The 72,089-nt window shown below is 41.3% G+C and overlaps 2 protein-coding genes and 1 pseudogene across 2 annotated transcripts; 2 read left to right on the top strand and 1 right to left on the bottom strand.

Moving 5' to 3' along the window:
• The first annotated feature begins 27,842 nt into the window (after positions 1–27,842).
• On the top strand, positions 27,843–30,725 carry LOC145337403 (putative G-protein coupled receptor 139). Its single transcript, XM_080182179.1, has 2 exons — positions 27,843–27,927; positions 29,812–30,725. The coding sequence occupies exons 1-2, from the start codon at positions 27,843–27,845 to the stop codon at positions 30,723–30,725; spliced, it is 999 nt and encodes a 332-aa protein (XP_080038305.1).
• A 139-nt stretch (positions 30,726–30,864) lies between these two features.
• LOC145337401 (putative G-protein coupled receptor 139) lies at positions 30,865–50,239 on the top strand. The gene is made up of 3 exons (XM_080182178.1): positions 30,865–30,891; positions 31,407–31,614; positions 48,410–50,239. Exons 1-3 carry the CDS (start codon positions 30,865–30,867, stop codon positions 49,321–49,323), a joined length of 1,149 nt encoding a protein of 382 aa, XP_080038304.1. The 3' UTR covers positions 49,324–50,239.
• A 12,934-nt stretch (positions 50,240–63,173) lies between these two features.
• On the bottom strand, positions 63,174–65,492 carry LOC145337400 (putative G-protein coupled receptor 139; annotated as a pseudogene).
• Between the last annotated feature and the right edge of the window lie 6,597 nt (positions 65,493–72,089).

Raw genomic sequence — 72,089 nt, 5'->3', positions numbered from 1 at the left:
CGTTATCACTCTGAATGTTTCATTCTATTCACTATTGAACACTGTCATTCCACAAACACAACAGGTGTTTCTCCAATTTCTACTTGTGAGTTTGGACTTGTAGTCCCGGGAACATTTCTATTCAGATCACATTGCATTCCAGTTATATCTCTCTGACATAGCGAAGTAATATGAAATGTTTTCCAATCAAAAATTATGGTCCACGAATCAAAAATACTTTGGACAGTCCTTCCATCATTGGGATAGAAACAATCAGAACCTTCCGGAGTTGGATGCTTTAAGTCCCATTATTGTCCCTGTGTCTGTAAATCTTCTTGTTCTATGTATGGGTGGTACGGTGGCACACTGGTTAGCAAGGCTCAAGTTGAATTCTGACCTTTGGTGACTTTCTGTGTGGAGTTTGCACGTTCTCCCCGTGTCTGTGTGGGTTTCCTCCAGTTTCCTCCAAAAGTTGAATGACTTGCAAGTTAGGTGTATTGACCATTACAAATATCCCTATCGTGGGCCAAATTTAAAGGTGTATAAAATTAGCCATGATTGATATTTGGGTTTAAGGGATAGGTCAGGGGAAAGGCTCCAAGTCTCAGGCCAGAAACTCCATGATGTTTTGTGAGTTCACCTACACGCTAAGTCTTACATTTTATAGTGTCTCTGATGAGCATAAGTTGAATCACTTGAAAGCTTTTATCAAACAACTTTCATTTAAGAAAACAGTTAGATCATAGCAAAGTGGGTTATCATTTTATCTTCACCACTTACAAAACTTACACATCACACAGTAAAATTCTTAAGAACTAGCTATCTATATTGTTCCAATTGAAGTACAATCCCTCAGGCATACACATATCTCCAGATTTAGGTAGCATTGAAACAAGTATGCTCAGGTGATACTAGATTTCCAGCTTTTTAACATCTATGGACAGAAATCCAAACAACACCTTACAGAGAATGATATGTCGCTAAGACAGGGAGGGATATTAAGACCAGAACTGTGCATAATGCTCCCAGTGTTGCCCAAATGGTGCATGAGGAGAACAGAACTGAACACAATTCTTCAGATTTTGTCTCAATTAAATACATGGACATTGGGAACTCTGTAGAATGCATTAGGTGGGAATGAAATGAGGGGCATTGACACTATTTGCAATGTCCAAATTGCTGACTGGATGAAGGAAGTAGGGAACAGAAGTGTGCACCGTCCTCAAGTGCAGTGAAAATGAGGGATATTCAGAACTGAGTGTATGCAGGCCTTGAGTTTGTTGTGTAAATGAGGGATATGGATAACACAACTGTACAATCTACATGTTTCCTAAACGAGGAGAATAACTGTGCAAAATGTTCCAGTGTGACCGAAATGAGGGACACGGAGAGGGCATCATACATAATATTCAAAGTGTAGTCCAAATGAAGGATATGAAGAGCAGAACCATCGACCATGTTTCACATTTGTTCCACAATATAAATATGGGGACCAGAACTGGGCACAAAATTCCAAGTGAACTCTGAAAAAAAAATCCATCATCAACAACCTTACAAGAGGTCAATCTGCAGCCCAAGCACCACATACAAAACCAGAGATTTCCATGGTGTTTCATATGGTTCAGAACCAATTCCTAAATAGGTCAGAAAAGTGTACGTTTCTGCGAGTGTTTTGTAATCCAGGGGAATGGAGTCTATTTCTTTAAGCAATGCTCACAATCTTGTCAAAATTGGTGATCTGTATGTCGGAGAAGTCCACACTTCTCAGATTGTTCTCTAACTGAATGTGTCGTTTTGTTTTCTGTCCCTTTACCTTTCTTATTTTTGTCCATCTTGTTTACTGTTAAGCACTTCCTGCCTTTACCTCTCTCTGTCTCCTGGAACAATTTTGAGTTTTACAGAATTGTTTTGTTTTACAATCATCTGTTAATTTATAAAATTGTGAGTTTTAGATTGTAAACCTGATTTAAGATAAATAAAAGTGTGTGATGTCACTGCTACCATAGTCTGCCTATCTTAAAAAAACATATTTTTGGTTGCAAAAAGCAATCTTTGGCACGCTTTAGTTGTTTGTTTGTGGAGAAGGAACATGTGTATACACTAGGGGACAATAACATTCATTCAACGTCCACAATGAACAGACACAAGTTTCCCCCAGACTCAAAAATACGCTGTCGGATTCAAGTTGATAAACGATGTTCAGAAACTCATTTTTTTTCATTCACTCATGGGACATAAGCATCAGAATCTGGACCAGCATTTGCTGTCCATCCAAAGTTGCCTCTTACTGAGTGATTTCTCCTCTTTGCCTGTCCTTTCCTTTTGTGGACAATGCAGTAAGCGGGGTGGAGGGGTTGATGGGAGAAAGGCAGGAAAGGGGAGTGTTTGGACATATGGATTGTACATTTTAAAAGCTGATTGTCCAATAGCAGGAATTGCCAGACGATCTCGAACTGCCCTTGGGCCACCTCGATCTCAGGATTCTCCATCAGACTCCACATTGTTCTCATCCAGCTCCTCCATCTCTATCAGCAAGCAATGGTCTAGGTGAATGGTCAGTCCATGCTGGAGGGCAGTGTTACATTTCCAGGAGCTGTTGTGATGGTCAGAGATAACATTAACTCTGAAGAACGAATGAGTCATGCCTCTGTCGCTGTTTGTTTGCCTTTACAGTGAGGATCCTCATTTTTGCATCCTACGCTGCCATAACATTTACAGAATGGAATCCCTTCCTGCTGGTAAAAAGAGGCAGCGTCAACTTTTATTGCCTTCAGTTCAATGTACGTTCCATCAATCGCACCAATGACATTTGGAAAATCAGTGATCCTGTGGAGTGTGATCCATCTCACCTTCATCTTTGCAGGGGATGTATCAAAATTAATTAACTGAAAAAACCTACGAAACCACATTAAATGCCTGGTGAATGCAGATCCTCGTAGCAGTTTGGTGAAATGTTAGAAACGCCACTGATGCCAAGCTAAAAGAACCCAGATGCTGAATAATCAGTGCTGTGTGACTTCCGTCTCCAGTGTTGAGGCAGTGCGGCAGATAGATTTATATTTCAGGTCTTCCGCCAACACTTTTCAGTGGTGTCCCATTGTCTCCTTGCTGAATCACAGTCTCCAGGCACATATCTCCCTGACACCATTTCACATGATGTCCTTTGTCTGAACACTCTCACGGGTGGATAACTAATCTGCCCCCTGATCAGGGACAGATGGAGCCTGACTCTTTATCCATGAGATCTGTGCCTACACTGATATCACAAAAGGGTAACAATAATTCTTAAAGCCATTGCTAATAGTGTCAGGCTTGTGGGACATGGATTTCCAGTCAGCTCAGGATTCTAACTTCCTGTCAGATAGATAGTTCACATCAGCCTACAGAATACTGGCACACATTAACTAAACATTAAACTTTTCTCAGGCATTTAAAGTAAATACTTTGGCATGAAAGAAACAACACAAACTACACTATTAAATTATTTATGCATTTCCTTGTTCAGGTTTATATAAAAAAAAATCAACATCAGAGCATTTTTAAATTATTTATCTATTTCGTTACTGAGGCTTGTAAAAATCAACATGGATTACATTTTTAGATCATTTATATATTTCATTATTGGGGCTTGTAAGAATCAGAATAAACTGCAGCATTAAAATGTTGATGTATTTTGGAAGTGAGGCTTGTAATGTCACACAACAGAACTTAAAATAAATTATTTTCCTTATCTGTAAGGATTAAAATAAATTGCAGCATTTAAAATGCATTCAAACATGCCAACCTCAAAACTACTCCGAGAGAGATCTCCTGCTCCGTTTCTCACAGATTCTAGACCAGAAAGAAAGGTGCAAATTTTAACGTAATACTTACTGTAACATCTGGCCAAGCAGACGAAGTTCGTGCTGTCTCGTTAAATTATATTCTGCTGCTTCAGCGCAGCACTGCCCATCAGAACCCACATCCGAGGTGTTAAAATGCACATTTTCAGCGCAAATGTGCATGTACCGCTTTGTCTGTGACATCCCACCGGCATGTCTGGCCCTCAATAAGTTCAACAAAGCATTTTGGGCTGGCCTTCATAGCGAGGGGGATTGAATATAAAAGTAGGGAGGTCTTGCTGCAGCTGTATAGGGCATTGGTGAGGCCGCAGCTGGAGTACTGTGTGCAGTTTTGGGCGCCGCACCTGCGCAAGGATATTTTGGCCTTGGAGGGAGTGCAGAGGAGGTTTACTAGGCTGATACCGGAGTTGAGGGGGTTGAGCTATGAGGAGAGGCTGAATAAACTAGGCTTGTACTCGTTAGAGTTTAGAAGAATGAGGGGAGATCTCATTGAGACGTATAAGATGATGAATGGGATGGATAGGATAGAGGTGGAAAGACTCTTCCCGCTCAAAAAAGACAGTAGGACTAGGGGGCACAGCCTCAAGATAAAGGGGGGGCGGTTCAGAACGGAGTTGAGGAGGAACTTCTTCACTCAAAGGGTGGTGAATCTCTGGAATTCTCTGCCCGTTGAAGTGGTGGAGGCTGCCTCGCTAAATATTTTTAAGAAGCGGGTTGATGGGTTTTTGATAAGAGAAGGGATTAAGGGTTATGGGGAGAGGGCGGGAATGTGGAACTGAGCCACGACAGATCAGCCATGATCTTATTGAATGGCGGGGCAGGCTCGAAGGGCCAGATGGCCTACTCCTGCTCCTATTTCTTATGTTCTTATGTTCTTATGTTCTTAAGTTACAAGTTGTTAGAAGGGGGAGTTAGTGATGATGCGGCTGTTGTGTTGGAGGAGGAACACAGTGGAGTCATCTCTTTCATGTCTGCTAGTCCGCCTCTGGTCAGCGAGTGGCTCTGGACATTATGTGCAATTTCTTTTGCCCGCAAAAAATAAAATTAAATGCCTTTAAAAATTGTCATCAACTGTAGGTAAAATCAATTGGCCCTCGAACAGTGATCACAATCTCCAAGCATTTTGTGACCATCTTCAGGTTAGTAAGGAAACGGTACCATTTAGACAACTTCAGCGATTCCCATTGTTTTTCAATTTTATAACCTTTCTGCAAATCTGTGAGCTATTTACCCAAAACACACTGTAATCCTTACTGTGAGAGTTATGTTTCAATTGTATCTTTTCATCAAAATCTGCTGCTGACCCTGGATTAATGCGTCAAATCAGTGTGTTTGTCCTGATACTGGTTCACAGTCATCGGCACTTCACAATTTGCAGAGACCAAGTTTGAAGTTTCCCTCCAGGCCATAGCTTGTATTTTCCTTCCTCCCTAAAATTTGAACTTCCTTCAGTTCCACTTGATGCATGAAGTTTTCCAAATCATGTTCAGCAAAAATCAGAGTTCTTTATTCCAGTGGCAATATTCTGAATTAAAACACAGCGAGTGGGCCACGCACACTCAAGGTTTACATCATGCAGATTTAAGGAAACACGCTGGCACAGTGATTAGCAAGGTTGTTTCTCAGTCCCAGGCTTCAGGTCAATGTCTGTGTGGAGTTTGCACGTTCTCTCCGTGTCTGTGGGGGTTTCCTCTGCGAGCTCTGGTTTTCTCCCAAACTCCAAAACTGTGTGCATTAGATTGATTGGCCAAGCAAAATGGACCCTCAGTGACAGCAGATTAACACGGTAAATTCATGGAGTTACAGGGATAGGGCCTGGGTGGGATTGCTGTCGGTACAGCCTCAATGGGCTGAATAGCCTCCTTCTGCACGGTCGGGATTCTATAGGTGGGATTTTCCAGCCGCTTTCGCTTCGAAACTGGGAAATCCTGCCTGAGGTAAACAGAACTGTTCATGATCCATCCCCGAGGTTCTGAATCTAAGTAGCACCTTCATAAATTTAAAACAATGAAAATATTTGTTGATATGGATATCAAACAATACTCATGTTCAATAATTAAAATGAATTTAAAAAGTACAGTTTGGGTAAGCCAAAACAGTTGTATGAACTAATTAAAATAAATAGTAACAATATTGAAATCAATAACTTTTATAAGAGCAAGGTTCCTGTTTTCACAGCAGGACTGCCTTTTGGAACTTGGATCTCAATGAACATTCCCAGGGTTGGTGCCCTGTAAGGGGACATGGTTAAAAATCTCTTGTGGCACATTTGGGGCTAGTCAGACGGCTGTGCCTACGGTCCACGGCTGCTGCATACATCAGGAGTTTGGGCGGAGCTGCACAGAAAACACAAGGCTGGAATATGATTTCTTTTATTTTTGGAGGACCATATATTTCTGCAGGTGATCGGAGTTTACGATGTACAAGCAACGTTTCTGAGAACCTTCCTGGTACTACGGAGGTGGGAAGCCACTGAAAAGCCAGCTGAGGCACTGAGTTGGGATGTGAGGTTACATTGCAACTTAATAACAACTAAATATATCAAAATGCTTGAACAATATCCTTGCAGTTCTGGTGTGTCCACGCGTGTGTGTGTGTGTGCGCCTATGTGTGTGTTTGTGTGTGTGTATGTGTGTGTGTTTGTATGTGTGTGTTTGTGTCTTCTTTCTCTGTGTATGTGTGTGTCTGTCTGTCTTTCTCTGTGTATGTGTGTGTCTGTCTGTCTTTCTCTGTGTATATGTGTGTATGTGTTTGTGCCTGTCTTTCTCTGTGTATATGTGCGTGTGTGTGTGTATATGTGTGTGTTCTTGTGTCTGTCTTTCTGTGTGTATATGTGCGTGTGTGTGTGCATATATGTGAGACGTCGTTCGCCCTTCACAACACTTGTGTTTCATTTCGCTTCTTCTGACCTGATCAGTTCAGTAAATCTTCACCTACTTGTGTTGAAAAAAAAACTCTTTGAAAGACATTTCAGACAAAAGAACTAGCACTGATTGGAGCGAAGGTGAAGGCCAACAAAGTATGAGCCAATCCAGTTGTGCAGTGTGTATGAATGTGAGATGTGCTACCGCTTTCTGACAAGTCTTCCTCACCTGGACCATTGTAGAATATATTTCTGCATCTTCTCCAAGATGCTGACCCTTGGTCAAACACACGCCAGGCAGTGTTTGCTAAACAAAAAGAGCTACTGCCTGTCTAGTGATTCATAATGTTTACAGATGTGTTTTCTCTCTTTTTGGTTTCCATTGCTCTCTTTGTTTTTGTTTTATGCTTGTAACAAATTAAAGACATTCTCTACGCATTGGAAGACTGGCATCCCTGCACCTCCATTCCCAGAAGAACAATTACATCTCCCATTTGTTCAATTCAAACGTTATTGTAATTTTACTCGAATGTGTCTTTTCATTTCAGTAACCGGTGTTTACTCACCAACCGCCTTCAACTATCGCCCGTGATGTGTTTTTTTTAATCATTTTGGTAAGTGTCTCTTTCACAAGCGTTGGAATTTTTTTTCTTTATGGATAAGAATGGACAGTTTATTGAATGAAATGCTTTGTTTTTAATAGCCAGTAAAAGCGCTGTATGGTTTGGCCGGAGTGATTAACAAGACTCCATTTCTCTGATTTCTGCATCTGATCTGTATGGCACCTGGCCCGTAATCTGTGGGTTTCAGTTTCCAGACACAACTGTTGACTTACAGCTGATAAAACACCTTTTCTGAGTCCAGATCCTTCAAACAACAACATGATGGTCATTACCCATTTCCATTCATTCATTTAACTCCCTTTAATTTTGTCACAAATGATTTTTCTATTAAAGAAACAATACTGCTAGCCATTTATTAATTTATGTTTTTGAGGAAACGAATAAATTTATCCCTCATTTTGATGCCTGGAAACTCAGCAGAATCAGCTACAGAGCCTATCACACTGTATTCTTTTCAATCATTTTCCAACATGTTCATTCCTCAAAACCCTGGCATTACTTCAAAACCCAGGAATGATTGACAGAATGAAGCAAGTGTGTGATCCAAAACTTGCTTCATCGGAAAGGGTTAACAGAACCTGTTTTTTATTTTCAGAGAATGAGAACGATCCTAATTGTTTCCCCTGAGGGATTCCACCTTCTTTAAAACGAGGTACCTTTCAGTGTATTTTCAGATAGTCTCTGTAAGAGACCTGAGGATATATCTAAAATCAATGCCTGTGGACGGAGGGAGATGAGAGATAGCAATCTGAGATTGGAGTGGAATATTAAATCAGCAGCTCATTATCTGGGAACAATGGAGTTTAATATTTCAACAATGAACCCCAAAATGAGAACAACAGATTGGAATTTTCCATCAGTGGATCATAATTGGGAAATCATAGATTTGACTGTTCCAGCGATGAACAGGAGTTTATCTGGAGCTCTTTATGCACTTTCAACATATTATGATTGGCTGTCATTAGACACATTGATCTGTTTGGTATTGCGGATTATTCAGGCAGGTTACTATCCCTTCCTCGCTATTGTTCGCGTTCCTGGTAAGTTTTTTTTATTCCTCCATTAATCATGCTATATTTTTAACCCCAGTAATGCTCTTGTCAGTTTATTTTTTTAAGTTCCTGTCACGAAGACAGCACCCTACCCACCAATGTCCTTTCCCCCGAGCTGTCCAATGTCTGATCCTCAAGGAAAAGAATTTTCTCACCCTTCAAAATTGATTTGACGTTGGTTTGTATCCGGAATCCACCTTTTCTTTATTATCAAACAGGTATCTTGTCTCAGCTCTGCCTTAAGGGAACTCTGCACAAATCATCATTTGTGTTTTTGTTACTAAAATTCTCGATGATTGGAATGTTGTCTGTAGTCACAAATCTTCACAACCCACAGTCCACTCAGATAATACCTATCTGTAATCAAAATCACAGCAAACCAGTTCAGTCACTGTCCTGATGAGAACTGATTTAGACACCTTTCAATGGCAAAGGCTCATTAAGTTAAGTGGTTTCCCTATTTCTCCAAAACATGTCCTTGAATATTGATTTAAAAAATGACTTACTCTGTATCTGCCCTTTCCTATTTCCGCTCCCTCTCTTCATTGGAGAAGATGCTACAGAATTGCGAATGATTATGGTGATGCAAGCCGCATTTCTATCCCGTTCGCCTTCGGCTTCACAGGCCCCCTGCAGGACAACGCAGTCCGCTGTTTCCATCACCAATGCTCCAGCAGCATGCACTGGGATCTGTGTATAAGACAGGGCTGAACAATGGTCCCGATCATTTTCTTGCACCAATTTCAACTCTGCCTGTCAACGTTTTCTTAACCCCTGTGTTTGTCACTTTCAAATTGACCAATGATCTGTAGCTTCAGGAACACACTGTGCTGTTATTTAAACATATTAGCCAGCAAATGAGGCAATATCGGACCTAGAAATCCTGATGCATATTTAGAGGAAGTGTTGTGGATGTTTTCTCGTGGCTGTGTACTGCCTCCCAACACATAATGAGTCTATCTCGCCCTGGGCGTGAATCTGATCTCTTTGGAAAGCAATGCTATAAATTCCAGTCTACTATTACCAAGTTGCCTATCTTTAACATTCAAGATGATATGATGGCACAGTGATTAGCACTACTGCCTCACAGCGCCATGGACTCGGGTTCAATTCCCAGCTTGGACCACAGACTGTCTGGAGTCTGGAAGTCCTCCCCGTGTCTGTGTCGATTCCTACTGATGCTCTGGTGTTGTCCCAGAGTCAGAAAGATGTGTTGGTTAGATGGATTGGTGATGCTAATATCTCTCCAGTGATCCGCACAGGCGCTGGAGTGTGGCGACCAGCGGATTTTCACAACAACTTTGTTGCAGTGTTAATGGAAGCCTGCCTGTGCCACTAAAAATAATTTAGCAGTTTGAGAATTCCTTCATGGAAGGCATTTTTGAATCAGTGTTAGGCAGTGCAATGCAGTTCTCTGCTCCCCTTCACCACCACCAGCTGGAGAATGGGGCTCCACTTTTCAAGAAGGGCAGTACATTGATACGATTGGATTACAGGGTTCACGTCATTTATAGGGGAATCATTGGAGACAAATCTGTATCAGAAAATTAATCTGCACTTGGAGAGGAAAGTTATGATCCGGGATAATCTGGATTTTCTGGAGGGAGATTACGCCAAATGAAGAGGATTGAATATTTTGACAGGGTTTTTTGGTGTGTAGATGTGGGAACTTTGTGGGAAGGAGGGATTGATGAATATCATTCATGTGGATTTCCATGCTGAATCTGTCTGATACACCACTGCCTTCCAAATACCGATTTATGAAATCCTTGACAATAGATTCTTGCACCTTTCCCATTATCATTGATAGGCTAACTGGTCTACATTCCCAGCTTTCTCCCTCAATAGTGGGTTTACATTCACAACTCTCCAATCTGTAGGAACTATTCCAGAGTCCAAAACATTTTAAAAATAAGCACTGATAGATCAAATATTTTACTACTCCCAGAGCCACTTCCTGAAGTACTCTGATGAAGATTACCAGGACAAATACATTTATCCGCCTGGAAACCTATCAATTTCCCCAAGACCGTTTATCCACTAGTGCGGATTTTCTTTAGATCATCACTACAAAATGTTTCTCTCGGAAGTTCTGGTACATTATTCATGTTTTCCTTTGTGAAGGCTGAAACAAAGTACAAACTTAATTCCTCAACCATTCCTTTGTTTTGCGTTATGAATTTCTCATTTCTGACCTTAAACATGTTTTGACAATCTTTCTCTATTTGCATATCTATAGACATTTTTACACTGGGCTTTTTATGCTCTCCACCAATATACTTTCATGCACTAATTTTCCCTCCTTAATCAATCCATTAGTCCTCCATTCCTGAATTTTAAACTGCTCCCAACCCTCAGTCTATTGCTTTTCCTTGTCAATTTGTGTCCTCCTTCTTTGAATATAATGCTCTGTCTAATTTCCCTTGTATACCATGTTTGGCTCCAATTACCATCTCACTCTTGCACCAAACACGAATAAACCACTTCTGGAGTTCACCCATTCATTATTTAAATGCCTGCCATTGTCTGCCTGCTATCTTTCATTTCAGTAATGTTTCTGTCTATTATGGCCAATTCCTGCCTCGTGCAATCCTAGTTACCGTTATTGAGATACACTACTCTTATCTCAGAACCAATTACATCAGTATTCACCCTGACAATGAATTCTATCAAATTATGATCACTCATCCCCAAGGGTTCTCTCACAGGACGAGACTGTCAGTAATCTTTCCTTACTGCACAACACAAAGTCCATATGGTCTGAATCCTTTTTGGTTCCTCAATGTAAACCAGCCTTTATGCACTCCAGAAATTCCTCACTATTGTACTGTGACGGATTTGACTCTCCCAATCTATGTGCAGGTTAAATTCACCCAAACATATAGATGCTCCTTTAATACACGCATCCTTAATTTCGTGTCCAGTGTTTTTCACAACATTGCCACTACAGCCTGGAGGTATATGTAGGACCCCATCAATGTTTTTGTCCCTTGTTATTTTCATAACTTTACAAATTTACTTTCCAGATCATCAATGTTAATATCTTTCATCAATATCGTATCAATATCAAATTTATTCAACAATGTAACTCCACCAACTTTCCCTTCCTGTCAGCTCAGTAGCCTTTGTGGTCTCACTGGGCGATGTTCTCTCTGGTGAGGAAACACTTGCTCCCATGAACAGGGAACGGTTACATTGCCCTCGCCAGCAGAACCGGAGGCCATTGAAGCCCCTTGGGGAGGCAGATGGCAAGAAGGGAGGATCCGTTGGCCACTAGTAGCCTGATATTGTAGGCCTGCCGTGATAGCACCTTGAAAATGCCTTCTAGGCACATTTGCAATGCCTGCTGTATCGTGACAGGGGTAGGGCCTGAATGTTATGGGGAAGGGGCCGGGATGGGTTGGGACAATAGGGACGGGGCCATGTCAGAGTGGCACTATCAGGGAGACAGGCGGCACTGTGATTGGCGAGGAGAGGGAGGGGGCCCTGCTGCTGCTCTCTGCATGATCGGTGTGGGGGGTTATGGGTCTGGACCGTGAGTGTTACTCAGCGGGGGTTATATTTATGGTCTTGTGATTGCCTGTGGGCCACCACAATTTATTTGGGTGGTGTGAGGACTGGGTTGACCCTGACTCATCTTTTTCCTAAAGTTCCGCCCAGAGTGCGGTGTTCAAAGACTGATTGTCTGACAAGAGGCCGGTGGCCATTGGGATCATTGTGTGTCGCACATTGACTGTGACACATGTAAACAATGTAGACCAGAATGGCCTTTGGGGTGGAGACTTGCAGATGACAGAAACATTCTGCAAAAGTGGAGAAGAAGGTTTTGCATTGCTGAAAGGTGTGGGTTGGACATCTGGGCAGATGAGTGTCAGATAGAATGTAAAATTGAAAAGTATAGTGTGGTTCACTTTGGAAGGAACAAAACGACAAGCTTTTACCCAATGAATTATTGGGCACTCGACACTGAGAACAGAGGGCTGCGTGTCCACGGATACCTGATTGTAACAAGACAGGTTATTTGGTCGTTAGCAAGGAATATGAGTCGTTTACATTTGTCAGTTGTATTTAATTTGATTTGATTTAATTTATTATTGTAACATGTATTCTCATACAGTGAAACATATTCTTTCTTGAGTACTATACAGACAACACACAGAAGGAAAGGAGATTGTGCAGAATGTAACATTGTAGGCATGGCTCGGCTGCAGAGAAAGATAACCTTAATATAGCTTCAGTCCATTCAAAAGTCTGAAGGCAGCAGAAAATAAGTTGTTATTGAGTCGGTTGGTATCAGACGTTTGTATCTTTATTTCTGATGGAAGATGTTGGACAAGCGAATGTCCAGGAGCAAGAGACTCTTAATTACTGTGGCTCTTTCCAAGGCATTATTTTCAATGGATGGGAGACTGGTGTCCTTGATGTCTGGGTGTTCCAGAGTGGAGAGTAGGGCCAGGGTGATGGTGTTGACTGTGGACCTTTTGTGGTGAGAGACGACCTGTAGTGGAATGTGCCATAGATTATAGGAGCAGAAAGTTTAATGCTGGAACTGCCCATACATTGGTTAGGGCACAAGTGGAGAACTATGTGCAGTTCAGGTCACCTCACTACCAGAAAGGTTTCTTCATACTCGAGAGGGTGCAGATGATATTGACATGTATGTTTTCAGATGGAACATTTAGAAAGGTTGATTACGCTCATTCTGCATTCTTTAGAGTAGAGAAGATTGAGGGGAACCTTGTTGTAATGTACACCATTATGAGGGTTAGAGATAGTGTGGACCTGAATCTGCTTCCCCTTAGCTGGAATGTCAGTAACGAAAGGACATCATTTTGAAGTATTAAGCAGAATGTTTAGAGGTAATTGGAGGTTAAATATGTTAACCCAGAGGGTATCAGTTGCTCTCCCTGGGAGCGTCATGGAGGCCGGCAACACTACCACCACTGATAAGTACATAGATGAGCAATTGACATGGCAGAACACTCAGAGCTTTGGGCCAGGTTCTGGAATGTGGTATTGGAGTAGGTTTAGTGTAGTTTTATTGGTGTAGATTCAATGGGCTGAATGACTTCTACTGAAAAGGATAAATCATTACTAAGACTTCTGAACATGTAACTGCCTTTTCCAATGCTGTTTTATTGCCTTTCACATGGTCTGAAAACTTCAAAGTTTTACAAAGGAAACACCGTGCACTAGAATAATAGAGCACCCTGTCTTCACCCAAACCATTCCACTAAAATGAAAAAATAACAAGCCAATTTTACATTTCCACTATTTTTTGCAACACCAATTTTCAAGCCATGATGCAAGAGAAATTTACTCACACAGTTTTCACAATGGCAGTAATTATTTTGAATTGTACTTAATCAAATGTTTTTTAGAAAGACTCTGACACTGGAAAGTTGTAAGGCAGCAACTTTCATACAACCAGGTAATAATCAGCATGTAAATACAGTAAGGATCTTTACCATCTCGCTCTTTCCTATATCTCTGCATTGTTTATCTTCAATTGTTTTACCAATTCAAAATTTCACTCCATCAACAGAGCTGATTCTAGTAACTGATCAGTAATTCCATTCCAAATCCGCTATTTCAGCAATTGGTAATATTTACTCTTCATTCGATTTAACATCTTGAAAATGTTACTCCCTTTATCAAATGTCCCACTGATCTCAACTGCTTAAAGCAGGAAAGCCCCAGATACTGAAATTACCCCACCTAAACTTCCATCTGACAAGTCTGTACCCAGGAAAGTCTGTCCCTTTTGTTCATCGAACAGGATACACGATCGGCATTCAAAATGATGCAAGGGAAAATTTTGCTTGACAAATGTATGAAAATGTTTCGAGGATGTATCTATTAGACTTGATGAGCAGGGGACGTGGTTTGTTTTGGCTTACAGAAGACTTTTGTTGGAGTCCCACACACACAAGATTAGTATGTTAGCTTAAAGCACATGCGATGGAGGGTAGTGCATTTAGATCAATAGAAAGTGGACAGTGGACAGGAAAAAGAAAGAATAAAAGGCTGGTATTATTTTTACTAAATGGCAGGCAGTGACGAGTGGGGCACCACAGGAGGCTGGTTTGGGGAGGGTGGGGGAGGGTGGTGAAATGCAGGATCAGGATCTTTAGTTAATGTTCCACAATGAGCCAAATGAATGCTGGAGAGGATTCAACTGACTGATTGACCTCCTCCTTTCTTAGCTTCTCCCTGAAATTCTTCTGGATGTTGTATTGTGTTAATGTTGCCCTAATATTATGTGGGATTTGAAAACTCTGAACTGGAATGCCAGAACAATCAGAAGATGAGCAGAATTCAGGGCTTATTCTTGTGGCTGATCAGTGGGAACTCTGCAAATTTTGAGGATTGAATAGTGGGTCACCTGTTCTTCTGGTGACCAACATAAAGACACATCTGGAAATTGCAGTCAGCTGGATTCCATGGTATTTGTTGCACTGGGATTTGTCAGTCGGGAAATTAGACTGGATTGTGGAATGAGAACATTCCCTTATCGTTCCAAAGGATGCTGTAACCAGATCATTTATCAAGAAACAGGACTTTCCAATCAGCAGGGAATATTGTGAGGTTACTCTTAATCCAATGATTCCTCCAGAGCGGCCACACAGTGTGACGGTTATGTTGGCTGCATAAACTCGTCAATGGCACGGCTACTCACACAATCTCGGCACTACTTCAATTTCTGGTAACCAGACCCCATTTCCGGCATGTATCCCACAGTGTTCTCATAGCAGCATCTTACCAAGCGTAACCCACTCACTTTTTACAATACACATCACCTGTAAAAGGCCGTCCCAGTCAAACTGAACTCCTGCTCAACAGCAGCATCTAGGGTTCCACACGTGTCATTACATGCTCTCTGCACCCTCCATCCCAGACTCGTCAGCCAAACACTCCGAGGTTTCATCCCCAACTACAATACTTACCTCTGTCTGTCACTGACTGCCACCGCTGTAGCAGCCATCCCAGACTCATTTAACACTGACTTCTTCATTGTTGATTTGACATAACCATGTAACAACACTCCCCTGTCTCACACACACACACACACACACACACACACATACACTCACTCACACACACACACACACTCACACACACACACACACACACATACACACCCTGCGTCATTCACTTCTGGGTATCTCCCCGAGAGCTCAAATACAAAGTTTTGATCATTGCTTTTAAATCACCACTGAATGACAGAGATTCTTCAAAGCTGCCCTGATGGCTCAGCGCCTCCCCGGTACCCCCACCTAACTTCACACCATCAAAGAGCTGCAGTACCCCGGGGTCAAAGACTCTTTCTCTCTCACCATGAAATCAAACACCACCTGATATGTATACTAGAAACCCGTCCAACACTCCTGTCTCTGCTTTCTTCATGCTTCAACCCACCCTATCGAGAACCTCAACAGAAAACACTGCCTCCATTGACAACTGTATAATCAAACAACACACCCACACCCACTGCTTCTCAGCTCTGTCACAATTACCAGTTTGCTTTATGTACAGTTGAGAGTTGGCACATGAAGGCTCGAGGGAACTAACAATAAAAAACAAATCCTGGACTGTGGCGATGAGACCATTGTATGTGTCACTTTGGGTGAGCCAGATGTAGTAAGCCAATAAGGAATCTGTGTGAGAAGTATCGAGGAAATATCAGAGGTGAATGATTTTCATTAAAAATGAGTGAAATTACACGTTGTAGAGAATCAAGAAAATTCGCCAGTACTTTACCATGATGCAAATATCCAAAACGTACTTAGCTCAAAATATTAAATGGGGAAGTAGCCTCACCTATCACTTTCCAAACAGAACCATGCTGCAACAGGTGTAGCAAGATACTGCTGTAAATGGGAGGTGGGGGGAGGGAGGGGAGATGAGAGTGGGAGGAAATGTGGGAGCGGGGGTGGTAAAGTAATTCTCTTCATGAAACGGTCACTGGCCAATAGCAGTTGATCAAGACACAACCATTCAGCAATTGGAACTCGATGAGTTCCGGGAGGGAACCAATTTAAACAAAACATGGAAGGAACAGAATGGACAATGATGTTTGACATCAAGTTCAACAACTTCAATACCTTCCACTTTGCCGATCAATCCAGCCTGAATTCTCCCACGTAACTGACTTTTCAGTTCATTCAACGTAAACTGCCATTATGTTACTGGATTAGGGAACATATTTGAAGAAAGCGAATAAGTCTTCGGACAACCTCATGCACATCACATCCTTATGTATAATCTCTCTGTTTTTTGTTTCCTGCAGCTAACTTAGCCACAATTGCGATCTTAGCTTTTCGAAAATGTGGTCTCTCTAATTGTGTCACACGCTACCTGCTGGCCATGGCAACAGCAGATCTACTCATCATTATTATCGATTTGATATTGAGACATATTCCGATTCTTTACTGGGAACATTTTAACTTTCTGTGGCCCATGCGTGTGTGTAATATCCATGCAGTTCTCCTGTATGCAGCCACTGACTTCTGTTTGGTTCACTGTTGCTTTCACCTCCGATCGATGTGTTGCAATTTGTTGCCAGGAGCTGAAAAATAAATATTGTACACAGAAAACGGCTGCTGTGGTTCTGGGAACTGTTGCTGTGCTGAGCTGTTTCAAGAACATCTTCTGGTATTTTATGTTGTCAAGCAGGTACTTGGTGAGGAACACACCATCGTTCTGTTTACTAACATTTGGTGCTCAGGTGTCTCCAGTCTGGATAATTGTCGAGTTTCTGCATCACATTCTAACCCCGTGTTTACCATTTGCCCTGATTTTATTGTTCAATCTTGTCACCATCCGGCACATTGTAGTGAATAGCAGAGCCCGTAGAAGACTTCGAGCTGTGAGAAGTGGGAATAATTCCAAAGACCCAGAGATAGAAATTCGACGAAAATCTATAATTTTACTGTTTGTTATCTCTTTGAATTTCATTTTGTTGTGGGCTGTTATAATGGTGTATTCCATATGCAGGCGGATGTTTTATTTATTGGATAATTTTGTACTGATAAGTGATTTTGTGCAGGAAATGGGTTTCATGTTGTAGCTCCTGAGCTGCTGCACAAACACTTGCATTTATGCTGTGACCCAGACTATGTTCAGGGAACAATTGAAAATTGTGCTCAAGTATCCATTTATTTCTGTTCTTCAATGCATTCAAAGATATAAACAAATGAATCACTGATCAATCGATAATTTTGTCATCATATGTTGATTTTCTAATGGAGTCACGAGTTACCACGTCATGACAGAGCAGGAAGTGAGGTGCCCATATGGTTAAAAAAAATGTGGACCGGTCTGCCACTGCAACAACAGACTTCTGTGTATATCTCACTGACAGGACAGGGAGAATGACCGACACTGTGGCTATCATTGGGGAATGTGAAATTGATACAATTCAGAGAGACTCGAAAATAAATATTGGCCTAGCATATAGCAAGAAAGGGGGCAGGTAGAGTGCGGAATGGAGTTATTTGATATGCATAGGGGGAGGGAGAGAGCAAGAAATAGACAGAAAGGGAAGAGAGAACCAGAGAGAGAGAGAGAAATAGACAGAAAGGGAAGTGAGAAATAGAGAGAGAAAGAGAGTGAGAAAGGAACAGGGAGAAATAAAGGAACGAGAAGAGGAAATTGAGAAAAAAATGCCCTTACATATAGTGAATTAAATTCTTGTATTTTCTTCATAGCTTCAGAGAATCTCCCTCCCCTCTCCCACCACAATCCAGTCCCCGAGCACTGGCACTGACATCTTATTGAATTATAACTATTGTTAGAAACCCCAACATCAGTTATTGGTATAAATTCACACGAACAATGACAGATTGGCCGGTGAATACTTGTTACTGATATCCGTTATAGATAAAATTCTATCAGACCACGAGGGAGAACATTCCAACTCCTCTTCAGATATCATTTTGAAAAGTTTGATCCTGGGATGCTCAGTTACAGCTCTGCTAACCACAGGGATGGTAGTGTTTTGGGAGTTTCAGTATATGAGTTATCCAGGGATCCCGGCTCATGTTCCCGGGATGTGATTGAAAATCCACCATCGCTGCTGGAATTAAAAGTCAATAGATACAAACCTCAATTAAAATTTATTCTCAGGAATGCTGAGCACCAACAAATTATTGTTTTCATGAAAAAAAACAATTGAGCTGAAATATCCCCTTTGCGGAGAAAGAACGATGACAACAAAGATAAAAAATAATGAAACAGTAACTTTAAAACGGTGTTTCTGGCTGAGAGATAAGCATGCTGGGAATTTTGGTTAACATATAGATTAAAGCCAATTGCAGGTCCTAAAGAGGGTCTGGTCTGGAAGCTGTGACCTGAAGCTTCCTGTGTGGGTCAGATCAGAGATGTTTACGTTAACTGAGGCAGTGTGTCTCCGACTTTCATTGCTGCTATAAATGGGACATGAAAAATGAGGTAAGCATCATGGCATCATTCAGAAGAAATTTCATTGTGTGTTCCTGCCATGTGATCAGTTTCTGGATGCACAGTTGGCTGATTGATAGATAATCTGTGGGTGCTGAATTATGGATAAAATATATGTTTAACTTTTGTTTGGTGGTGATAATTCAAAGCGGCCAACCATCTCAAGTAGAAGCCTGTATGCTAAAAGATGCTTTAGAGAGAAGAGGATTCATTCCACATCGAGGATGTTTCTTGGCAAGGTTTTCCTAAACTCGATAGTATCTATATTTCAGTTAAATAGTTAAAGTTGTTGTTTAGTTAGAGTCGCAATGCAATTTAAAAGCTAAGCTTCATTCGAGTTAATGAGTTGTAACTGTTTATGTTTGAGTTGGTGCTGGAAGTGTTCAATAAATAAACTATTGATGTGCTGTCCTTGTTTGTCTCATTAAACTGTAATGTTTGGAAGTTGTTGAGATTAAAAGTTATATGACACCTCACTGGGCTGAATTGTGTCCAGCTGGCTCAGCTGACTTACATGCGATTCGGGTCACACATCAATCTGGTTCACACTCAAAATCCCTCTGAAATGGCCAAGCCAGTCTCTCAGATCAGCGCTATTGTTAGACCACACATTCTGGCTCCTTCAGCCACGTCCAGATCCCATGAAATAATGAAAACTCTGTATAACCATGCCGAAAATAACTCACTGGCAGTAACCCACCTTAGGAAACTGTTTTTATTGTGAGTTGGACTTGTTGGCTGTAAGGATGAAGGAAGAGATTTGTCTGTATAGCATGTATGATTTCTCTGTATAGCATATATGATTTGTCTGTATAGCATGTATGTTTTGTCAGGATAGCATGTATGTTTTGTCTGTATAACATGTATGTTTTGTCTGTATAGCATGTATATTCTGTCTGTTTTGCATGCAAGAAACAAAACTTTTCACTATATCCCAATAAATGTGACAATATTAAATGAGATAATTGACCAATCATTTAATGCTTCATTTGGAGCTAATTCCAACAGCCTCAGCCACTACATTCAGATGAAGTATTTTCTGTTAATTTCTGTTTGGCTATGTTTTCCTATCACTCACATCTGTCCCCATTGACGTTTGATCCTTCCCCCAACGGGAAAAAGTTATCTCCATCTGTCCATGTCCCTTGTGATGATTGCAAATTTCCTCCCTTCCTCCTTCAGAATACTAATACTATCTTCATAGCTAAAGATTCTCAATGTTGGATCGAATTTCTCCAACAAATCTCAAGACAATTTATAACACCTTCCCATTCTTCCTAAAATGTGGTCACCAGCACTGTGCGCAGCAGTCCAGCTGATACCTGGAAATGTCTCAAACAAGATCAAAGTCACCTTCTTGTTGTGAATATGCCCAAGACATGGTATACTTCATGATCAGTTCCCTGGGCCTCTCCTGCAACTTTCAATAGTTTGTAAACACAAGTACCAATTGTTCTTTTCCCTTGTCTCCATATGTTTCAACCCACTTTTCTTTACTTTTTTTCTTCTTCATTTTATTGCTAGAACAATATAGTTTCCGCATTAAACCTCATCTTCATTGTCACATTAGTGTCAATTCCAGCAATGTGTTTCCTTTGCTGTTTGAAGTTTCTCACTGTGTTCCTCCCAGCATCCGTATATTCTGTTCTTTTTGATTTGATTCTTTGTTTTAGTTACTTAGACAAATGTATATTCATGATGTTCATTTCAGTACACGCACTGATTTATTTTTCCAATTGAGTTTATTGAGCTTAAATCTCAAATGCATTTTGAACTCCCGAATCACTCAGTTAATAACATTAATAGAATGTCCCCCAAATGGAAACCGAACAAGTTATTTCAACATGATTATTCCAGAAACAATCCACGCTATCCAGGTTAGTGGACCCACAATTGTCGATATGAATACCAGCTCCGTGGCGAAATATAATTTGTTGAGATGGCAAAACAACTGATTTATAAGCCCTGGAATTATCCTTACAAGAGTTTTGAACGGTGTAAATTTATTCAAGGTGTAATGATTAAAATACTCCGGTACTCTGACACTACATCTGACTCAACTGAGGGAATCATGGCGAGTGTCTCTGCACTTGGAAACTTCCCTTTCTGAACAGAAAGTTCTCTTATCCTGTGTTCTAATCTTGGCTCCATCACAGCTAACTACCAGCAGTCTAATGAGTGTGTCCACCTTATGAAATATTGCTCCTAAATCTCCTTGTTTTCACTGTAGATTGAAGAGAATTTCTTGTTTTTTAACATCTCAGGTAAATGATTATTCAAATTCCCCACTTCACCCTAACCCTGTTCAGGAATAATTCATGCCCTTTTGCTATGAATCACCTCCCCCCTCCGCCCCCATTGCCACTTTTATGTTACTTTTTCAATGCCTACCTTGAAACACAATTTAACATTTCATTTTTAATAGCTTCATATTTGGGGGAACAGAGGAGATTCACTTGATTGATTCTGGAGTTGAAAGGGTTACCTTATGAGGAGAGACTGGGTAGACTGGGGTTATACTCATTGGAATTCGGAAGAATGAGGGAAGATCTTATAGAAACATATAATATCATGAAGAGCATGGGCAAGATAGAAGGAGGAAAGCTGTTTCCACTGGTAGGCAAAACTACAACGAGGGAGGCATGGCTCTGAATCAGGGCGAGCAGATTTAGGACTGAGTTAATGAACGACTTCTTCACACAAAGCATTGTGAATCTGAGGAATTTCCTGCCCAGTGAAGAGGTTGAGAGTACCACATTGAATGTCTTTAAGGCAAGGAGTTTTTTTTTTGAACAGTAAAGCAATTAAAGATCATCTTGAGCAGGCAGGTAAGTGGAGCTGAGTCCAATGAAAAGATCAGCCATGACCTTACAGAATGGTGGAGCAAGTTCGAGGGGACCGATAACCTACTCCTGCTCCTAGTCCTTACGTTCTTATGTTACGTTCTTATTTTCCTCGTATTCTATTCACCCTCTGTTGATGTGTTGCAGATTACCATTTACATCTTTCCCTTAAACTTGCTTTATTTAGCTTGATTGTTAGTGCCACTTTCCAGAAGACATCTGCTGCATTAAAAACAATTCCTTGAACTGAAATGCACCCTCCTTTGCATCCCAGAAGTAATGGGGTTTCACACTCGCTCCCCGTTTTTGGACAATATGCCTCAAATGTTCAGAGTCAAAGTAGAGGAGGAATATTTCTGATCAGCAAAAAAAACCTGCCGACATTTAACACCTATTTTTCATCCCATTGAAATTGTTGTTCACCCAGATAAGTAATCTTACTTGATTTTGTAAATGCTTCATTTATTTCCTTTTCGATCACATATGACACTATGATCACTGGGATTCCCCACTGGGAAATTATCAAACTGACCCACTTCATTTCAAGAATTCAGATCAAAAGTCCATTTTTTATTGAACAAGAAATACACAGCCACAGAAAATGTTCCTGAACACTTTTGGAACTCATGACACTTGTTACTGATTGGACTGTAGATGTCCCAATCCACATTAGATTTTCCCTAATTCCAACCACTGCATATATTCCTGCGCCAATCTATACTTATCTTGTAATTACTTTCCTTTGTAACCTGACCACCAGATGTCATTAATGGACTCCATCGATCACTATAATCGTTGCTGGTTTGTTTAATAGACACAACCAAATTATTTTCCCTCACCACATACACACACACATACACGCACACACACACAAACACACACACACAAACATGCACACACAGACACACGGACTTGCACACACACACACACATGCCCACAAACACACACACACACTCACAAACACACAAACACGCACACACAAACACACACATACGCACAAACAGGCACACAGACTTGCACGCACACACATGCCCACAAACAGACACACACACACACACACACAGAATGATTTCTTCTATTAGCAAAGCTTCGTGAATTAATTAATGACTTACTACAATCATTTTGCTGGATGCCCAGCATTAAAGTGATCAAATCTAATAATACAATGACACTGTCCTGACAGAAAGTATTACGTTTGGAAAGTAATTACTGAATAAGCACAGTGCATTGAAATGTATTATTGAAAGGAAATACATGGACGAATGACCTTTTATGGTGTTTGCTTGGACCGATCCGTTGTTGGGTCAATGCAGCTTTTACGATTAAATTATTTAAATGGTTTTCAGGAGAATGCACCGTTTGTACAGTGGCTGTCCCCTCTCTGAAACAAACATCGTGTAGATCTGAACCTCATGTCGTCATCTGTTTGTTTAATTGAAAACAAATCTCAATGTGGTAACTGCAATACCCAGAGGGGATTCTGTGGGCTATAAATGAATGGCTTTGGGAATGTATCATCACAGGGTTTAAAACATACATATTAACTGGAACTCGAAGGACACATCTCGACATGCTGGAAATAATGGAATCAATTGAATTGATGGAGAGAATATGGTATATCTTCCTTGCTGTACTTGGTGTTCCTGGTAAGTGGTTACAACCATCAATTATATATGAACTGTGTTTTGTAGCTTTACCGTGACTCACGTTGTGTAGTTACACCATCACTGTTGATATCAGTTTCATAAACATGTGAAGTACTGCATTTTGGGAGAACTAATAAAGATAGGAAATATACAGTAAATGATAGAACCCTTCAGAGTATTGATAGGCAAAGGGATCTGGGTGTACAGGTACACAGATCACAGAAAATGACGATACAGGTGGAGAAGGTAGTTAAGAAGTCATAGAGCATGCTTTCCTTCATCGGCTAGAGCACTGAGTTTAAGAATTGGCAAGTCATGCTGCAGCTTTATAGAACCTTAGTTAGGCCACATTTGGAATATAGTGTTCAATTCTGGTTGTCACACTACCAGAAAGAGGTGGAGACTTTGGAGAGGGTACAGAAAAGATTCACCAGGATATTGCCCAGTATGGAGGGCATTAGCTATCAGGCAGCTTGGAGAAGCTTGGTTTGTTTTCAGTGGAACGACGAAGGTTGAGGGGCGACCAGATAGAAATCTACAAGATTCTGAGAGGCACGGCCAAAGTGGATAATCAGAAGTTTTTTCTTCCCAGATTGGAAGAGCCAATTACTAAGGAGCACAGGTTTAAGGTGCAAGTGGAAACGTTTAAGAAACATGTTGGAGGTGGATTTTTTTTACACAGGGAGTATTGAGTGCCTGGAACTTGTTGCCGGGGGAGTAGTGGAAGCGGATACGGTTGTGACTTTTAAGGGGCATCTTGACAAATACACAGATAGGTTGGGAATAGAGGGATGTGGTCTCCAGGAGGGTGGGCAGTTTTAGGTAAGTTGGGCAGCATGGTTGGTGCAGGCTTGGAGGGCTGAAGTACCTGTCCCTGCACTGTAATTTACTTTGTTCTTGTTCATAGGAATGTATTAAATGGTCTCTGCGGTTTTATCCCAATTCCACAACAGCTAAAAACCACATTTTACAATTCACCACTTTTCTAAATTAGTGGTTTATTTCAATTTCTGCATTATTTAGTAAGGGTAACTCTGAACTGAATGAAGTTTTTTTTAACAACAAAAGTAATGAATGTGTCGGAAAAAAAAGTCACAAATTGTGTGTGTCATTAACTTGAGTGGTATTTCTGACTCCAGTGAGTATGTATTCAGGGAACTGCACCGAATTCTACTGAATGTGATTTGTAAACCAGATTGGATGACCACATTCCAGTAACCAGGATTTCTGGTGTATTGTTGAGTATAATCGCAGGCAGTGTCCTTTCCAAAACCGAGTGAAATATCTAACCATAATGATCATGCATATATGGGGTTATGTGTTCATAAAATATTGAACAGACTGTGTGTATTAATCAATGGAATTAAAAACGAGTCTATTTTCTGTTTTGTTCCTTCTTGGTGAGGGATTTTTGTATTCATAGAATTGTGTAAGCTTTTTTTGGGATTGTGAGACAGAAAATGAAATGAAAAGCAAATTTGTTTTCTGTTTTGTTCCTTCTTGGTGAGAGATTTATTTTTTGATCCATGGATTTGTTTAAGCATTTTTAACATTGTGAGACAGAATGCATTTTGCTTTTTTTTGAAGAAATTCTCTATTTATGATGAAAGGCAAAATGTTTGCATACTGTTCTAAATTGTAAATAACTGTTCTATCGCAATCACAGACAAACTAATTCCTGTCATTCAGAAAAGAATTGGTAGGAATAATAGCAAAGTGGACTATTATTTGAATGAGAAAATATTGCAGCACGCTGCTCTGCAGAGGAATCTGTGTGTCCCTGTGCATGAATCACAAAAAACAAACTGTTTGCAAGTGCAGCAGGTAATTTTTAAGGTAAATGGATTTTTGTCCTTCGTTGCTAGAGGGATGGAGATTTCTTTTTTTAAAGAAGGTTATTTTGCAGCTGTATAAGGTGCTTATGAGGCCACAACTAGAGTAACATGTACAGAGTTCCCTCTTACTTGATAAAGGATATACTGTCACTGGAGGGGGTGCATAGGAGATTCACTAGTTTGAACCCGAAGTTGAAAGTGTTGGATTATGAGCAGAGACTGAGAAGACTGGGACTATACTCATGGGAATTCAGAAAAATAAAGGAGATCTTACAGAAACATATAAGATTATGAAGGAAAACGTTAAGATAGAAGCAGGGAAGCTGTTTCCATTGGCAGGCGAATCTAGGAATAGCTGCCATGGCCTCAAAATAAGGGGGGGGGGGTGCATTTAGGACTGATCTGAGGAGGAACTTCTTCACACAATGGGTTACGAATCTGTGGAATTCCCTGCTCAGTGAAACAGTTGAGCCTACCCCAATGAATAGTTTTAAGGCAAGTGCATATTAAATTTTTGAACAGTAAATGAAATAAGGGTTATTGTGCTGAGTGATGGGGCTGAGTCCATGAAAAGATCAGCTATGATCTTTAGAAGGCGGAGCAGGCTCGAGGCTCACTACACCTCCAATTCTAATGTTGTCTTCTTCACATCTGACAACACGCTTGTCCTACGTCAACACAGTTTTGATTTGACTTTCATTCCCCTGCAAAAGACACACAGTGCTTTATCTTTATTGCCGTCAGCTGTGCTTTGTTTTGTGATTTTAACTGATGTGTGAATTTGTACAGCTGAATTTATAATCCCCATTCAGATTCATATTTTTAATAGATTATTCTGAATATATTTCTTCCATTAAGATGCAGCATCTGATTCTTCCTGATGCCTAAATTAACTTACCCTCGATTTGTCAACTGTACACGTTTGTTCATTGTGGCTGTTGGGTGCAGATATAATTCCTCTCTATTCTCTCAACTCGAAATTTGGAAGTTGTCTTTTTACAAACTGATTTCATTTTGCATTTGGACATGATCAAGGGCAGAGAACGTGGCAGTGATGCTTGTGGAAAACCATCTCCCATATTCGGTATATCTGATAAAATTCTCTTTTCATCTATGCTTCCTTTTTTTTTCTCTAACTAGCAGAATATTCATTGTGCTGTTTGCCAGTTAAATGTTTTGAACTGATATTAGAATGGGATTGTTATGTTACAGACTAGATCGGCCTTTGGAAATAAAAGCAAACTTCTTGACATCATTTTTGCAAATCTGATCTACAATGACTGATTATTATTTATCGATAACCACACAGATACTTTTGGAATGTCTGCTGATGCTGTCTATCATGTTCTCAATGTTTATTATATGTTTGTTCTAATTATTCCACCACTGAGACTGATTGACTGTCTTATAATTCTTTCAATTGTTCCAGCTTTTATAAACATGAAGCAGCATTTGCTGCTTTCCAAAGATATGCTGATGATATGGTGGTGTTATGATGTCAAGTGTGGATATGAGGAATGGTCATAGTTCTCAGCGTGGGCTCTTGGAGTACGGGTTCCCCTACTGAGCAAGCAGGGGCTCCCCAATAGGGATGGAGCAGCGGCTGTTTAATAACTGCAGTCTCTGCAAGAACCTCACAGTGTTGTTCTTGGGGATTTGAATTGTAAAGTGGAGCTGCAAATGCAGAAACCCATTCACTGTGTAAATAGAGGGTATTGGTGATGGAAAACTGGCTTCGGTGAAATCATTACATTCAGGAGACAAAAAGTTTTTTTTTCCTATTGACAAACTTCAACATCAAGGTTTGTAATTCTCTTCAGGAATTAATATAAAGTGTCTCTCTTTGTGAAATTAAGCCGATGATATCAGCATAGAATATGATACCCAATAAGCAGAGTGCAGGTAAAGTTTTTCTCTCTTGGTCTTAATATTCAGGGATTTGACACGGAAAATGTGACCATGCTGATGGCATGTGGGGTCTCAGTCACCTGATGAACACTTTGACCTATCCAGATGCCTTTGACTTTAGGACGTTTAAGGATTTGGTAGACTTCACTTTCCCTATGATCTGAAGTCCTATATTTACCCTAAAAATACCGTTTTAACAGAGTATCACTGGATAATCTGTGAATGATTATTTGACTGGATTGCAAAACATTTCAGAGCACTCCGAATTTGTTCACCCATAAACGATATGTTTCTAGATTCATTGGAATTAACAGGGCGATAGCTCAAAACATATTATTGAGAAAACCCAACCTCGATCTAACAAAGGTCTTTCAGATAACTGCATCACTGGAAAACGCAGAGAATATCGCTGGAGAGAGAGAGAGAGAGAGAGAGCTATCTCCAAACATGGTAGAAGAGGTTCCCAACCTAAGACTGAACGTTGAGTCCTGGAATGCATCTCAGATATGAGTTGTGAGGACCAATTCCTGTATTGGCTGAACCGGTGTTTGGGATCGCGCTCATTAAAAGTGCGGGGGATCTCATCCAATTTCAAACTATTGATCTGTAACTCAAGAGTTACTGAGTTGGTTTGATGAAACTGACCTTAAAGGAGGACGGTCTGTTATTGGGTTGCTTCTTGTGTGATGTAATGTCTAAGCTGAACGATTTGCTGATGTTATTGACCATATTGCTTCTGTGATGCCAGGATTACTAACAGCGTATGTTTCAATAATAGAGGTGATTTATGATGAAGGGAGCGTATGATGAGCTGTGCAAACTGATCCTGAGTGAATCCAATTCTTATGTCTTATTTAAACACATGGAGTGTTATGGTAAAGTTATATAAGGCATTGGTGCAGCCTAATTTAGAGTATTGTGTACAGTTTTGGTCACCTAGTTACAGGAAGGATGTAAATAAGTTTGAAAGAGTGCAGAGAAGGTTCACAAGTATGTTGCCGGGACTTAAGAAGCTGAGTTACAGAGAGAGATTGAATAGGTTAGGACTTTATTCCCTGGAGCGTAGAAGAATGAGGGGAGATTTGATAGAGGTGTATAAGATTTTGATGGGTATAGATAGCAGGCTTTTTCCACTGAGGCTCGGGGAGAAACAGAAACAGAGGGCATGGGTTAAGGGTGAAAGGACAAAAGTTGAAAGGGAATATGGCGGGGGGGGGGGGGGGCATCTTCTCGCAGAGAGTGGTGGGAGTGTGAAATGAGCTGCCGGATAAAGTGGTAAATGTGGGGTCACTTTAACATTTAAGAAAATAAATCTTGGACGGATTGATGGGTGAGAGGGGTGTGGAGGGATATGGTCCAAGTGCCGGTCAGTGGGACAAGGCAAAAAAAAATTGGTTCAGCACAGACAAGAAGGGCCAAGAGGCCTGTTTCTGAGCTGTAATTTTCTATGGTTCAATGGAATTTGTTCCTGTAAAAGTGCAGATGCTGAGTGGGAGAGTAGGTGCTGAGTGTCAATCTGTCTCTGATCAGGAATCTGTTGATGCAGCGAGCTCTGACACCAGTGGCTTTTCTTGATCCTGAGGGCTTCTGATTCCATACAGACTTGTAATTCCGTTCAGTGGGATTGATGCTAAGGGGGTTCTGAGTGTGTGTCATTAATCCGGCAGGGAGTGTGCAAGGCAGTTACTGATCCCAGGTGGAGGTCTGACCCTGGGAAAAAAAACAGATTCATCAACATTTATTAGCCCGTTCATTGGATCTGAATCTGGAGAGTAACACTCCTTTCAAAACTCAGGTCCATGCATTGGAACTAATCTTGGGCTGTGTAGCCAAAACAAAGAACAAAGAACAACACAGCATGGGAAACACGCCCTTCGCCCAACGAGCCCGCGCCGCCTTTTCAACATTGTGAATCCCTCCTCCACCCACAGGCATGTTTAGATCCGTGTATGTTCTGATCCTCACCGGGATCAATCATACAGAATGTTGGCACCCACCATCTGCCTGATACTGTGGGTGAAGCTTCTGATAAACGAGCCCCACGGTTTATTCAGAATGTTTAAATCTTCCTGTTTCGTCGGCCCAGTAGAGAATATATCGCCGAGGAGAATGTGTTCTGTGCACCAGCTGTATCCTGTTTTCGTTTCCATCTCTATCTAGTTAAGAACCTGACCACTGATACTGATGATTACAAAGTTTAGTTGCAATAGTAATCCTGCTGGGGAGTCAATGGTGTGAAACTACCCTCTGTGGGATTATGACTGAACGCATCTCAGTCAGAATCCCTCCCAATAGTTATCTGTGTGGATTACAGTCATAGTGATGTGTGTTCCAAATCCATCCATCGTCTAATCCCAGTAACTCAAATAGGATTGGATAACCGGGTGTTCGGATGAATGACGTTTCTGATTGTATGACTTGGTGTCTTCACGTAAGACAAGTTCATTGGTAAAAACGTGACCTTCCAGCGTTAGATCTGTCAAGCGGTTTTAGTCAGATATCCAATATTTTCAAAAAGATTAAGTCATCAAGTTGCCACATGGGAGTGACTGTGTGTGTGATGCTGAAAACAAGCCCCTTAAATTGGCGGTTGAACTAACCGTAAATGTTTGTTTCACGTACAGAGTTTGTAGATTTTTGAATTCTGAGGATGCCGATTCCCCACCCTTTTGCTGTGACAAACCTTTTCCATTATGCATAAGTCAAATAATAAGAACATGTAATTCGTAATTGGGTATATTTTCCCGTTTTTTTTACAGTGAATTTACTCGGAATTCTGATCCTGTCCCGGAGACAGTGCGGCCTCTCATTCTGCACTACTTGTTACCTCATCGCCATGGGAGCGGCAGATCTGCTCGTCATTATCATTGTCAGCATACTGAACTACATCAATCATTATTATTTTCCTGTGAGTTTTCTGTACATCACCCCTGTGTGTTCTTCCCGTGCTGTTTTAATGGGTGCAGCGCTGGACTGTTCTGTCTGGTTCACCGTCGCATTCTCATTTGATCGGTTTGTGGCAATTTGTTGCCAGAACCTGAAGACAAAGTATTGCACTGGGAAAACTGCAGCTGCCATTTTAACAACAGCAAGCATTTTACTCTTCTTAAAAAACGTTCCCTTCTACTTTACAAATAAACCTGTATTTATATTCCAAAACGTGCCCTGGGGCTGCCAACCAATGGTACGCACGTTTTATGATCCTCGATGGGTTGGGTTTCAATGGTTTGATCAAGTTACGAATCCATTGCTGCCATTTGTTTTAATTCTGCTGATCAACACTCTGACAGTCAGATACATATTACGAAGCAGTCAAGTCCGTAAGGGACTGAGGACTCAATTTAACAGAGAAAATAACAAAGACCCAGAGATTGAAAACACAAGGAAGTCTATAATTTTACTCTTCGCCATATCTGGCACCTTCATACTGTTGTGGTCAATCAATGTCATACAATTTGTATATGTTAAAGTTGTAGGAATATTTTCCCTTAGCAATGTTGTATATGTATTAGAAGATGTTGGAAATATGCTGCTCAATTTAAATTGCTGCACCAACACTTTTATTTACATGGTCACTCAGCCCAAGTTCAGAGAACAAACCAAGTTTGCATTGAAAAATCCAATCACATCAATGGCAGCGAGACTCAGGTCATCCCGGAGTTTGTGTTACTGAATGACAGCGGCTCAGTGAATCAGGAAGCTTCATTTACCTCTACCACCCCCTTAAACCAGTCAAGTGATGATCCCAGCAGGAAACATTCACCCTGGACACTCCTTCACTCCCCAGCCTCAGGTTAAAGGCTCCCGAAAGAATGATTGTGGAATCCCTTTTGGAATCTGTCAGGAAATGTTTTACTGGACAGGAGGGGAACTTTCCCTGAAGAGTTTGTCTGCGATGAGAACTGACTGACAAAGTGATTCAAATCATTAATATTGAATTTTCTTGCCGGTTTAACATTCTCACTGCCCTGAAAACCATCATCTGCCTGTGAAATTATATCACCCTGTGAATGGAAAACACCCGAAAATGCTGAACAAGCAGCTCAATGCCCTCAATTTCCCAGTGGCGGGGAGACGGAATTTTTGAATAACGGTAATAAATTAAATAAGAGGAAAAAACATCTGAACTTTACCGGAGCTGCCTCTCGCTGTCTGGGATTGTCCCCAATGGCAGTGAATCCACAGCGAGTCGCTGCTTCATCACAATCTGCCCGGCTCCACCCACACTGCCTGTCAATCACTCTGCTGGAGCCGCTTCCTATTGGCTGTCTTCACTTGACGGACAGCAGGATGGACCAATGGGGAGTGAGGCTGCGGTGAGGTCCCGCCCACTCCGACCCCGGCTCGCGGTCAGGTGGCGCGGCCGTTAAACGGTTTCTGCGCGCGGGCTGGAGAAGAGCGTCTGACGTCCAGGGCGGCCCGCTGGCAGCACGTGACCGGGAGCTGGCCAGTCAGCGAGGCGGAAATCAGACGCCAGCCCGAGTGCGCCTGCGCAGACATCACTCCGGGACGGTGTGCGCAGGCGCGGTGTCGTTGGTCGGTGCGGGGATTTGTGAATAACGGTAAGGAATTAACGGCCCAGAAAAAGTTTCAACATTCAGCTTCAGGATTAAAATGGTGATTTACTGTGTAAATACAGCGTGTCTCTGTATAATATTAACAGAGCCGGGGGGATGGTCAGTTACACTGTGAGGCGGCACGGTGGGGGCTCAGTGGTTGGTGCTGCGCTCTCACAGCGTCAGGGAGGCCCCGGCTTTAATTGGCGGCCTTGGGCTCAGTGTCTGTGTGGAGTCTGTACATTGTCCCCGTGTCTGCGGGGGGAGCCTTTCCTCACACTCTCCAAACATCAGCAGCATAGGGAGACTGGGCAGGATCAGGGGGATAGGATCTGTCTGGATGGACTGAATGGCCTCCTCCTGCCCTGCAGGAACTGGATATTTCATAGAAAGATCTGTTATTACAATCTAGTCCTTGTTTATGTAAACACTGTGCTGCACCATCTCAGTCACTACAATCAAGCACTTGTATGAATAAACACAGCACCAGATTTTTCCCCATTATTTCAGTCTGGGCCCTGCTCCGGTTTCTTCCCGCAGTCCAAAGATGTGTGGGTTAGGTTCATTGGCCATGTTAAAAATCACCCCTTAGTGTCCTGAGATGTGTAGGTTAGACGGATTAGTGGGTAAATGTGTAGTGATAAGAAGAATGAGGGGAGATCTCATTGAGACGTATAAGATGATGAATGGGATGGATAGGATAGAGGTGGAGAGGCCCTTCCTGCTCAGAAAGGACAGTAGGACTAGGGGGCACAGCCTCAAGATAAAGGGGGGACGGTTTAGAATGGAGTTGAGGAGGAACTTCTTCACTCAAAGGGTGGTGAATCTCTGGAATTCTCTGCCCGTTGAAGTGGTGGAGGCTGCCTCGCTAAATATTTTTAAGACGCGGGTTGATGGGTTTTTGATTAGAGAGGGGATTAAGGGTTATGGGGAGAGGGCGGGAATGTGGAACTGAGCCACGACAGATCAGCCATGATCTTGTTGAATGGCAGGGCAGGCTCGAAGGGCTAGATGGCCTACTCCTGCTCCTATTTCTTATGTTCTTATGTCTCAGTGACAATCTGTGATTCAATTAAATAAGCTCTTCAAGATTTAGTGTCTCTCTACCTTCAAATCAGTATAGTAAAGATGGAAAAAGATATGAACGGAGAAAGACAGCACTTGTTGGAGCTGTTAGCCCAGTGGTATTACTGCTGGATCAGTCATTCAAAGAACCTTAGTTTGAAACGCATCTTTCCGATAAAAATTGCAAAACAAGAATCGAATTATAACCTTGATTGTTGTAAAGTGAATCTCCACAGAAGAAAATAGAAATGTCATCCTCCCAGCTACTATGGCATCAGTAAAGTGAAGGAACGAGTTCTCAACGGAAATAATTATTTGAGGGTCTGGACATCTTGGCTGCTCTGAATCGAAATCATTATTTGTTTGGTTTGAATGGTCTGTAGCGGGTGGGAGCGGAGTGAGGGGATGTTTTTGAAAGGAAACTCTGTGTTGGTGGGGTGACCTGCAATTGATTTTGAACTGTTACAACTGGAACATTTCCATCTGTTTCAAAACCTGTCCATATTTGTGAGTGTGCATCTGTTGGATCAATTGTGTCTAATCCAGATTCTTCTTTCGTTATAAGAAAGGGGAGGCTAACTGTTAGCTGCAGAATATTTATCTTTTGTTTCTGCATCGAATATGCGCTCTGTACCAGTTGGAGGATTTGTACCCAATGGGGAATTTGTAATTTTAATGATCTGATTCTATTTGATGATATATGTTCAATGTAAAGTATTTCATGCTGCATGGTTTTTATCTGTCCGGAAATTCTTATCAGTTGACTGGTCTGCACCGAATACGGAGGTTTTTATTACCTGGCGATGTTATCGGTTTGAGGGTATGGATTAATTGGAGAGTCTGTAACAATTGGTGCATTTTTTATTAGCGATAGTATCCCTACATGTTCAGTGCCTGCACCAATTGGAACTTCTGTTTTCCTGTATAACGGCTATATATAATAAAGAATTTTCATTGCTTGAAGGGTCTGTATTAAATTTATATGGTGTGTAGGGGTCTGGGCATCTTGGCTGTTCTGCATCGATATATATATATATATATATATATATATACAGATGTATCAATTCTTCCAACGTCGTTGTTTAAAAATTCCTGTAATCTGCTGATGCGTCTGTGTACCTGAGGGTTTCATGGGTAGAAATTTGTGAGTAGTTTGATATTCTGTAATAGATTAAGTGTTGATAAATTTTGCTTTCATTATAATATGCTTTATTATTTGATTTCTGCATTAAACAGCGACCATCAATGTTTCTTATTGTCTACTGTCAATGTGTAAAGAGGGCAGCTTCACTGGGAGAAACAGCAGATCGATCTGAATGCAGGCAGCATGAAACGAAGAATTCAAATACCAAACACTCACACTGTCGTGATCGAATTCTCAGAAACATATTGTAAATAGAAATGAGATGTGTTTGACTGGACAGTGCTGTTGCTGAGAGTACACAATCCAATTCCATCGGGTAATTCATATGATCAGCAGCCTCCAGTGGAGGGAAAGTCTAACTGAGTCTGTGATGTAAACACGGTATTTAAATGAGCACGAAGTCATAACCTGTTCAATTTGAAAGTAAAAAGTCTTGAACGCCGTTGCAACATCAAAATGGTGCAGGTGAACCCACCTCATATTAATAAACAACTTGTGGAATATATCAACTCAGAGATTACTGCAACACCAGTGGATGCAAAGCTTCACTCTGAGAACGCTGGCACAACTGTATGTGGCCGAGAACTTATTGTACCCAATCCTTGTCGATATTAGAGTCTCTGGGAGTGAATATTCCTGTTAATGTTGTGCAAATCTGTGTGTCAGCTAGCCTTTTGTTTTTTGTTTCTTAGTGAGTTACAAAGATAACGATTGATTTTATTTTCTCTTTTATAAAGACACTCGATGTGTGAGGTTATTTTCTGATGTCTTTTAGAATCAGTGTGGTTCTTCTCGAGCTACTCAATTTATAACACATTAGTTCTTGTAACCCGCAGTCTCTATGGACTATCGGTTGATTTTTTTTTGAGTTAGATGTAGTGCAAAATCAAATCAGACCTCAGTAAATGTAAACATTCAATGGGAGTAAGAGTTAAATCACACATAGTGAGAGTTAATCACACAGAGTGAGAGTCACAAACAAGAGTCGAATGTTTATCTATGTTGTCCTGTATTGTGGTCAATGTAGAATTATTGGCAGTGTCTGTCACAAACTAGAATATCTGATGCGAATGATTACATATTCCTGGAGTTTGCCATTGTCGAGTTGTAGTCTGTAACTAACCAGAGCAGAATAGTTCTGTTAGGTTTTGAAATCGAACAGTTTTGTTGAGCGATCTTCCTGTTTTTCACAATGGAAGAGATCGCAAATAGAAAGAATTTGCTGTTTGAAGATGTTTGGCAATGTGTTTACAATGTAAAGTCTTAACATTTTTAATTGAATTTTCAAAACAGAAACAGATACAATCTTCTTCCTGACATTTAAACAGCACAGCGGCATGATGATAGCATTCCAACTATCACTGTTTTTTATTCACTTCCCTTACTTTCACAATTAACACAAATAATGTGTGGGACTGGATTGCTCTTATTAATATATCTTTCTAATTAAAGTGATTTTTCAATATCTTATGAAATGCTCAAAGGCTCGGGCCCATTCAGAGATTCAGTTCTGATGGAATATTGGGTTAATCATCGTTCAAAAGGAAAACAACAGCTTACATTCAGCTGCAGTGAATTTAATAAACCACGAATATTTTCACTGTGCAAATACATGCATTCTTACCACTCCTCCCGTCCGTGGGTTCCTCCTCGCTCCTTTAGCGATGAGACAGTTTCCATGTCTTCGCCTGGCATCTCATCACCATTGTTTCTCCTGTTTGGTTGGGGACCCGAATGTAACAGTCAGGCGAATGTCTCTTCCACGATGAGGCACAACACACTCATCTTTGGCGACCAGCTCTGACTGGGTGTCTGCCACCACTGCTCATATCCGACCCAGAATCTTCATCAACCAGAGGAATCTCTCTCTGAGTTTTGTGAAGGCAGAATTTCCCATCCACAGGCCGGTCTGCAGGATGCCAACTGCGGTTCTTCCAAAGTATCAGTTGGCCATATTGAGGGTTTTGTGTGATGCAGATCACCTGCGTGCTTACCGAGGCTCTTCTCGCTGTATTTTTAGGTTATAAGATACAAGTCCTTTCTCCTCACAAATACCACTCAGTGTCCATGGACAACCAGCACCGGAGTTCCTCACCTGCACCATATCTACTGGTTTGAAGTTTTCATTCAGTCTCTGACCATTTATCAGGTTTACTTGTTACCTGTAAAATTTGTAGACCTCAGGCTAAACCTTGTCCGAAGTCATTGGCCATGAATAGCTGCACCAGGGCTATCCTCATTGTTATATGTGAAACTGTGCTATAGGAAATAAGGAAATGTGGGAGCGCTGTTTCTCGAGAAACTGTTTTCTTTCTGTAATTTTGCAGTGTGTGGAACATTCACTCAGCCAAGCTGTTTGTGAGTGGATGACAGCCTGTCATGTGGATGTGCCTTACTCCATTTGTTCTCGTGAAGGTCTTGGTAACAATATTGTTGGAGTTTGTGTCTATGACACTGTTTTTGGCATATTTCCAATGAAAATACAACGTTTTTGGATGAACTTGAAGGATTGTTGCATCTCCTTCCTGTTCCATGAGTTCCACATTCACAACTTTTTCCTCCTCACTTTTCACCTTCTCCTCTTACCAAATGTTTCCTTTTTCTCCTGGCGCTTTGTTGTATGGACCACTCCTTGTGTTCGCAGATTTTTTACAACTGATATTGAGGCGTCTCCAGGCACTCCTTTCACCTGATCTCCAGTGGGCTCAGATTATACTCTTCAAACAAGCTGCCGATTTTCAACAGTCCGCGTTTGACAGGAGGATAAACAGAAAATCCTTGTCAATCTGATGTCATGTCCCAGCCAACGAGAGCTAATGACATTGCTATCGGTAATTTTCTGGCGATGTTTAGTTTTTTAGCTTTTTACAAACACACTTTTTATGCTTCAAGTAACCAGGCAATGTATTTCGAATGTTAAAATCAGCTGCTTTATTTACTGAGCTATAGCAAGAGATATAGTCTGCCAACTAATGGTCAGTCAGAGATTTGGTACAGAAATTAGACAAACAAATATACTTTCATATTCGGATACAAGTATAGAACCAATAAGAGATGCGCATTTGTATAAACGTTACGTATATGAATTTACATATACTATATATGTAATATATATAATATCAATCCTAATCTATGTATCAATATATCTATATATAGATTAGGGTTGAGTATGGTTGTCCAATGGCAAATTGTGCACGTCTACATAATTATACTGCCTGGGTGCCTCCCAAAAAGAAATGCAGGCACAACAGGCAGGAAAACTGGAGCTGCTCCTTCAATCATTTTCAGCGTTCCTATTTTTTTGTGTTCCACAGAGTCACTCAGAGGGAATCACATTTGGGGGAGAAGGGGGGAGATGGGGGGAAGTGGGGGGTGCAGTCTCATCCCACTGGAGAAGCCGGAATCAGTGCGCTAAACAGGAGACTGTCCACCTGACAATCTGGGAATGTGAAGGTGGGCAGACATGCATTGGCTCTCTGCATCGCCAGCCTCCCAATTGCTGGCCTACCAATTGTTTCCCAACACAATAGTTCAATCAGAGGCATACTGAACGGCCTGCCCTCAAAATATCCCTATCGATGGCTTACCTGACCACCCACCCCCACCACCACTACCAATTTACCAACCTCCCATCCATTCATTCTGTCTGCACTTCCCACTACCTCGGGAAAGCAGCCGGTATAATCAAAGGTCCCACACACCCCGAACATAATCACTCCCAGCTTCTTTCAATTGGAGAAGGACACACATATCTGAAAGCACGTCCTGACTGATTCAGGAATGATCCTACCAGATACTCAGCTGATCTTTCTCTTCACTCTAGTGGTAACTGGAACACTGCATTCTGCATCTTATCATTTTCCTCTCTCCTATGAACGCTTTGATCGGCATGTTTTGTCTGTGTATCTCGCAAGAAACACACTTTTCACTGTATCACAATACATGTGGTAATGATGATACAAATGATACAGAAGTCTGAGGTCATGGATCTACTCAAAAACAGCTCCTTCCCTTCTGCCACCAGACTTTTGCATGGACTGACCTCGCACTGATTTGTCTTTCTCTGCACCCTAACTAAAATTATAACATTACATTCTGCACTCTGTCCTATCATTGCCTATGGATGATATGCTTTGTCGGTGTAGCACACAAGAAACAAAACTTTTCACTCTATCCCAATACACGTGACAACGTCAAATCAGACAACTGACCAATCATTTAACGCATCAATTGAAGCTAATTCCAACAGCCTCAGCCACTACATTCAGATAAATTATTCTCTGTACATCTCAGTTCCGCTGCTTTTTCCTATCACTCACACCTGTCCCCATTGATGTTTGATCCTTCCCCCAACGGGAGAAAAAAAGTTATCTCCATCTGTCCATGTCCCTAGTGACTTTTCAATAACTATCACAAATTTCCTCCCTTCCTCCTTCAGAATACTAAAACTACCTTCATAGCTCAAGATTCACAATGTTGGATCGAATTTCTCCAACGAATCTCAAGACAATTTCTAACACCTTCCCATTCTTCCTAAAATGTGGTCACCAGCACTGTGCGCAGCAGTCCAGCTGATACCTGGAAATGTCTCAAGCAAGATCAAAGTCACCTTCTTGTTGTTGTTGTGAATACGCCCATGATATGGTATATTTCATGATCATTTCCTGCAACTTTTAATAATTTGTAAACATAAATACCAATCATTCTCTTCCCGCATCTCCATATATTTCTACAAGCTTTTCTCGATTTTATTGCAAGAACAATATAGTTTCCACATTAAACTTCATCTTCATTGTCACATTAGTGTCAATTCCAGCAACATTTCTCCGATGTTGTTTGAAGATTCTCACTGTGTTCCTGGTACTATCCGTATATTCCGAGTGTTTCTTTGCTTTGATTCCCTGTTTTACTCAGACAAATGTCTATTCATGATGTTCATTTCATTACAAACGCTTATTTTTCACAAGTCCATGGAGCTTAAATCTCAAATGCATTTTGAACTCCCGAATCACTCAGTTAATAGCATTAATAGAATGTCCCCCAAATGGAAACCGAGCAAGTTATTTCAATATGATTATTCCAGAAACAATCCACGCTATCCAGGTTAGCGGACCCGCAATTGTCAATCTGAATACCAGTTCCGTGGCGAAATATAATTTGTTGAGATGGCAAAACAACTGATTTATAAGCCCTGGAATTATCCTTACAAGAGTTTTGAACGGTGTAAATTTATTCAAGGTGTAATGATTAAAATACTCCGGTATTCTGACACTACATCTGACTCAACTGAGGGAATCATGGCGAGTGTCTCTGCACTTGGAAACTCCCCTTTCTGAACAGAAAGTTCTCTTATCCTGTGTTCTAATCTTGGCTCCATCACAGCTATGTGCTAGCAGCCTAATGAGTGTGTCCACCTTATAAAGTATTGCTCCTAAATATCCTTGCTTTCACTGTAGATGGAAGAGAATTTCTTGTTTTTTTAACATCTCGGGTAAATTATTATTCAAATTCCCGCTTCCCCCTAGCCCTGTTCAGGAATAATTCATACCCTTTTGCTATGAATCACCTCCCCTCGCACCATTGCCGCTTTTACGTTACTTTTTCAATGCCTACCTTGAAACACAATTTAACATTTCATTTATAATAGCTTCATATTTGGGGGAACAGAGGAGATTCACTTGATTGATTCTGCAGTTGAGGGGTTACCTTTGAAGGAGAGACTGGGTAGATTGGGCCTATACTCACTGGAATTCGGAAGAATGAGGGAAGGTCTGATAGAAACATATAATATCATGAAGAACATGGGCAAGATAGAAGGAGGAAAGCTGTTTCCACTGGTAGGCAAAACTACAACGAGGGAGGCATGGCTCTGAATAAGGGCGAGCAGATTTAGGACTGAGTTAATGAACGACTTCTTCACACAAAGCACTGTGAATCTGAGGAATTTCCTGCCTAGTGAAGAGGTTGAGAGTACCACATTGAATGTCTTTAAGGCAAGGAGTTTTTTTTTTCAACAGTAAAGGAATTAAAGATCATCTTGAGCAGGCAGGTAAGTGGAGCTGAGTCCAATGAAAAGATCAGCCATTACCTTACAGAATGGTGGGGCAAGCTCGAGGGGGCCAATAGCCTACTCCTGCTCCTAGTCCTTACGTTCTTATGTTCTTATTTTCCTCATATTCTATTCACCCTCTGTTGATGTGTTGCAGATTACCATTTACATCTTTCCCATTAACTTGCTTTATTTAGCTTGATTGTTAGTGCCACTTTCCAGAAGACATCTGCTGTATTAAAAACAATTCGTTGAACTAAAATGCACCCTCCTTTGCATCCCAGAAGTAATGGGGTTTTGCACTAGCTCCCCGTTTTGGGACAATATGCCTCAAATGTTCAGAGTCAAAGTAGAGAAGGAATATTTCTGATCAGCAAAAAAAAAACCTGCCGACCTTTAACACATTTTAGTCCCAAAAAGTTCTTACCGCATTGAAATTGTTGTTCACCCAGATAAGTAATCTTACTCGATATTGTAAATGCTTCATTTATTTCCTTTTCGATCACATATGGCACTATGATCACTGGGATTCCCCATTGGGAAATTATCAAACTGACCCACTTCATTTCAAGAATTCAGATCAAAAGTCCATTTTTTATTGAGCAAGAAATAGACAGCCACAGAAAATGTTCCTGAACTCTTTTGGAACTCATGACACTTGATCCTGATTGGACTGTAGGTGTCCCAATCCACATTAGAATCATTATTTTCCGTAATTCCAACCAGTGCATATATTCCTGCGCCACCCTATACTTATCTTGTAATTACTTTCCTTTGTAACCTGACCACCAGATGTCATTAATGGACTCCATCGATCACTATAATTGTTGCTGGTTTGTTTAATAGACACAACCAAATTATTTTCCCTCACCGCATGCACACACACATACACACACACACAAACACGCACACATGCACACACAGACACATGCCCACAAACACACACACACACTCACAAACACACAAACACGCACACACAAACACACACATACGCATAAACAGGCACACAGACTTGCACGCACACACATGCCCACAAACACACACACACACACACACACACACACTCACGCACACAGAACGATTTCTTCTATTATCAAAGCTTCATGAATTAATTAATGACTCACTACAATCATTTTGCTGGATGCCCAGCATTAAAGTGATCAAATCTAATAATACAATGACACTGTCCTGACAGAAAGTATTGGAAGGTAATTACTGAATAAGCACAGTGCATTGAAATGTATTATTGAAAGGAAATACATGGACAAATGACCTTTTATTGTGTTTGCTTGGACCGATCCGTTGTTGGGTCAATGCAGCTTTTATGATTAAATTATTTAAATGGTTTTCAGGAGAATGCACCGTTTGTACAGTGGCTGCCCCCTCTCTGAAACAAACATCGTGTAGATCTGAACCTCATGTCGTCATCTGTTTGTTTAATTGAAAACAAATCTCAATGTGGTAACTGCAAAACCCAGAGAGGATTCTGTGGGCTATAAATGAATGGCTTCGGGAATGTATCATCACAGGGTTTAAAACATACATATTAACTGGAACTCGAAGGACACATCTCTACACGCTGGAAATAATGGAACCAATTGAATTGATGGAGAGAATATTGTATATCTTCCTTGCTGTACTTGGTGTTCCTGGTAAGTGGTTACAACCATCAATTATATATGAGCTGTGTTTTGTAGCTTTACCATGACTCGCATTGTGTAGCTACAGCACCACTATTGATATCTGCTTCATAAACATGTGAAGTCATGCATTTTGGGAGGGCTAATAAAGATAGGAAATATACAGTAAATGATAGAACCCTTCAGAGTATTGATAGGCAAAGGGATCTGGGTGTACAGGTACACAGATCACAGAAAATGACGATACAGGTGGAGAAGGTAGTTAAGAAGTCATAGAGCATGCTTTCCTTCATCGGCTAGAGCACTGAGTTTAAGAATTGGCAAGTCATGCTGCAGCTTTATAGAATCTTAGTTACGCCACATTTGGAATATAGTGTTCAATTCTGGTTGTCACACTACCAGAAAGAGGTGGAGGCTTTGGAGAGGGTACAGAAAAGATTTACCAGGATATTGCCTCGTATGGAGGGCATTAGCTATCAGGCAGCTTGGAGGAACTTGGTTTGTTTTCAGTGGAACGATGAAGGTTGAGGGGTGACCAGATAGAAATCTACAAGATTCTGAGAGGCACAGCCAAAGTGGATAATCAGAAGTTTTTACTTCCCAGATTGGAAGAGCCAATTACTAAGGTGCACAGGTTTAAGGTGCAAGTAGCAATGTTTAAAGAACATGTTGGAGGTGGATTTTTTTTACACAGAGAGTATTGAGTGCCTGGAACTCGTTGCCGGGGGAGTAGTGGAAGCGGATACGGTTGTGACTTTTAAGGGGCGTCTTGACAAATACACAGATAGGTTGGGAATAGAGGGATGTGGTCTCCAGGAGGGTGTGCAGTTTTAGGTAAGTTGGGCAGCATGGTTGGTGCAGGCTTGGAGGGCTGAAGTACCTGTCCCTGCACTGTAATTTACTTTGTTCTTGTTCATAGGAATGTATTAAATGGTCTCTGCGGTTTTATCCCAACTTCACAACGGCTAAAATCCGTGTTTTGCAATTCATCACTTTTCTAAATTAGTGATTTATTTCAATTTCTGCATTATTTAGTAAGGGTAACTCGGAACTGAATGAAGTTTTTTTTAACATCAAAAGTAATGAATGAGTCGGAAAAAAGTCACAAATTGTGTGTGTCATTAACTCGAGTGGTATTTCTGACTCCAGTGAGTATGTATTCAGGGAACTGCACCGAATTCGACTGAATGTGATTTGTAAACCAGATTGGATGACCACATTCCAGTAACCAGGATTTCTGGTGTATTGTTGAGTATAATCGCAGGCAGTGTCCTTTCCTAAACCGAGTGAAATATCTAACTATAATGATCATGCATATATGGGGTTATGTGTTCATAAAATATTGAACAGACTGTGCGTATTAATCAATGGAATTAAAAACGGGTTTGTTTTCTGTTTCGTTCCTTGTTGGTGAGGGATTTTTTATAAGAACATAAGAACTAAGAACATAAGAACTAAGAAATAGGAGCAGGAGTAGGCCATCTAGCCCCTCGAGCCTGCCCCGCCATTCAATAAGATCATGGCTCATCTGATAGTGGTTCAGTTCCACTTACCCGCCTGCTCCCCAGAACCCTTAATTCCCTTATTGGTCAAAAATCTATCTATCTGTGACTTAAACACATTTAACAAGGTAGCCTCCACTGCTTCAATGGGCAGAGAATTCCAAAGATTCACTCCCTTCTGGGAGAAGTTCCTCCTCAGCTCTATTCTAAATTGACTCCCCCTTATTTTGAGGCTGTGCCCTCTAGTTCTTGTTTCCATTCTAAGTGGAAATAATCTCTCTGCTTCCACCCTGTCTAGCCCCTTCATTATCTTATGTGTCTCTACAAGATCTCCCCTCAGCCTTCTAAACTCCAACGAGTACATAAGAACATAAGAAATAGGAGCAGGAAATAGGAATTTTTGTATTCATAGAATTGTTTAAGCTTTTTTTGGGATTGTGAGACAGAAAATGAAATGAAAAGCAAATTTGTTTTCTGTTTTGTTCCTTCTTGGTGAGAGATTTATTTTTTGATCCATGGAGTTGTTTAAGTGGTTTTAACATTGTGAGACAGAATGCATTTTGCTTTTTTTTTTGAAGAAATTCTCTATTTATGATGAAAGGCGAAACGTTTGCACACTGTTCTGAATTGTAAATAACTTCCATCGCAATCACAGACAAACTAATTCCGGTCATTCAGAAAAGAATTGGTAGGAATAATAGCAAAGAGGACTATTATTTGAATGAGAAAATATTGCAGCACGCTGCCCTGCAGAGGAACCTTTGTGTCCTTGTGCATGAATCACAAAAAAAAGGTTTGCAAGTGCAGCAGGTAATTAATAAGGTAAATGGATTTTTGTCCTTCGTTGCTAGAGGGATGGAGATTTTTTTTTTAAAGAAGGTTATTTTGCAGCTGTATAAGGTGCTTATGAGGACACAACTAGAGTAACATGTACAGAGTTCCCTCTTACTTGATAAAGGATATACTGTCACTGGAGGGGTTGCAGAGGAGATTCACTAGTTGGAACCCAAAGTTGAGAGTGTTGGATTGTGAGCAGAGACTGAGAAGACTGGGACTATACTCATGGGAATTCAGAAGAATGAAGGAGATCTTACAGAAACATATAAGATTATGAAGGAAAACGTTAAGATAGAGGCAGGGAAGCTGTTTCCGTTGGCAGGCGAATCTAGGAATAGCTGCCATGGCCTCAAAATAAGGGGGGGTGGGTGCATTTAGGACTGATCTGAGGAGGAACTTCTTCACACAATGGGTTACGAATCTGTGGAATTCCCTGCTCAGTGAAACAGTTGAGCCTACCCCAATGAATAGTTTTAAGGCAAGTGCGTATTAAATTTTTGAACAGTAAATGAAATAAGGGTTATTGTGCTGAGTGATGGAGCTGAGTCCATGAAAAGATCAGCTATGATCTTTAGAAGGTGGAGCAGGCTCGAGGCCCACTACACCTCCAATTCTAATCTTGTCTTCTTCACATCTGACAACACGCTTGCCCTACGTCAACACGCTTTTGATTTCACTTTCATTCACCTGCAAAAGACACACAGTGCTTTATCTTTATTGCCGTCAGCCGTGCTTTGTTTTGTGATTTTGTCTGATGCATGAATTTGTACAGCTGAATTTATAATCCCCATTCAGATTCATATTTTTAATAGATTATTCTGAATATATTTCTCCCATTAAGATGCAGCATCTGATTCTTCGTGATGCCTAAATTAACTTATCCTCGATTTGTCAACTGCACACGTTTGTTCATTGTGGCTGTTGGGTGCAGATATAATTCCTCTCTATTCTCTCAATTCTTCAAAATTTGGAAGTTGTCTTTTTAGAAACTGATTTCATTTTGCATATGGACATGATCAAGGGCAGAGAACGTGGCAATGATGCTTGTGGAAAACCGTTTCCCGTATTCGGTATAATCTGATAAAATTCTCTTTTCATCCACGCTTCCTGCTTTTTTTCTCTAACAAGCATAATATTCATTGTGCTGTTTGCCAGTTAAATGTTTTGAACTGATATTAGAATGGGATTGTTATGTTACAGACTATATCGGCCTTTGGAAATAAAAGCAAACTTCCTGACATCATTTTTGCGAATCTGATCTAAAATTACTGATTATTATTTATCGATAACCACACAGATACTTTTGGAATGTCTGCTGATGCTGTCTATCATGTTCTCAATGTTTATTATATGTTTGTTCAAATTATTCCACTACTGAGATTGATTCACTGTCTTTTAGTTCTTTCAATTGTTCCAGCTTTTATAAACATGAAGCAGCATTTGCTGCTTTCCAAAGATATGCTGATGATATGGTGGTGTTATGATGTCAAGTGTGGATATGAGGAATGGTCATAGTTCTCAGTGTGGGCTCTTGGAGTACGGGTTCCCCTACTGACCAAGCAGGGGATCCCCAATACGGATGGAGCAGCAGCAGTTTAATAACTGCAGTCTCTGCAAGAGCCTCACAGTGTTGTTCTCGGGGATTTGAATTGTAAACTGTAACTGCAAATGCAGAAACCCATTCACTGTGTAAATAGAGGGTATTGGTGATGGAAAACTGGTTTTGTTGAAATCATTACATTCAGGAGACGAGAAGTATAATTTTTTTTTCTTCCCCATGGACAAACTTCAACATCAAGGCATGTAATTCTCTTCAGGAATTAATATAAAGTGTTTTTTTTTTGTGAAATTAAGCCGATGATATCAGCATAGAATATGACACCCAATAAGCAGAGTGCAGGTAATGTGTTTTTTCTCTCTTGCTCATAATATTCAAGGATATGACAAGCAAAATGTAACCATTCTGATGGCATGTGGGGTCTCAATCACCTGATGAACACTTTGACCTATCCAGATGCCTTTGACTTTTGGTTAAGGATTTGGTAGACTTCATTCTACCTATGATCTGACACCCTATATTTACCCTAAAAATACCGTTTTAACAGAGTATCACTGGATAATCTGTCAATGATTATTTGATTGGCTTGCAAAACATTTCAGAGCACTCCGAATTTGTTCATTCACAAACGATATATTTCTAGATTCATTGGAATTAACAGGATGAAAGCTCAAAACATATTATTGAGAAAACCCAACCTCGATCTAACAAAGATCTTTCAGATAACTGTATCACTGGAAAATGCAGAGAATATTGCTGAGGGAGAGAGAGAGAGAGAGAGCGCGCTATCTCCGAACATGGCAGAAGAGGTTTCCTGCCTAAGACTGAACGTTGAGTCTTGGAATGCATTTCAGATATGAGTAGTGAGGACCAATTTCCATATTGGCTGAACCAGTGTTTGGGGTCACGCTCATTAAAAGTGCAGGGGATTTCATCCAATTTCAAACTATTGATCTGTAACTCAAGAGTTACTGAGTTGGTTTGAAGAAAAACCGACCTTAAAGGAGGGTGGCCTGTTATTGGGTTGCTTCTTGTGTGATGTAATGTCTAAGCTGAACGATTTACTGATGTTATTGGGCATGTTGCTTCTATGGTGCCAGAATTACTAACAGCGTATGTTTCAATAATAGAGGCGATTTATGATGAAGGGAGTGTATGATGAGCTGTGCAAACTGATCCTAAGTGAATCCAATTCTCATGTCTTATTTAAACACATGGAGTGTTATGGTAAAGTTATATAAGGCATTGGTGTGGCCTAATTTAGAGTATTGTGTACAGTTTTGGTCACCTAGTTACAGGAAGGATATAAATAAGGTTGAAAGAGTGCAGAGAAGGTTCACAAGGATGTTGCCGGGACTTGAAAAGCTGAGTTACAGAGAGAGATTGAATAGGTTAGGACTTTATTCCCTGGAGCGTAGAAGAATGAGGGGAGATTTGATAGAGGTGTATAAGATTTTGATGGGTACAGATAGAGTGAATGCAAGCAGGCTTTTTCCACTGAGGCTCGGGGAGAAACAGAAACAGAGGGCATGGGTTAAGGGTGAAAGGAGAAAAGTTGAAAGGGAATATTGCGGGAGGGGCTTCTTCACGCAGAGAGTGGTGGGAGTGGGGAATGAGCTGCCGGATAAAGTGGTAAAGGCGGAGTCACTTTAACATTTAAGAAAGAAAAACTTGGACGGGTTCATGGATGAGAGGGGTGTGGAGGGATATGGTCCAGGTGCAGGTCAGTGGGACTAGGCAAAAAAATGGTTCAGCACAGACAAGAAGGGCCAAAAGGCCTGTTTCTGAGCTGTAATTTTCTATGGTTCTATGGAATTTGTTCCTGTAAAAGTGCAGATGCTGAGCGGGAGAGTTGGAGCTGAGTGTCAGTCTGTCTCTGATCAGGAATCTGTTGATGCAGCGAGCTCTGACACCAGTGGCTTTCTTGATCCTGAGGGCTTCTGATTCCATACAGGCTTGTAATTCTGTTCAGTGGGATTGATGCTAAGGGGGTTCTGAGTGTGTGTCATTAATCCGGCAGGGAGTTTGCAAGGCAGGCACTGATCCCAGGTGGAGGTCTGACCCTGTGAGAAATCAGATTCATCAAGATTTATTAGCCCATTGGATCCGAAGCTGGAGAGTAACACTCCTTTCAATGCATTGGAACTAATCTTGGGCCGTGTAGCCAAAACCGACAGGCATGTTTAGATCCGTGTATATTCTGATCCTCACCGGGATCAATCATACAGGATGTTGGCACCCACCATTTGCCTGATGCTGTGGGTGAAGCTTCTGATAAACGAGCCCCACGGTTTATTCAGAATGTTTAAATCTTCCTGTTTCGTCGGCCCAGTAGAGAATATATCGCTGAGGAGAATGTGTTCTGTTCACCAGCTGTATCCTATTTTCGTTTCCATCTCTATCTAGTTAAGGACCTGACCACTGATACTGATGATTACAAAGTTTAGTTGCAATAGTAATCCTGCTGGGGAGTCAATGGTGTGAAACTACCCTCTGTGGGATTATGACTGAACGCCTCTCAGTCAGAATCCCTCCCAATAGTTATCTGTGTTGATTACAGTAATAGTGATGTGTGTTCCAAATCCATCCATCGTCTAATCCCAGTAACTCAAATAGGATTGGATAACCGGGTGTTCGGATGAATGATGTTTCTGATTGTAAGACTTGGTGTCTTCATGTAAGACAAGTTCATTGGTAAAAACGTGACCTTCCAGCGTTAGATCTGTCAAGCAGCTTTAGTCAGAGATCCAATATTTTCAAAAAGATTAAGTCATCAAGTTGCCACATGGGAGTGACTGTGTGTGTGATGCTGAAAACAAGCCCCTTAAATTGGCAGTTGAACTAACTGTAAATGTGTTTGTTTCACGTACAGAGTTTGTCGATTTTTGAACTCTGAGGACGCCGATTCCCCACCCTTTTGCTGTGACAAACCTTTCCGTAGCGCATCAAATAATAACATGTAATTCGTAATTGAGTATATTTTCCCATCTGTTTTCTTTTTTACAGTGAATTTACTCGGAATTCTGATCATGTCCCGGAGACAGTGCGGCCTCTCATTCTGCACTACTTGTTACCTCATCGCCATGGGAGCGGCGGATCTGCTCGTCATTATCGTTGGCATCATACTGAGCTACATCAATTATTATTATTTTCCTGTGAGTTTTCTGTACATCACCCCTGTGTGTTCTTCCCGTGCTGTCTTAATGGGTGCAGCGCTGGACTGTTCTGTCTGGTTCACCGTCGCATTCTCATTTGATCGATTTGTGGCAATTTGTTGCCAGAACCTGAAGACAAAGTATTGCACTGGGAAAACTGCAGCTGCCATTTTAACAACAGCAAGCATTTTACTCTTCTTAAAAAACGTTCCCTTCTACTTTACAAATAAACCTGTATTTATATTCCAAAACGTGCCCTGGGGCTGCCAACCAATGGTACGCATGTTTTATGATCCTCGATGGGTTGGGTTTCAATGGTTTGATCAAGTTACGAATCCATTGCTGCCATTTATTTTAATTCTGTTGATCAACACTCTGACAGTCAGATACATATTACGAAGCAGTCAAGTCCGTAAGGGGCTGAGGACTCAATTTAACAGAGAAAATAACAAAGACCCAGAGATTGAAAACAGAAGGAAGTCTATAATTTTACTCTTCGCCATATCTGGCACCTTCATACTGTTGTGGTCAATCAATGTCATACAATTTGTATATGTTAAAGTTGTAGGAATATTTTCCCTTAGCAATGTTGTATATGTATTAGAAGATGTTGGAAATATGCTGCTCAATTTAAATTGCTGCACCAACACTTTTATTTACCTGGTCACTCAGCCCAAGTTCAGAGAACAAATTAAGTTTGCATTGAAGAATCCAATCACATCAATTGCAGCGAGACTCAGGTCACCCCGGAGTTTGTGTTACTGAATGACAGCGGCTCAGTGAATCAGGAAGCTTCATTTCACCTCTACCACCCCCTTAAACCAGTCAAGTGATGATCCCAGCAGGAAACATTCACCCTGGACACTCCTTCACTCCCCAGCCTCAGGTTAAAGGCTCCCGAAAGAATGATTGTGGAATCCCTTTTGGAATCTGTCAGGAAATGTTTTACTGGACAGGAGGGGAACTTTCCCTGAAGAGTTTGTCTGCGATGAGAACTGACTGACAAAGGGATTCAAATCATTAATATTGAATTTTCTTGCCGGTTTAACATTCTCACTTGCTCTTAAAGAGTTAAAAGAAAATAAAACATACCAAGTTTATTTGACTATATCGGACCAACATTTTGCCACTTTCAAATTTTTAGGAGAATACTTTGTTCCTCCAGCATTTTGAATCTCAGGAACATCTTACATGTGTTTTCCCCACAGACAGTATTAAAACTATTAGTAGATTTACTTTAAGGATGTATTTTTCTACTAATTCTCATCAGCTTGTCCGTTTCCTATTTTTCTGCTTCCCTGAATGTAAGTCTCTGTCCAAAGACTGACCACACAGATTCAGATGTTACAAAATCGTTTTTTTAATATGTAACTGCTGGGACAATCTATCATTCTGGGGCGAACATTCTCTGTGGAAGTCTCATGCCGGCTGTCTGAAACTTAGCCCATGATCAGCTTTCAGCCTGGATCAGACCTGATAGATGCATCCACTCTCTCTTTCAGTCTCCGACTCAAATGCGACTAAACTGAGTATTTGCTACAAACTTTGAGACAAATGAGATTCCCTGCTCTGCCCATGACTCCATAGGCAATCATCTGTTTTCTGAATTACCAAATAACTCTAAACCACCAAACAAGTAGTCGTTGTTTTGGTCATTCTGACAATGAGTCATAGTTTACATATTGACAATTAATAATACTTCAATTATTGTGTTTTTGGTTATAATGCAACAAATAAACTAATATACTCCTTAAACCATTCTTTCCTGGTGTCTCTGATGTAAAAGAGAAAAACGTTCACTGTTATGAAGCTTTCTTTACCCTGGAGTTGCACCATTTTACAAACATGGCTTATTTCATCTCCCCAAAGCAAAGGCAATGCTATCCAGGATAGAATTTACTCTGGTTATTGTATTTAGTTCTATTCAAAGCTTCTTCATCATGATTACTTGCGCTACAACACTGGTGATGAGAATAAATTTGGAATTCTGGCCTGCTTTTCCTTTCCAGAAAATGCTTAACTACAAGACCATAGATCAATCCTTCCTCTTTACGTATATCAAATTGAGTCAGTAGTCTGATTGGCTGCATGATATGTAGCTCACAGAAACAATTCCTTATCCACTCTATGAATCTCCCATTGTGGCTGCCCTTTGCTAAATTGATTAATGCAGTCGATATGTTTGCTTAAATCAACTACAATTACCGCTGTGCTCTTCTCACACGCCCTCATTGTTTCCTGGTTTATATGCCCAAATTAAATGTATTGTCCTGAGATCCTTAGAGTATTCCTACCACAGGATTCCTTCCCTTGCTTTTTATTACCACAAAGGTTTATTTATTGGACAATTTTCTTCCCTTTTGCCAATACAATTGCTTCATACAGCCTTAAACTTTTTCCTAATGAATAAAAGAACTGTCCCTCCTGTTGTTTCTCCTTTAATCCTTTTGGAATACTTCGTAGCCTTGGACATTTAACTCCAAGCCCTTATTCTCCACCTGTCAGGCATCCTGACCACGCCACGCCTATTTTCTCAATTTGTGCCATCAGTTCATCAATTTTATTTCAAATCTGCATGTATTTATGTAAAAGATCTTTTGAATATGTCGAACAGATTTGTCCTTCTTTGAGCCCCATCCCTGTTATTCATTCCAGCTTTCAAACCTCATTTTAATCTTTTTGTTTCCATCCTTCCCCGTGGCCGTTGGATTGGCCTTGCATATTTAATCTGTAAAACTTTACCTTCTGCTCACATGCTGATGGGCTGATTTAGTTCCCACACCTTGCTTTAGTAGCTTAAATCCACCTGAATTGCATGAATTTTTGCCAGGATGACAAGGCCCAACCAATTAAGATGCAACATGTCGTTTTTATGCCTTGGAAGGTATCCAAATGACCCAAGAAACTCTGAAACTGGCCCCCTGCTCCAGATCCTTATCCAAGTATTAAGGTGAACTAGCCCCATTCCTTGCCTCGCTGTCACCGGGAGTAATCCTGAGGTTATAACCCTGGAAGTCCTAGTTTTCAGTTTATGGCCTCGCTCTCTGAACCTTTCTCTGGACCCATCACTCTTCCTGTCAATGTCACTGCTACCAATGTGACTTCTGGCTGTTCACACTGCCCTTTCAGGACAGCAGCAGTAGCAGGTCATTTACCCTTTGATCCTGCTCCCTATTTAATAAGATCTTGGCTGGTCTGACAGTCAAACCATTCATATCCCTGCCATATCTCCATAGCCCCTAATTCTCCAAATGATTAAAAGGCTATCGATATCAGCCTTGAAAGTGTTTAAGGGCTGGAAATACAATCCTGCTGGAGTAATGTGTTCCACTGTTTCAGCACTCTTTGAGAGAATAATATCAGTCTGCAATCACATAAACACACACCATCTATTCTCACAATATGCTCTCTGCTCCTAAACTCTACCCTCCGTGGAAACCTCCTCCCAATATGGAAGTTGCTTTGCAGATAATCTTTGTGAAATGGTGAAGCACAACTGATTAATATTTGCATTTTCCATTTTAATTTGTTGAAGTTGATCGTTATAAACCTGATGGTCTGCATATTGACATAAGGCAGTTGGTGATAGCCGTGGGCTGGTTCATTGTTTGCAAGTGGGAAGAAAAGGAGCGAGTGCAGAGTGACCCACAGTCAAAGTTTCCAGACGCAGCATTTAGTAAACTGAAAGAATTCAACAACAAGTTCCTTTGGCGATTTCCGTGCATTTATTTGTCTATCCAAAGCCGAAGTTGTGCAGGAAACGCGGAAAGTGATGAATAACAACTGAAGACCGTCAGTAGAATTAAAGATCTCTCAGCCCAAAGAAAACAAACAAAAACCCAGTTAGTTGTTCTGTATTATAGTGATTGTGGAACTGTTTGATATTGTGGAAACATACTTCAATTCCATGGTAGGGATCAAAGTATGTTGTTCTTGTGCTCTGATGGAAAATGGTATGTTACTACTGAGATTTGGAAATTGGGTGCTAATTTTACACAGAACAGATGAAAAAGGAGCTGTATCCTACTTGTTGCACCGGGTGCAGCTTTTCACAAGATACCGTCAGCATCTTTGGTGGAGAGATCAGGTTAATTCAATCACTTGACAGCAAGTGAACTGCTCGCCTTCAGAGAACATTCTGCCACCTTTAATTCGTACATCGTTCCATCATTCCCACCAAAGCTGTGCATTCAAATCGCATGCAGGATAATCAAACTCTTTCAGCTGGGTACACTTCATCAGGGTGACATGGCCAAATTCGTAAATAACCTGACAAACTATGACAATCTAGTACGGTACTGGCTTGTATGTTTTCGTTGTAGAATCTCAGTTCGATGTCACATTTATTATACGGGGCAGAATCATAAATGAGGCTATAGAGGCCAGCACTTGGTCTGCAATTAATACCATATTGACCAAATAGCGGTGTGCAAGGGCAAAAACATCAAAAAAAAGAAAACTGCAACGACGGAAAACAATCTATAAGTGACACTATACAACATAGGGAATGCTATTTGACAGAACTGTTCATAACAACTTTCCGCTCTATTATTTCCCATTATTCCTGATCTGTATTTCCCTTCTAGAATTTAGAAATTTCTGTTTTAAATGTTGCTCTGTAACATGGAATGAAAAGCACGTCTTCGGCAGTTTATCGCATAAAAAAAACTTAATATGCTTCATAAAAGCATTGTTTCATTACAGAATATCTGGAGCCAACAACAATCCAAAAACCACATTGACCCCTTTGCTAGCCAGCCTTCTGTCACTGAATTCATCACTCGTGATTGGAGGCACAACTGTTTCACCTCTTCTTAAATTGATATCATCAACTATGAGCAAAATCATTCTGTTTGCATTCTGTTTTGAGCCACCTTAATGCCCCTGGGGACTCCGCAGTGAAGCTCACTCCATACATTGCAATGCTTGCAATTGAAATCTGCCTAGATAAATCCCCGGGCCTGATGAAGTGTATCCTATGATATTATGGGAGGCTGGGGATGAAATTGCGGCCCCCCCCCAACTGATATATTTGAATCATCGATTGTCACAGGTGAGGTACCTGAAGATTGGAGAGTGGCAAATGTTGTGCCTTTGTTTAGAGAGCAAGGAAAATCCTGGGAACTACAGGCCAGTGAGCCCCACCTTTGTAGTGGGTAAGTTGTTGGAAGGTATTTTGAGAGATTGGATCTACAGGCATTTAGAGACGTAAGGACTGATTATAAGGGTCAGTTTTTTTGTGTGAGTGGAAAATCATGTCTCACAAATCTCGTAGAGCTTTTTTTTGAAGGAGTAACTAAAAAGGTAGATGAGGGCAGTTTCAAAGAAAGAAGAACAAAGAACAAAAACAGCCCGGGAAACAGGCCCTTCGGCCCAACAAGCCCGCACCGCCACTTTAACATTACCAGTCCCCCCCTCCACCCATGGCCCTTATCTATTGCTTATGGCATTCCACATTGAGGGAATCTAATTTATGGACAATTTATTACCTCCAATCAGCCTAACAGCACATGTTTGGGGTGTGGGAGGAACCCGGAGCACCTGGAGAAAACCCACGCAAGCACGGGGAGAATGCGCAAACTCCCACAGACACCGGCCCAAATCCATGTGTCTGCACAGCAATCAGCGATAGTCACTGAGCTGTCGTGTTGCCCAGCATCTGGTCCAGTTTAAGCACACACTAACGACATGAAGCACTAGGCTACTCTCAAACATTCAAAAGCAGCCCAAGTACGACCCATCACGTGTATGCCCCTCGTTGGACAACAAGGCGGACCCACTTAAAACCTGTGAATCAAAAGAGAAAAACATTAGTATCATACCATATCATACCACCAGTTCAACTGATGTTCTCAACATGTATTTTAGCAAGGCCTTTGACAAGGTACCACATGGTAGGTTGTTGCATGAGGTATCCCTGTAAAGGATACAGGGTGAGGTCAGAACATTGAATACAGGAGTTGAAATGTCTTGTTGAAGTTGTACAAGACATTGGTAAAGCCACGAGTGGAATACTGTGTTCAATTCTGGCCATCCTATTATAGAAAGGATATTATTAAACTGGAAAGAGTGCAGAACTGTCTATTAGGATGCTACTGGGACTTGATTGATTGAGTTATAATCAGAGGTTGGATATACTGGGACTTTTTTCTCTGAGTGCAGGAGGCTGAGGGGCGATCTTATAGAGGTCTATAAAATAATGAGGGCACAGATCAGCTAGACAGTTAATATCTTTTCTCAAACGTGGGGTAGACTAAAACTAGAGGGCATTGATTTAAGTTGAGAGGGTAAAGATACAAAATTGTCCAGAGGGGCACTTTTTTTTTACATAGAGGGTGGTGAGTGGCTGGAACAAGCTTCCAGAAGTAGTAGTAGACACAGGCACAATTTTGTCTTTTAAAAAAGCATTTAGGTATGTACATGGTTACGATGAGTATAGATGGGTATGGACGAAATGCAGGAGATTAGCTTAGGGTTAAAAAAATGGTGACATGGACAAGTTGGAACGAAGGGCCTGCTTCCATGTTGGAAACATATATGAATCTATGACTCTATGTCCTGAGTGAAATATGGTACCGATCAGTGAATATTAGTTCAGCTTGTGGTTACAGTAGAACACACAAATGAAACTTATTACTGTTCCTTGTTTGGTAAGATGTCTAGAAGCAGCTGTTATAAAATGTTTATTCTGATAATTAAATGTGTGCTATCTGCAGAGTGCTGTGGACAAACAGAAATGGACAGTGTCAATCTTTCCACATGAACAAATGGGATAGAACATAGAACATAGAACATTACAGCGCAGAACAGGCCCTTAATTGCGCCGACCAATTAAAAAGCAATGACTCTCTAACCTAAACCAATCCCTTTCCATCCATAAACCTATCCACGGATCTCTTAAACGCCCCCAAACTAGGCGCATTTACAACTGCAGCAGGCAGGGCATTCCAATCCCTCACCACCCTCTGGGTAAAGAACCTACCTCTGACATCCATCCTATAACTACCACCCCTTAATTTAAAGCTATGCCCCCTCGTGCTAGCTTTCTCCATCTGAGGAAAAAGGCTATCACTGTCCACCCTATCTAAACCTCTAATCATCTTATATGTTTCAATAAGGTCCCCTCTTAGCTGCCTTCTTTCTAACGAAAACAACCTCAAATCCCTCAGTCTCTCCTCCGGGATGGATATCGCGTGATCAAGCACCGCAATTCCTCGTGCAAAATACAATTCAAACATTCACCAATCTTTACATGTTGTTATAGTGTTTTTGTCCTGCAGTTTCCATTGTGTACGATGATGAGTTGAGAATCTCCAGTTTACACGAATCATCTGCATCAAAAAGGAAATTCCCGAAATGTGTTTGACCTCCAAACTCCTGACATTCTCAAGGAGTTTGGGAATAGGCAGTAAAAACATGGTCATTGTTGCGAGTCAAATGTACAGCAACATAACAGCTAAATTAATGCAATCAAATTCATTGAGAAGCACAACAGAAAGAATATTGAGTGTCTCTGTGCCCCGAGTTTAATTTTAGAAGATTAAGATCTCTTCTTATTGTGACTATTTAACTGTTGTGTAACTCTATTATTAGGATTTCCAGGGCAAGGTATAGGTTGCAGTTGCAGAACATGGGAGCTGCTGATCGCCAGAGAGATCAATAACACCTTCCTGCGGTGAAGGAGCAAAAGCTCAGGTTTATTGACCTGAAAGCCAATCTGTCGATATTTCCAGATTTCAGGTCAAGGGAAATGTTAGTGACGTCATCTTTGAGGGCAAATATTCCATTTGCAGTTTCTCATATGTCAAACGGTCAGGGACAGGGAAGTGTGGGTACAAGGAGGGAGTTCTGAACATCCTGACAGCCGTAGTGCAGAAGGCTCAGACTTTATGTCATCCAACAGATGTAGGGGTCTCACAGCGTATGTGGGTCCGATCAGCTGCTAAATGGTGGCAAAGAAAATGGAACATATCTACAGGTTGCCGGATTTTATTCCAGTGATGGAGGAAGTGTGGTGATAGTCGGGAATTTGAAGGGAAGCAGTGGTAGATGGAATGTTATATTCGAGAGTACAGACAATATAATTCATTTCTTTCATTTCCTATTGCAAGACCACAAAGGGGAAATGATCACAATTCATTCATGTTCTTAATGCAAACAGCAAAAGCTTTCATCCATCATATCGATGCTGCTTGAGAAAATCCGTTAGGTCTTGAAGAAGTAATTTCATTCTATCTTATCTATGCTGTTTTTGTGGCTTAATTCAATTGCTTTCCAAACAATAAAAGAAACTTCTCCTGGACTATGGTCCCAATATTTGCCACAATAAACCAAAGACAAGAGGTTGGTTGGTGTGTCTTTCATGAGTAATTGTCTCCGTTTATCATAATCAGATTGGAGCTTTTGACACAGCCAATATAACCAGATATTTGGAAGATTCTCTCTATTTCCTTCACCATATGCATCATTTGTTCCTCCATATTACCCATGCATTCAGATCGGGCAACTTCCAGGTTTTTTGTGAGTTAAATTACGTTCATAGGGGTTAACTGTACATATTTGTTCAGTGAATTAAATTGTCATTTGTCTCCATGGAACCTAATGGCATGAGAATTACCCTGTTCTATTAATAAGGAACAACTTTCCACAGCCGAGACACCAACAGTGAGCGGCTTATGAGAAAGGCTGTGGGAAAGGAATGATCTTTAAAGGACAAACTTAGTTTACGGTGTTACAGTAAAGGATCAACAACTAAGATGAATCGATTAAAATGTTACAATAATGGACTGGAATCTGGGAATAATCGATTAGACTGTAACGACAGTGGATCAGAATCTGACAGCAATGGGTAGAAGCCTGATATCGATGGGCAGGGCTTTAACCTTGTGGTTTGATGTTATTACTGCAGGAGATTTTTGGATAACATTTGCTGATCGGATCGATTTAACACTGAAGTTTATACAATATTTTTTACTATTGCATCCAGACTATCGTAGGTGTCATTGGTAAGTTTCTGCGTCCAACTGTTCATTGTATAATTTGTGTTCTACTTTATCATCAAACCTGTTGTGTTTTTTTTTTCATGGAAACATCCACTCCGGTGCAGTTACAGATGTCCAAAATTCATATCAGCAAAAAATGTTGCTGGAATTCAAACTCCCTAGATTCCCCTTGGCCCTACATTGGTCACCAATCAGATAACATTCCCATTTTAATGATGCCATTCTTAGGGTTCATTATTGGTCCTTCATTGGAGTTTCATCATTTCTCCCACAAAAAAGTACATCCAATTGAATCCTGGAATTATTTCTCCCACTCCCCCCCGGGAAGTCTATTTTCTGTGCTATAACACCCAAATCCAACGGGAAAAAAACAATCCTTGGCATTTGGCCATCCACATCAGCTTTGACTAACAGAGGCTCACATGCTGGATCGGGGTCCAATCAATTATATTCCAAAACATACACAGAGATGGAGAGGGGGGCGCCAATGTTGGAAGGGCGCTAGCTTTCGGCCACCAAGTAATGCAGCAAGATATCTTTCGGGATGGAAAATCATTACGTGTCGTGGGCATTGAACAAATCAACTGAGGGGAACCAAACAGATTGCCTTTATGGGCAGGGTTCATCCCCCGGTGTTCCGAGCAATACATTGATGTGAGCTGCACAAGTCCACTTACCGGGTTTGTTTCTGAATCAATTGTACAGAACATTGCAGTGTCATTGATTGTTGTCTGAATGTGATATCTGTCAGCCATTCCAGCAGCTTTGAACAAGTTTCCGTTGGAATATGTGTTGTGCTTGTTCAGTCTTTAGTTGTTGAACTAAATTGTGTTCAGGAAGATACATCTCCCCTGCCGTTCTTTGCCTGGATTGGTTGCCTATTTACGGTTGAGGGGAATGCCGTCAGTTCAGTTAAAGGAAAGTTTGTGTCTGTGCGGTGAATCGATGGATAGGGCTTTATCCTTGTGGTTTGGTGTTATTACAGCAGGCGATTCTTGGATAACATTTGAATATTTGTCTGCCGCTTTTGTTCTGGCTTGAACTTCTGTATACAATCAGAGAGGGCAATGCATCTGATGATTGAAACTTGGCCAGTGTGTGATGAATGTAGCCAAAGTGATTCTGTTTGGGAAGTATGACCAAGACATTGCTTTGAAAATTTCAAGGTTAATGGCTGAAATGTGCTCACTGGCTTTTGCCAGAACACTTTTCTGATCAACGCCAAACCCAATATCAGAGAAAGGCACCTCAACCCGAAGAAGGAAGCAGCTACAGCTCTGTTCCAACTCCTTACAGTGGCTCTGAAGCCTGAGACAACCGTGCTCCAAGTGTGTGAAAATTAGACATTTTTATTGAGCTGTTGTGGATCAGTAACTGTCTGAGTGAAAGCGCACATTTATTTTGAAAAATTGGTGGGGGGGGAGAGGTGGAATTCTGCTCACGGGACGTTAACGGTGTCCCTGCGATATCCACACTGAGGATAATGTTCTGGGCACTTGCCTTCAAATTCAAACTTGGTATTTGGTGCAATTTGAATTTGGGGGAAAAAATCTGGAATTTGAAGTCTCGGAATGGGTCTTTTATGTTTCATGTTTATAAACATAAAACCATTGCCGACTTTTGCAAAAATGCCTCTGGTGTTCCAACACCTGAACTGGTCTTGCCGACATGTGATTCCAGACCAACACCAATGCTGTTGACTCTTAACTGACCTCTGAAATTTCTCTGTCTGGCTGTTAGAGATGGACAATTTATTTTGTTCCAGCTGTCGATGTCCCCATTCCATGAACACATTTTTAATAAAAGCTTGTCGTTTTTTGGGAGTATACTAAGGGCAGGGCTAGGTTTGCTGAATGATCTTCCAGTCGTCAGGTGAAATAGGGGAATTTTGTCAGGTGATTAGATGATCTGTCCCAACAGATGATCGGGTACACTGTCTCTGTCGAAGACCGGACTGTGGTCAGCAGCACTGTTGGATTGTGTTCAGCTGCCTTTGGTGGTGAGGCAGGAAGGGGTGAATGCAGGGGAGGACGTAACGATTGAGTGTTGGTCTGGTCAGACATCGGAGTTTGGATTTTGACGGTATAGCCAGTCTATATATTGTTGAAATTACTGTTTGGTCGCTGAATGGGTTGGATGATTCATGCTGTTTGGGTGGGAAGTCTAATGCTGCTTAATTGGATTCAGAGTAGCTGCATTGTGAAGGAGTCTGGTTGCAGGAGGTCGGTGGAATCCTTGTTGAGCGTCAGTTTGGTCGGCTGATGCGATGTGGAGCAGTGTGGTCAGATCTGTAATAATCGGTAAAGTTGGGGGATAATGAAATGTGGCAATTTGTTAGTGGTGTTGTGTTAAGGCGGGGTTATAAACAGATCAGATAGGGTACATTGACTGCTCTGCTTTGTGGTGCCATTATCTGCAGCAAAAACGGGAGCGAACTTTTGGTAAAATTGGGCCCGATATTTTTTCCAACATTGAACACCTGCAGAAGAAATTGGATGAGTGACAGGAAACAGGGAGAGAAAAGCTATTTTTTTTGCACTGAAGGAAGGTGTGCTCTGGGCTTGTGCAGGAGTATGTACAACGACCCCAGTATTTCGTGATCTACATTAGGGGAACCTAACATCAAGGTGTCAAAATATAATTTCAGAATGTGCCTGTGATTTTTTAACAAGTGTTTTTTACAAGCGTTGGCAAATCGGATTTTTGTCAGAAGAACAATGCTTTAGCCGCAATTCAAATAACCAAGGTATCACACATAAGGCAGGTATTGGAGTGATAGTGCCGAGAGAATTCAAGATGATTTAATCCAACAATGAAGAATATTAGTTAAAGAGATAAATGGGCAGAATTTGTAATATTTCTTTTGTAGAAGAGGAATAGGAGCAGATGTTTCTTTGAAGTGTTCGTTATCATGAGGGGCTTTGGAAAGTGAAGGTGAGGACAACATTTTCATATTGGTCACAGAAGCGAGCAGAGAGGGCACATGTTTGGGAAGCTTGACAGAAACACCAGATGTGACATGAGGCAAATGTAATGATGCAGTGTGTTGTCCATATGCAGAATGCACTGCCTGAGTGGATGGTCATTTCCAATCAATAATGGGTTTGAAATGGGAATTGGGTGATGAGCAGTTTTGTTTAAATAAATAAAAGAGCACGGACGGGGAGTGAATCTCAGGAATTTTACTTACAGATTTTCAGTACAGACACACGGGGACAAATAACATCCTTCTGAACAGGGACTACTGCATGATCCGCATTTCATAGTTGGTAAGAAGCTTTTCTTTCCTCAAACTATGCTGATTCTTTGGAACTCTCTTCCTGAGGGAGTTTTAATTTAAGTTTCACTTCGGTGGTAGATAAACATGTAACCAGTCTCATTTTCAGCTTTTTGTGGCCCTTGCATGAAGTACATTTGATATTATGATCAGATCAGCCATGATGGTTGTGTTGACAGGGGAGACATGGCCAGGCTGACAAGCCTATTCATTTTCAGATCCCATATGTTCATCTGCTCCAATTATATTATCATTACAGTATTTGTATATGCTTGTTGTCCAGAAATGAACAGAATTCATTCTTCCACCTTTCTCGTTAGCTGGTGAAGGGCAAAGGGCAGAAGAAAATTGATGATCTGATCCTGGGTCCTGGTTTGCCCCCCCACCCCCTCCCCTGTCCCCATTCCCCCCCGCCCCCGCCCCTTAGCTATTAAAGCTGTGTTTGACATGTACCACTTAATAAATGCTGGGTATCTGGCATTCTTTGTTTTGAAATGATTTTATTTGAGAGGTATGTGATTAGTAAGTGAATAGAAATTTGAGGTTCAGTGTCCAAGTCGGAGTGACAGAAATGCTCAGGCACTGATACCCTACACCACCCTGAATCCATGCAGAGAGAGTTTAAATTTCAGTATTGAATGTCACCATCTCAGACTGCACTGTGAGACCTACAGCTCACCAAGTGAAAAAAATAATTTTGGAAATACATTTCAGAAGGATAGAAACATCAAAACCTTACAGTATAACATCTATTTGAGAAAAAAGGCCGGCATTCCTCCAGTACTGTTGACTGAGTGATGGGTATTTTGCAAAATTCACGTGTGAATCTTCTCCTCCATTCCTCCCTTTCCCTTTGTAATGAAGACGGTGAGATATTCCAGTTCACTGGAGAACATGGGCTGCTACCTGAACTACATGTGTCAGTGGACTCAGACTAAATACAAATGAACATCTATTTGACTATATAACTTATTATAATCTCAGGAGATGTTGGAGGGATCAGGAAGAATGCAAGTCCTTATTATAATATGCAAAGCGGGGCAATTTGAACTTCAGTCAGAGAAACACCTTCATATGGTTACTGTTCGTTATAATGTTGACAAGTTGGATCTGACTCGAATCTGTATTGGAAATGTCTGATTATATCAGAAAACGTTGACAAGGAGACTCTCGATTAGCCAGGTGGTGGTCCCAAATCTGACTGCAACCCCCCCATTGATGCTTCCCGACCCGTTGTTCTCCTCCGGCAGTTAACCGGACCTGGGGAATCATCCCCTATATTATCAATCAATGATAGTTATGGGGCAATTATCCAGCCGTTCACACTGGTGAGTTCTCCTGTACTGCCAGCAGCACACAGCCCGATCCGGGTTTCCAGCCATCATAGCATGACACCAATGGGACTTCCCATTAACAGTTGCAGGACCAGATAATCACCACTAGAATACAACCTGCCACCAGCTGGGAGGCCAGAGGGTCTCGCACGTCATTTCTGACTAATTGAATATCAACCTCCAATTTCCTTCCATTTCCATTGCTCCTTCATCTAACACGTGAGCTGCAGTCCCACATCATTTTATTATTTTTTTCTGCTCCTATTACATTATTAAAGCCACTCTTGTAACGGGGAATGATATGTTCCTTGAAACGAAACTTGGTCTGCCTCACTCAAGACATTTTTTTTCCCCAGAGAGGTTTCTGTCATTTCTAATCTTGTCTGATTATTAATGCTTTCATTGTCACTGTGGTATGTTACCTTACTCCCTTTCACTGAAAGTTGTTCACATTCATTGCCATCTCATTGTTGGGGCCACACACTGGCACCATGGGGCATACATTTGCCAGACTCCAGGTCACGAACGATCACCACAAACTGGTAAACGGATAATGCCATGGTTCACAATTGGCTTCATATATCAGGCAACTCTAGCCCTCTCTTTATTGCTTCAGTGTCTCGCGGGGCTACAAAACACATGGTTTCTTTTTGACTTATCCATTAACTCAATTACAAAAACTGACGCTAATTTGTTTACAGTACCATCAGTTGGGAAGGATGTGTGTATAGTGAGCTGGAAAGGCCTAAAGCTGCATTTCATCCCCACAGATATCCCACAGGTTGGACAAACACCATTGGTTTTCCTAACTGTCAAAGCACTGCATGATCAATAGGTTTCAATGTGGCGACTGAAATACTTTGAATGTGTGATTGACCATTAAGTTGGCAGATCAGGCCTTCATGCTGCATGGTTTGCATAGTGACAAGAAGAAGCTTGAAGCTTGGTGAAAGTAATCATAGTAACCATATGAAAATGCTCATCCACTGAGTCAACTATCAGTCATCGGGTGAATTTCCCCAATTGGATGAGTCTCTGTGTAATTGTTTTGAGAGGATATGTCAACATTAAAATGAATTGCTCCCTAAACTTGCTAAGAGTGGCCACATAAATAAATGTGTTTGTGCAGCAATTTAAATTGAGCATTGGACCTCCTACAGCTTGTAATATATATGCAGAGTCATTGATGGAAAATAAACCTATTACCTTAACATATATGAATTGTACAACATTGACTGACCACAGTAGAATGAACATTCCGGATATAGTGAAGAGTAAAATCATTGACTTTCTTCTGCTCTCCATCTCTGGATCAATGTTATTTCCATCCTTATGGGGAACGACGAGTCTTTAACGGACTCTACTAGTTATCAAAATATGTCTAACTGTCAGAGCATTAATCAATAGAATTAAACCAAATGGGAGCAATGGAGTCACAGCCTTATCAAACCATTGGAATCCGACCCATATGGGATCAGTAAATGTGCTTACCTTTGTTTCACAGCCCCACGGTACATTTTTAAATATGAACATAGGGTCCTTTGTAAAGTAGAAGGGAATATTTTTTAAACGGAGCAGAACACCAGTTGTTACAAGAATCACTGTTGCAGTTTTCCCAGTGCAATATTTCATTTTCAACGTCTGACAACGAATGGCCACAAATCGATCAAATGAAAATGTCACGGTGAACCAGACTGAACAATCTGTGGCTGCACCCATTAGGACAGATTTGAAACTACACACAGGCGTGATATACAGGAAACTACCAGGAAAATAATAGTCATTGATGGTGGTAAGTATAACCGCTGTTGTCATCGCGAGCAGGTAGCGAGTTGTGCAGGTGGAGAGGCCACATTTATCCCGGGACAGGACCAGGATGCCCAGTAAATTAACTGTAAGACAGAGACGGTGGAAAAGCAGGATCAGTATTATTGCTGTTGCATTCTACTTTTCTGGTTCAGGCACTAAGGGAAGTGGTTTTGCACTAAACATTTTGCGGATTTGATCTCCGTCAGAAATTATTGTTTTAAAATCTCTACCCTGGCTTCATCCACCTATCTCAATTCCACACCAGATAAAGGATTAATACAGTCAGAGATCAGGCTTACAGGGGGAGGGTGGTTGATATTTCAAATGTTTTGATGAGTTTGGAGTTTGATTTAATGTTTTTGACAGAGTTAACAGATGACAGGTCACGTTTCGATATTGGACACCAAGGATTGGCATCAGTTGATCCGAACATCCCTCCAAATAAATATCTTAGATTGACACCCACGTTGACTGAATGCTTTGCGTTTGTAACAAATGGGGGATTGTCACATTCTCGAAGAATTATCAAGCACGTCCTGTGGCCAGATCATTTACCAGGATAACAAAGATAAGGAAATACAAGAGGCAGACACAGACACAAATACTGCTGAGACATTCTACTCAGGAATAAAGCCTTGTTCATCCCCTCCCATGGCACACAATGCCCATGAATAGACCGTCCTCAGAGTGTCCATTTAACCCAAATATCAGGTGCACAACCAGAAGATGGCACTTATCCCATGACGGCTTCTGTTTCAGTATTGGACACATAGATGTTGGGGTTCGGCTAGATATACATAGGAAGATATTGTGGCATCACAAGGAATGTTCACCTTTCAGGTTCAGGTCCACATGCAGATTTCTCCCAGGATCAATCATTCCACCCTCACGCTGAGGGACAGTGCATTCTCAGAATTAGAATAATACTGAGGATCACATGTTTCAACAAAATTGATGGTCAGACCTCCTTCACAATCATCCTCCTCCCTCCCCGCACCTATAGCAATGAAAAATATTTCCAGGGAACAGACACCCTGAGTTGGAAATAGTGCCTGTTGCTGGATGAAAACTGTCATTCTTATAGCAATGACAGTTAGTATTACATATTTCCTTGTGGATCAACCCCTCTCACACCCATCCTCCCTCTGCACCAAACACAGGTTAATACAACACACAGAAGTAGTTCACATTCAGGATCCCACCCTGTCCTGATCAGGTAACTTCATCAAAATTAGCCACGCACAAGTGTGTACGGGGGGTCTGAACATAAACAGGAAACGCTGGAAAACTCTCAACAGGTCTGACAGCACCTGTGAAGAGAGGACACAGTGAACACTTCAGTATTATAAAATAGTTTGACAGGTATGATTGTCACACTGGTAGCACATCTCAATATATTTGGAACGCTCGGCTCATACTGTTCAGGAGCTCCTCAGGGTTAGATCCTTTTCCTACATCAACAATGTCAGTATCGGAGACCCCTCCACTTTCAGAATTGTCCCCTAATAACATGAAGATGTCCCTCGATGAGAAAAGACACACAATTCTCTGGGGTTGGATCAGTTCACTGTCAACAGTGAATGAAAGGCTATTCCAACACACTGCCAGCCAAACTGTGAACAGATCCCCACATCCGGTATTGGACCCCAACCCCGGGTGCAAACTTCACTTTTTCTTTGCGTGCTATAAATGCAGGCATATCTTTCAGACTGCCTGAGGAAACAGGAGGAATCTCACACAGACACAGCGGAAATGTGCAGATCCCACACAGACACTGATCCAAGCCGGGAACTGAAGCCGGGCCCCTGGCGCTGTGAGGCAGCAGTGTTAACCCACTCTGCCACCATATATATAAAACAAAATGTCATTCCCTAACCCAGAATCCACCCCAGGCCACGGTGGTGTGAGTGCTGAAACCTAACCATCAGAAAAGCAGCAGGCCTGCTATTCTGCACTTGTACATTTGTATGGCGCATTCCCGTGTGTACACATGTGGATAACGGAATCTGCGAACAACAAAGCGGAAAATGCTGGAAGACAGCAGGTCTGAGAGCATCTGTAGCAGGAATATAAAGGCAACGATTCTCCACAGACGTTTTTTTTCCCCCAATGTTTCTCGTCTTTGTCCCGTGTATAAGGTATTCATGACAGTTCTAAACGTTTATGTGTTTGTGTGTGTGTATATGTCATCGTGTGTGTCTGTTATGTTTGTGTGTGCCTCTTCGGGCGTGAACAGTTGGGGCATGGAGGGGAGGCTGCATTGCTGAAGAACAGTGTTAGAGTACTGGAGGGATTGTTGTCCAGGTAAACGACAGACAGAATTGGTTTGGCAGGAAATATGGAACAATGCAAGAACGATTGTACTCGTCGTTTTAGTAAATAGACAAACAACCAGATGTTCAGGAACAAAGTGGAATACTGCTCAGGATTCAGCTTCAGTGACAGAATGTCAAGGCCAATGATTGAGAGCTCATACCCAGTGGAGTGCAGAACTGAAGGAACAAACAAATGGAGACACAGAATGGGGCTGGCAAACTGAATCTCAGCAAAACGGTAACACAATCTGTGCACGTACTTCTCCCAGTGTACAGGAGAATCCATTGGTGCTATGGATACATTTACAGAAATATATAAACTTCCTGAATATCACTTTTTTTTAGCTGGAATGTGTGCTTGTCATTTTGGAATGTGGAAGATGTGGAGGTAAATGGACGTGTTTACATCTCCTGTATTTGCATGCAGGATGACAAATAGAGTTATTTTTGGTTTGGATGAGGCATATAAGTGGGACAGTTGTCGCATGATTTAAAATTTTGTATTATGTAGTAGCGTTTATGGCAGGCTGAACTTTTTACAGCATTTTAATTGCAGTCACATGATCAAGCAAATGTGGCATTTTCTTACAACGTTCAACTAAAAAAAAGAAATTGTCTGCTGCCAATTGTACCTGACAACAGGTCATAAAGTAAATTCATTCTGATTATAATGGGGCTTAGCCGAGTAATGCCATCGCTGTTGTGTTAATGCAGAAACTCAGCTAATGTTCTGGAGACCCGGCTTCCAATCCTGTCACTGCATATGTTGGAATTTCAATTCAATAAAAACAAAATCTGGAATTAATAATCTGTTTATGACCATGAAACCATTGCCGATTGCCAGAAAATAACAATATCTGGTTTACCAATCTTCTTTAGGGATGGAAATGCACTGCCCTTACCTGATCTGGTGTGTATGTGACTCCAATGTGGTTGAATCTCAGCTATCCTCTGGAATGGCCTAACAAGTCCCTTAGAGCAAGTGCAAGTAGGGTAGGGCGATAAACACCTGGCCATCCAGCGACACTCTTGTCCCACAAATGAATAAAAAAAAGGAGAATACCTCAGCCGATGGATGAATGAAGGGGATGAGCTGAAGCTAAATTGCAGATGATACAATGATATGTACAGGGTCAGGTAGTATTGAGGAAGGAGGGGAGCTGCAGAAGGACTTGGACAGATTAGGAGAATGGGCAAAGAAGTGGCAGGTGGAATACAATGTGTAAATAGATGTTGTGCAGTTTGGAAAGAGGAATGGAGACATAAACTATTTTATAAATGAGGAAATGCTTAGGAAATCAGAAATACAAAGGAGCTTGTGGGTCATTGTTCAGGATTCCCTTCAGGTTAGCATGTAGGTTCAGTCGGCAGTTAGGAAGGTAAATGCAATGTTCACATTTATGTCGAGAGGGATGGAATATAAGAGCAGGGTTGCACTGCTGAGGCTGGATAAGGCTCTGGTCAGACACCATTTAGAGTATTGTGAGCAGTTTTGGGCGCTGTATCTAAGGAAGGGTATGCTGGTCTCGGAAAGGGTCCAGAAGAGGTTCACAAAAATGATCCATGGAATGAAGAGCTTGTCGTATGAGGAACAGTTGAGGACTCTGGTTCGGTACTCGCTGGAGTTTAGAAAGGGGAAGGGGGGATCTTATTGAAACTTATAGAATACTGCGAGGCCTGGAGAGAGTGGACGTGGAGAGAAAGTTTCCAACTGTCAGAAAAACTAGAACCAGAGGGCACAGACTCAGGCTAAATGGACGATCCATTAAAACAGAGATGAGGAGGAATTTCTTCAGCCAGAGAGTGGTGAATCTGTGGAACTCTTTGCCGCAGAAGGCTCTGGAGGCCAGGCCATTGTGTATCTCTAAGACAGAGATAGATAGGGGTTTGATCAATAAGGGGATCAGGGGTTTGGGGGAAAAGGCAGGAGAATGGGGATGTGAAAAGTATCAGAAATGATTGAACGGCAGAGCAGACTCGATGGGCCGAGTGGCCTAATTCTGCTCCTATGTCTTATGGCCTAGACAAACATTGAATAATTCATAATAAATTGAACACTTTAGACGGCTTAATTTTGTGTGAGCATTCATCTGTTTGATAAATTTGCTGAGAGATGACATTGAAATGTGTTGCCAGTTGAATGAACTGGCCTCGTACTAGACTGAGCACAATGTGAAAAATCAGAATGTGATCAAGGCCAAGATAAGGACGGCATTGCGGGAGATTGGGAGGATCCATGTCTTGTCGTGACCAAAGGTGGATGTGGAATAAATGTCGAATCTATGTGTTGAATGTATTTTCTGGTAACACGGAATTTGTGAATGAGGAAACTTTATGATTTCCACAAATGGAAGGTGAGGAGATGAAATAAATACATTTGGATTAGATACGATCGAGGGTCTGTTTGAAAAGGAAAAGGATTATCTGGGTTCAGGAATAATGCAAAAATATCAGAACCAATGTCTGGTAGGCAGCATTGTCAGAAATTATGGGTCAGAGCTCTAGTTAATGGAAAATACAAATACACAGTCTCTCCAAGAAGCTTTAGGGAGTGCAGAGGTGCACATTTATTGGTGGGGAATTCATTGTGTTATTACGAACAGAGCTGCAGGAGTCGGAAAGATCTTTATTACATACGGTGGACATCTCGTTATGTTGAATGGAGTTTGATACATCGAGTGCTTGAAGAGGTTTGTAAGAAGGAGAACGTTGCAGAATGTCAGATACAAATTCAAGGTGAATGCATTGAAATATTTATTTCAAGCAAACTAAGTACATCATTCCAACAAATAGACCTAAGTACACAGGCATGTGAGAAGGATTAAAACAGAGAATGAACAAAGAACAAAGAGCAAAGAAAGTTACAGGGCAGGAACAGACCCTTTGGCCCTCTAAGCCTGCACCAATCATGTACCTGACTTAACTTAATCCTTCTACCCTTCAGGGGACCATTTCCCTCTATTCCCATCGTGTTAATGCATTTGTCAGGACGCCCCTTAAAATTCACGGCTGTATCCGCTTCCACTACATCCCCAGGCAAGAGTTCCAGGCACCTACACCGTCAATCTCCTTTAAACCTTGCCCCTCGCGCCTTAAACCTGTGCCCCCTAGTAATTGACTCTTCCACCCTGGGGAAAAAAGCTTCTGACTATCCACTCCCCATACCCCTGATAATCTTGTAGACTTCTATCAGGTCTCCCCTCAACCCCCTGTCGTTCCATTGAGATCAATCCAAATTTCTCCAGCCTCTCTTCATAGCGAATGCCCTCCATCCAAGGCAACATCCTGGTAAATCTTTTCTGCACCCTCTCCAAAGCATCCACATCCTTCTGGTAGTGTGGCAACCAGAATTGAACACTGTATTCCAAGGGAGCCTAAATAATGTCCTATAAAGCTGCAATATGATTTGCCATTTTTTTTAAACTCAATGCTGCTGCTGATGAAGGCCAGCATGCCGTATGCCTTCTTAACTATCCTCTCCACCTGCTTTGCCACTTTAAGTGATCTGTATTCTGTTCATCCAGATCCCTTTGCTCCTCAATATTCTTAAGTGTTCTTCCATTTACCAGATTTTCCCTATCTGTATTGGGCCTTCCAAAATGCACTACCTCGCATTTGTCTGGATTAAACTCCATCTGCCATCTCTCCGCCCAAGTCTCCAACTGATCTCTATCCTGCTGTATCCTCTGATCACTATCTGCAAATCCACCAAACTGTGTGTCATAGCAAAAGTCCTAGCACTGATGCCTGAGGAACGCCACTTATCACAGCCCTCCTTTCAGAAATGTACCCTTCCACTGATACGCTCTGTCTTCTTTGACCGAGTCAGTTTTGGACCCACCTTGCCAGCTCACCTCTGATCCCATATAACTTCATCTTCTGCACCAGTCTGCCATGAGCGACCTTGTCAAAGGCCTTACTGAAGTCCATGTAGACAATATCCTCTGCCCTAATCTCAGCAATCATCTTTGTCACTTCCTCGAAAACTCGACCAAGTTTGTGAGACATGACCTCCCCTTTTAAAAAAAACCATGTTGCCTCATTCATGTGTTCACCTATTTCTGAATGGGAATAAATCCTGTTTCGAAGAATCCTCTCCAATAATTTCCCTCCCACTGATATAAGGCTCACTGGCCTGTAATTGCCTGGATTATACTTGATACCCTTCTTAATCAAAGGAAAACCATTGGCTATTCTCCAGTCCTATGGGACATCCCCTGTAGCAGTGAGGATACAAGGATTTCTGTCAAGGACCCAACAATTTCCTCCCTTGCCTCTCTCAGTATTCTGGGCTATATCCCATCAGGCCTTGGGGACTTGTCTACCTGAATGTTGCTCAGGAACCCCAATAACTCCTCTTTTTTTTGATCTCAACATGACTCAACCTATCTACCTATCTAACCCTCATTATCCACCAATTCCTTCTCTTTGGTGAATACTGACACAAAGTAATCATTTAACAGATTGCACATTTCCTCTGTCTCCACACATATACTCCCTCCCTTTCCCTTGAATGGGTCAATTCTCTCCCTGGCCACCCTCTTGATCTTTTTATATATGCATAACAAGCCTTGGAATTTTCCTTAATCCTGCTGTCTGATGTATCTTGCGACTCCTTTTAGCTCTCCTTACTCCTTGCTTAAGTTTTTTGTATGTCACACTTGCTTCATGTGTTCCCAGCCTCCTGGCTTTGACAAATCTTTTTTTTCCCTCTTTGACTAGGCTCACAGTAACTATCGTTATCCAAGGGTCTCAAAACCAGCCATAATTAATCTCTGTCCTTACCGGAATGTGCCGTTCCTGAATCCTTATCAACCTACACTTGAAAGTCTTCCACATGCCAGATGTTGATTTGCCCCCAATCCACAGCCTTCAGTTCCAGCCTAGTATTGTTGTAATTAGCCTTCCCCCAATTTAGCACCTTGGGGACTATACATCTTTATCCAGCAATACACTAAACCATACTGTTCCAGAGCTTCTCCCCTACTGAAACATCGACAACCTGGCCAGGGCCATTCAACACTACCAGGTCCAGTCCGACCCCTTCCTTAGTTGGACAATCTACATCCTGTATCAAGAAGCCCTCCTGGATGCTCCTTACATGTCCCGAGCACTTAGTCAGTCCCAGTCAATACAGGAGATGTTAAAATCTCCCACCACGATAAACTCTGTTACTTTTACACCTTGCCAAAATACTCACCGAATGCTGTACACCATAGCTAGCGTAGCTGCATTTCTTCTAAACAAAGGCTGCAAAGCCAACATACATATAGAGAGACACATTGACAATGGATTAACCCCAGGGTTTCACGTGAACTCTGCACAACTATAATGGAGATCGGGGCATTGTACCAAATTCATACTGAGGAATCTGCCAGAGTTTAAATTTCAATAATGGATATTATTAGGCCGGGAAGAGTTAAACTGATATTCGAAAAAATGTCCTCACAATATCCGAGCTGAAAATGATGGAATGGACTTAGCTGTGAGTTACTGAAAGCTGGGAATAACAAGAGTAATAACACACACACACACACACTCACAGACACACAGACACACAGACACACACACACACACAGATGGAAAAACACCAATGGAATTTTGGAACAGTTTTGAGCTCAGAATGATGGAGCTGACACAAACTTTGGGATTGTCCTTGCGGAAGGAACCATTTCAGGAACATTCATGGCTTGAAGAAAAAGCAAAATTTTCTGAGCGGGGAAACTATACAGTCAAATAAAAGAGAATGAACTCAAATATATTTAAAGTGGAAAATTGATACATTATTCGAAAA

This window comes from Carcharhinus amblyrhynchos, unplaced genomic scaffold (assembly GCF_965287045.1).
Source record: "Carcharhinus amblyrhynchos unplaced genomic scaffold, sCarAmb.v2.hapA scaffold_48, whole genome shotgun sequence".
In the NCBI taxonomy this organism is placed as follows: domain Eukaryota; kingdom Metazoa; phylum Chordata; class Chondrichthyes; order Carcharhiniformes; family Carcharhinidae; genus Carcharhinus; species Carcharhinus amblyrhynchos.
The sequence above is the reverse complement of the archived record's forward strand: the minus strand, read 5'-3'. Positions and strand labels throughout refer to the sequence as shown.

Bases quoted from the DNA above. Each gene is read 5' to 3' on its own strand.
- LOC145337403 (XM_080182179.1), top strand. From the start codon at position 27,843: ATGAAGGGAGCGTATGATGAGCTGTGCAAACTGATCCTGAGTGAATCC. The intron at 27,928-29,811 runs GTAAAGTTATAT...TTTTTTTTACAG, and splicing joins TAAACACATGGAGTGTTATG to TGAATTTACTCGGAATTCTG.
- LOC145337401 (XM_080182178.1), top strand. From the start codon at position 30,865: ATGATTGTGGAATCCCTTTTGGAATCT. The intron at 30,892-31,406 runs GTCAGGAAATGT...GCTCGCGGTCAG, and splicing joins TGGAATCCCTTTTGGAATCT to GTGGCGCGGCCGTTAAACGG. The intron at 31,615-48,409 runs GTAAGGAATTAA...TCTTTTTTACAG, and splicing joins GCGGGGATTTGTGAATAACG to TGAATTTACTCGGAATTCTG.